This window comes from Nicotiana tabacum, chromosome 7, assembly GCF_000715075.1.
Source record: "Nicotiana tabacum cultivar K326 chromosome 7, ASM71507v2, whole genome shotgun sequence".
Lineage (NCBI taxonomy): Eukaryota > Viridiplantae > Streptophyta > Magnoliopsida > Solanales > Solanaceae > Nicotiana > Nicotiana tabacum.
In genome coordinates this window covers 9,425,392-9,497,480 of record NC_134086.1, presented here as the reverse complement: position 1 = coordinate 9,497,480, position 72,089 = coordinate 9,425,392, and the positions used below count along the sequence as shown (strand labels likewise).

The 72,089-nt window shown below is 35.6% G+C and overlaps 5 protein-coding genes across 6 annotated transcripts; 2 read left to right on the top strand and 3 right to left on the bottom strand.

Annotated features, from left to right (window-relative positions):
• Nucleotides 1-21,704: 21,704 nt before the first annotated feature.
• Nucleotides 21,705-25,558, bottom strand: LOC142161976 (uncharacterized). Its single transcript, XM_075218269.1, has 6 exons — nt 25,500-25,558; nt 23,788-25,072; nt 23,044-23,075; nt 22,919-22,979; nt 22,184-22,851; nt 21,705-21,990 (listed from the first exon to the last, which is right to left on the bottom strand). The coding sequence occupies exons 1-6, from the start codon at nt 25,556-25,558 to the stop codon at nt 21,705-21,707; spliced, it is 2,391 nt and encodes a 796-aa protein (XP_075074370.1).
• Nucleotides 25,559-34,629: 9,071 nt separating this feature from the next.
• Nucleotides 34,630-43,441, top strand: LOC107769665 (putative magnesium transporter NIPA2). Of its 2 annotated transcripts, XR_012711477.1 has the most exons (10): nt 34,630-34,922; nt 35,012-35,224; nt 39,595-39,651; nt 40,705-40,795; nt 40,884-41,044; nt 41,499-41,626; nt 41,724-41,861; nt 42,282-42,374; nt 42,792-43,059; nt 43,205-43,441. XR_012711477.1 is itself a non-coding variant. In XM_075256929.1 (9 exons), exons 2-9 carry the CDS (start codon nt 35,098-35,100, stop codon nt 42,987-42,989), a joined length of 993 nt encoding a protein of 330 aa, XP_075113030.1. In that variant the 5' UTR covers nt 34,630-34,922; nt 35,012-35,097; the 3' UTR covers nt 42,990-43,332. The 2 variants fall into 2 exon arrangements, 1 of the variants encoding a protein (XP_075113030.1); XM_075256929.1 differs by having other exon boundaries at nt 42,792-43,332.
• On the bottom strand, nt 39,650-47,355 carry LOC107769664 (uncharacterized). The gene is made up of 2 exons (XM_016588901.2): nt 45,285-47,355; nt 39,650-39,792 (listed from the first exon to the last, which is right to left on the bottom strand). Exon 1 carries the CDS (start codon nt 46,693-46,695, stop codon nt 45,370-45,372), a length of 1,326 nt encoding a protein of 441 aa, XP_016444387.1. The 5' UTR covers nt 46,696-47,355; the 3' UTR covers nt 39,650-39,792; nt 45,285-45,369.
• A 2,961-nt stretch (nt 47,356-50,316) lies between these two features.
• On the bottom strand, nt 50,317-51,970 carry LOC107769667 (protein BOBBER 1-like). Its single transcript, XM_016588904.2, has 2 exons — nt 51,572-51,970; nt 50,317-50,962 (listed from the first exon to the last, which is right to left on the bottom strand). Exons 1-2 carry the CDS (start codon nt 51,915-51,917, stop codon nt 50,553-50,555), a joined length of 756 nt encoding a protein of 251 aa, XP_016444390.1. The 5' UTR covers nt 51,918-51,970; the 3' UTR covers nt 50,317-50,552.
• A 12,922-nt stretch (nt 51,971-64,892) lies between these two features.
• LOC142161975 (uncharacterized) lies at nt 64,893-66,257 on the top strand. The gene is made up of 2 exons (XM_075218268.1): nt 64,893-65,105; nt 65,343-66,257. Exons 1-2 carry the CDS (start codon nt 64,893-64,895, stop codon nt 66,255-66,257), a joined length of 1,128 nt encoding a protein of 375 aa, XP_075074369.1.
• Nucleotides 66,258-72,089: the final 5,832 nt, after the last annotated feature.

Here is a 72,089-nt window from a genome sequence, read left to right as displayed (position 1 = left end):
AAGGGCGTTATTTCAAACTTATCAAAAGAGTAACCAGTCGTCATTCGATCGAGGTCGAACTCTCCTGCTTTTAGGCAAAGGCCCTTGGCCTTAAAGGGCATTATTTCAAACTTATCAAAATAGTATCCCATCATCGTTCGATCGAGGTCGAACTCTTCTTCTTTTTGGTGAAGGCCCTTGGCCTTAAAGGGCGTTATTTCAAACTTACCGAAATAAGTAGCCCGTCATCGTTCGATCGAGGTCGAACTCTTCTGCTTTTTGGCGGAGGCCCTTGGCCTTAAAGGGTGTTATTTCAAACTTATTGAAATAGTAACCCGTAATCGTTCAATCGAGTTCGAACTCTTCTTCTTTTTGTCGAAGGCCATTGGCCTTAAAGGGTGTATTTCAAAATTATCGAAATAGTAGCCCGTCGTCGTTCTATCGAGGTCAAACTCTTCTGCTTTTTGGCGGAGGACCTTGGCCTTATAGGGTGTTATTTTGAACTTATCGAAATAGTAACCCGTCCTCGTTCGATCGAAGTCGAACTCTTCTTCTTTTTGTCGAAGGCCATTGCCATTAAAGAGTATATTTCGAATTTATCGAAATAGTACCCCATCATCATTCTATCGAGGTCGAACTCTTCTTCTTTTTGGCGAAGGTCCTCGGCCTTAAAGGGCGTTATTTCGAACTTATCAAAATAGTATCTCGTCATCGTTCGATCGAGGCCGAACTCTTCTACTTTTAGGCAAAGGCCCTTGGCTTTAAAGGGTGTTATTTCGAACTTACTGAAATAGTAACCCATCGTTGTTCAATCGAGGTCGAACTCTTCTTCTTTTTGGCGAAGGCCCTTGTCTTTAAGGGGCGTTATTTCGAACTTATCGAAATAGTATCACGTCTCATTTGATCGAGGTCAAACTCTTCTGTTTTTTGTCAAACGCCCTTGGCCTTAAAGGGCTTTATTTTAAACTTATCGAAATAGTTTCCCATCGTCGTTCGACCGAGGTTGAACTCTTCTGCTTTTTGGTAGAGGCCCTTGTCCTTAAAGGGTGTTATTTCGAACTTATCGAAATAGTAACCCGTCGTCTTTCGATCGAGGTCGAACTCTAATTCTTTTTGGCGAAGTCCCTTGGCCTTAAAGGGTGTTATTTCGAACTTATTGAAATAGTAACCCGTGGTCATTCGATCGACATTTTGGCGAAGGCCCTTGGCCTTAAAGGGTGTTATTTCGAGCTTAGCGAAATAGTAGCCCATTATCACTCGATCGAGGTCGAGCTCTTCTTCTTTTTGGCGTAGGCCCTTGGACTTAAAAGGTATTATTTCGAACTTATCAAAATAGTAACCCGTCATCGTTTGATCGAGGTCGAACTCTTCTTCTTTTTGGCAATGACCCTTGGCCTTAAGGGGTTTTATTTCGAAATTATCAAAATAGTAACCCGTCATCGTTCAATCGAGGTCGAACTCTTCTTCTTTTTGGCGAAGGCCCTTGACCTTAAATGGAGTTATTTTGAACTTATCGAAATATAGCCCGTCGTCGTTCGATCGAGGTCGAACTCTTCTGCTTTTTGGCGTAGGCCCTTGTCCTTAAAGGGTATTATTTCGAACTTATCGAAATAGTAACCCGTCATCGTTCGATCGAGGTCGAACTCTTCTTCTTTTTTGCGACGACCCTAGGCCTTAAGGGGTGTTAGTTCAAACTTATCAAAATTGTAAACTGTCGTCGTTCGATTGAGGTCGAACTTTTCTTCTTTTTGGCAAAGGTCCTTGGCCTTAAAGGGCGTTATTTTGAACTTATCAAAATAGTTACCCGTTGTCGTTTGATCGAGGTTGAACTCTTCTTCTTTTTGGCGATGTCCCTTGGCCTTAAAGGGCGTTATTCAAATTTATTAAAATAGTGGCCCATCGTCGTTCGATCGAGGTCAAACTCTTCTGCTTTTTGGGAACGGCCCTTGGCCTTAAAGGGTGTTATTTTGAACTTATCAAAATAGTATCTCGTCATCGTTCGATCGAGGCCGAACTCTTCTACTTTTAGGCAAAGGCCCTTGGCTTTAAAGGGTGTTATTTCGAACTTACTGAAATAGTAACCCATCGTTGTTCAATCGAGGTCGAACTCTTCTTCTTTTTGGCGAAGGCCCTTGTCTTTAAGGGGCGTTATTTCGAACTTATCGAAATAGTATCACGTCTCATTTGATCGAGGTCAAACTCTTCTGTTTTTTGTCAAACGCCCTTGGCCTTAAAGGGCTTTATTTTAAACTTATCGAAATAGTTTCCCATCGTCGTTCGACCGAGGTTGAACTCTTCTGCTTTTTGGTAAAGGCCCTTGTCCTTAAAGGGTGTTATTTCGAACTTATCGAAATAGTAACCCGTCGTCTTTCGATCGAGGTCGAACTCTAATTCTTTTTGGCGAAGTCCCTTGGCCTTAAAGGGTGTTATTTCGAACTTATTGAAATAGTAACCCGTGGTCATTCGATCGACATTTTGGCGAAGGCCCTTGGCCTTAAAGGGTGTTATTTCGAGCTTAGCGAAATAGTAGCCCATTATCACTCGATCGAGGTCGAGCTCTTCTTCTTTTTGGCGTAGGCCCTTGGACTTAAAAGGTATTATTTCGAACTTATCAAAATAGTAACCCGTCATCGTTTGATCGAGGTCGAACTCTTCTTCTTTTTGGCAATGACCCTTGGCCTTAAGGGGTTTTATTTCGAAATTATCAAAATAGTAACCCGTCATCGTTCAATCGAGGTCGAACTCTTCTTCTTTTTGGCGAAGGCCCTTGACCTTAAATGGAGTTATTTTGAACTTATCGAAATATAGCCCGTCGTCGTTCGATCGAGGTCGAACTCTTCTGCTTTTTGGCGTAGGCCCTTGTCCTTAAAGGGTATTATTTCGAACTTATCGAAATAGTAACCCGTCATCGTTCGATCGAGGTCGAACTCTTCTTCTTTTTTGCGACGACCCTAGGCCTTAAGGGGTGTTAGTTCAAACTTATCAAAATTGTAAACTGTCGTCGTTCGATTGAGGTCGAACTTTTCTTCTTTTTGGCAAAGGTCCTTGGCCTTAAAGGGCGTTATTTTGAACTTATCAAAATAGTTACCCGTTGTCGTTTGATCGAGGTTGAACTCTTCTTCTTTTTGGCGATGTCCCTTGGCCTTAAAGGGCGTTATTCAAATTTATCAAAATAGTAGCTCATCGTCGTTCGATCGAGGTCAAACTCTTCTGCTTTTTGGGAACGGCCCTTGGCCTTAAAGGGTGTTATTTTGAACTTATTGAAATAGTAACCCGTCACCGTTTGATCGAGGTCGAACTTTTCTTCTTTTTGGCGAAGGCCCTTGGCCATAAAGGGCGTTATTTTGAACTTATCAAAATAGTAGCCCGTCGTCGTTCTATCGAGGTCAAACTCTTCTGCTTTTTGGCGGAGGACCTTGGCCTTATAGGGTGTTATTTTGAACTTATCGAAATAGTAACCCGTCCTCGTTCGATCGAAGTCGAACTCTTCTTCTTTTTGTCGAAGGCCATTGCCATTAAAGAGTATATTTCGAATTTATCGAAATAGTACCCCATCATCATTCTATCGAGGACGAACTCTTCTTCTTTTTGGCGAAGGTCCTCGGCCTTAAAGGGCGTTATTTCGAACTTATCAAAATAGTATCTCGTCATCGTTCGATCGAGGCCGAACTCTTCTACTTTTAGGCAAAGGCCCTTGGCTTTAAAGGGTGTTATTTCGAACTTACTGAAATAGTAACCCATCGTTGTTCAATCGAGGTCGAACTCTTCTTCTTTTTGGCGAAGGCCCTTGTCTTTAAGGGGCGTTATTTCGAACTTATCGAAATAGTATCACGTCTCATTTGATCGAGGTCAAACTCTTCTGTTTTTTGTCAAACGCCCTTGGCCTTAAAGGGCTTTATTTTAAACTTATCGAAATAGTTTCCCATCGTCGTTCGACCGAGGTTGAACTCTTCTGCTTTTTGGTAGAGGCCCTTGTCCTTAAAGGGTGTTATTTCGAACTTATCGAAATAGTAACCCGTCGTCTTTCGATCGAGGTCGAACTCTAATTCTTTTTGGCGAAGTCCCTTGGCCTTAAAGGGTGTTATTTCGAACTTATTGAAATAGTAACCCGTGGTCATTCGATCGACATTTTGGCGAAGGCCCTTGGCCTTAAAGGGTGTTATTTCGAGCTTAGCGAAATAGTAGCCCATTATCACTCGATCGAGGTCGAGCTCTTCTTCTTTTTGGCGTAGGCCCTTGGACTTAAAAGGTATTATTTCGAACTTATCAAAATAGTAACCCGTCATCGTTTGATCGAGGTCGAACTCTTCTTCTTTTTGGCAATGACCCTTGGCCTTAAGGGGTTTTATTTCGAAATTATCAAAATAGTAACCCGTCATCGTTCAATCGAGGTCGAACTCTTCTTCTTTTTGGCGAAGGCCCTTGACCTTAAATGGAGTTATTTTGAACTTATCGAAATATAGCCCGTCGTCGTTCGATCGAGGTCGAACTCTTCTGCTTTTTGGCGTAGGCCCTTGTCCTTAAAGGGTATTATTTCGAACTTATCGAAATAGTAACCCGTCATCGTTCGATCGAGGTCGAACTCTTCTTCTTTTTTGCGACGACCCTAGGCCTTAAGGGGTGTTAGTTCAAACTTATCAAAATTGTAAACTGTCGTCGTTCGATTGAGGTCGAACTTTTCTTCTTTTTGGCAAAGGTCCTTGGCCTTAAAGGGCGTTATTTTGAACTTATCAAAATAGTTACCCGTTGTCGTTTGATCGAGGTTGAACTCTTCTTCTTTTTGGCGATGTCCCTTGGCCTTAAAGGGCGTTATTCAAATTTATCAAAATAGTGGCCCATCGTCGTTCGATCGAGGTCAAACTCTTCTGCTTTTTGGGAACGGCCCTTGGCCTTAAAGGGTGTTATTTTGAACTTATCAAAATAGTATCTCGTCATCGTTCGATCGAGGCCGAACTCTTCTACTTTTAGGCAAAGGCCCTTGGCTTTAAAGGGTGTTATTTCGAACTTACTGAAATAGTAACCCATCGTTGTTCAATCGAGGTCGAACTCTTCTTCTTTTTGGCGAAGGCCCTTGTCTTTAAGGGGCGTTATTTCGAACTTATCGAAATAGTATCACGTCTCATTTGATCGAGGTCAAACTCTTCTGTTTTTTGTCAAACGCCCTTGGCCTTAAAGGGTTTTATTTTAAACTTATCGAAATAGTTTCCCATCGTCGTTCGACCGAGGTTGAACTCTTCTGCTTTTTGGTAAAGGCCCTTGTCCTTAAAGGGTGTTATTTCGAACTTATCGAAATAGTAACCCGTCGTCTTTCGATCGAGGTCGAACTCTAATTCTTTTTGGCGAAGTCCCTTGGCCTTAAAGGGTGTTATTTCGAACTTATTGAAATAGTAACCCGTGGTCATTCGATCGACATTTTGGCGAAGGCCCTTGGCCTTAAAGGGTGTTATTTCGAGCTTAGCGAAATAGTAGCCCATTATCACTCGATCGAGGTCGAGCTCTTCTTCTTTTTGGCGTAGGCCCTTGGACTTAAAAGGTATTATTTCGAACTTATCAAAATAGTAACCCGTCATCGTTTGATCGAGGTCGAACTCTTCTTCTTTTTGGCAATGACCCTTGGCCTTAAGGGGTTTTATTTCGAAATTATCAAAATAGTAACCCATCATCGTTCAATCGAGGTCGAACTCTTCTTCTTTTTGGCGAAGGCCCTTGACCTTAAATGGAGTTATTTTGAACTTATCGAAATATAGCCCGTCGTCGTTCGATCGAGGTCGAACTCTTCTGCTTTTTGGCGTAGGCCCTTGTCCTTAAAGGGTATTATTTCGAACTTATCGAAATAGTAACCCGTCATCGTTCGATCGAGGTCGAACTCTTCTTCTTTTTTGCGACGACCCTAGGCCTTAAGGGGTGTTAGTTCAAACTTATCAAAATTGTAAATTGTCGTCGTTCGATTGAGGTCGAACTTTTCTTCTTTTTGGCAAAGGTCCTTGGCCTTAAAGGGCGTTATTTTGAACTTATCAAAATAGTTACCCGTTGTCGTTTGATCGAGGTTGAACTCTTCTTCTTTTTGGCGATGTCCCTTGGCCTTAAAGGGCGTTATTCAAATTTATCAAAATAGTAGCCCATCGTCGTTCGATCGAGGTCAAACTCTTCTGCTTTTTGGGAACGGCCCTTGGCCTTAAAGGGTGTTATTTTGAACTTATTGAAATAGTAACCCGTCACCGTTTGATCGAGGTCGAACTTTTCTTCTTTTTGGCGAAGGCCCTTGGCCATAAAGGGCATTATTTTGAACTTATCAAAATAGTAGCCCGTTGTCGTTCGATCGAGGTCGAACTTTTCTACTTTTTGGATAACTCCCTTTGCCTTAAAGGGTGTTATTTCGAACTTATCAAAATAGTAACCCGTCATCGTTCGATCGAGGTCGATCTCTTCTTCTTTTTGGCGACGACCCTTGGCCTTAAGGGGTGTTAGTTCAAACTTATCAAAATTGTAACCCGTCGTCGTTCGATTGAGGTCGAACTCTTCTTCTTTTTGGTGAAGGTCCTTGGCCTTAAAGGGCGTTATTTTGAACTTATCAAAATAGTTACCCGACATCGTTTGATCGAGGTTGAACTCTTCTTCTTTTTGGCGATAGCCCTTGGCCTTAAAGGGCGTTATTTCAAATTTATCGAAATAGTAGCCCGTCGTCGTTCGATCGAGGTCAAACTTTTCTGCTTTTTGGGAATGGCCCTTGGCCTTAAAGGTTGTTATTTTGAACTTATTGAAATAGTAACCCGTCACCGTTCGATCGAGGTCGAACTCTTCTTCTTTTTGGCGAAGGCCCTTGGCCATAAAGGGTGGTATTTCGAACCTATCAAAATAGTAGCCCATCTTCGTTCAATCGAGGTCGAACTCTTCTTCTTTTTGGCGAAGGCCATTGGCCTTAAAGGGTGTTATTTTGAACTTATCAAAATAGTAACCCGTCATCATTCGATCGAGGTCGAACTCTTTTTCTTTTTGGCGAAGGCCCTTGGACTTAAAGGGCGTTATTTCAAACTTATCAAAATAGTAACCTGTCGTCGTTCGATCGAGGTCGAACTCTTCTTCTTTTTGGCGAAGGCCCTTGGCCTTAAACGGCGTTATTTTTAACTTATCAAAATGGTAGTCCGTCATCGTTTGATCGAGGTCGACCTCTTCTACTTTTTGGCGAAGGCCGTTGGCCTTATAGGGTGTTATTTCGAACTTATCAAAATAGTAACCCGTCGTCATTCGATCGACTTTTTGGGGAAGGCCCTTGGCTTTAAGGGGTGTTATTTCGAACTTATTGAAATAGTAGCCCGTCATTGTTCGATCGAGGTCAAACTCTTCTTCTTTTTGACGAAGGCTCTTGGACTAAAAGGGTATTATTTCAAACTTATCGAAATAGTAACCCGTCATCGTTCGATCGAGGTCGAACTCTTCTTCTTTCTGGCGACAGCCCTTGGCCTTAAGGGGTGTTATTTTGAACTTATAAAAATTGTAACCCGTCATCGTTCGATCGAGGTCGAAATCTCCTTCTTTTTGGCAAAGGACCTTAGACTTAAAGGGTATTATTTTGAACTTATCAAAAAAGTTACCCGTCGTCGTTCGATCGAGGTCGAACTCTTCTTCTTTTTGGTGATGGCCCTTGGCCTTAAAGGGCGTTATTACAAACTTATCGAAATAGTAGCCCGTCGTCGTTCAATCGAGGTCCAACTCTTCTGCTTTTTGGCAAAGTCCCTTGGCCTTTAAGGGCATTATTTTAAACTTATCAAAATAGTAGCACGTCGTCGTTCGATCGAGGTCGAACTCTTCTGCTTTTTGGCAAGGCCCTTGGCCTTTAAGGGAATTATTTTGAACTAATCAAAATAATAGCCCATCGTCGTTCGATCGAGGTCGAACGCTTTTTCTTTTTGGCGGAGGCCCTTGGCCGTAAAGGGTGTTATTTTGAACTTATCGAAAAAGTAACCTGTCATCGTTCAATTGAGGTCGAACTTTTCTTCTTTTTGGCGAAGGCCATTCGCCTTAAAGGGTGTTATTTCAAACTTATCAAAATAGTTACCCGTCTTCGTTAGATCGAGGTAGAACTCTTTTTCTTTATGGCGAAGGCCTTTGGCCTTAAAGGGCGTTATTTCAAACTTATCAAAATAATAGCCTGTCGTCGTTCGATCGAGGTCAAACTCTCCTGCTTTTTGGTGAAGGCCCTTGGCCTTAAAGGGCATTATTTCGAACTTATCAAAATATTAACCCATCGTCGTTCGATCGAGTCGAACTCTTCTAATTTTTGGCGATTGCCCTTGGCCTTTAATGGCGTTATTTCGAACTTATCGAAATAGTAGCCCGTCATCGTTCGATCGAGGTCGAACTCTTCTACTTTTTGGCGGAGGCCCTTGGCCTTATAGGGTGTTATTTTTAACTTATCAAAATAGTAACCTGTCCTCGTTCGATCAAGGTCGAACTCTTCTTCTTTTTGTCGAAGGCCATTGGCCTTAAAGGGTGTATTTCAAACTTTTCGAAAAAGTACCCCGTCATCGTTCGATCAAGGTCGAACTATTCTTTTTTTGTCGAAGGCTCTTGGCATTAAAGGATGTTATTTCGAACTTATAAAAAGAGTAGCCAGTCGTCGTTCGATCGAGGTCGAACTCTTCTTCTTTTTGTCGAAGGCCATTGGCCTTAAAGGGTGTATTTCAAACTTTTCGAAATAGTACCTTGTCATCCTTCGATCGAGGTCGAACTCTTCTTCTTTTTGGCGAAGGCCCTTGGCCTTATAGGGCGTTATTTCGAACTTATCAAAAGAGTAGCCAGTCATCGTTCGATCGAGGGCAAAATCTCATGCTTTTTGGCGAAGGCCCTTGGCCTTAAAGGGCATTATTTCAAACTTATCAAAATAATATCCAATCGTCGTTCGATCGAGGTCGAATTCTTCTTATTTTTGGTGAAGGCCCTTGGCCTTAAAGGGCATTTTTTCGAACTTATCGAAATAGTAGCCCGTCATCGTTCGCTCGAGGTCGAACTCTTCTGCTTTTTGGTAGAGGCCCTTGGCCTTAAAGGGTGTTATTTCGAACTTATCGAAATAGTAACCCGTCATCGTTCGATCGAGGTCAAACTCTTCTTCTTTTTGTCGAAGGCCATTGGCCTTAAAGGGTGTATTTCGAAATTATCGAAATAGTAACTCGTCGTCGTTCGAACGAGGTCAAACTCTTCTGCTTTTTGGCGGAGGCCCTTGGCCTTATAGGGTGTTATTTTGAACTTATCGAAATATTAACCCGTCCTCGTTCGATCAAAGTCGAACTCTTCTTCTTTTTGTCGAAGGCCATTGGCCTTAAAGGGTGTATATCGAATTTATCGAAATAGTACCTCGTCATCGTTCGATCGAGGTCGAACTCTTCTTCTTTTTGGCGAAGGCCCTTGGCCTTAAAGGGCGTTATTTCGAACTTATCAAAATAGTATCTCGTAATCTTTCGATCGAGGCCGAACTCTTCTACTTTTAGGCAAAGGCCCTTGGCTTTAAAGGGTGTTATTTTGAACATACTGAAATAGTAACCCATCGTTGTTCGATCGAGGTCAAACTCTTCTTCTTTTTGGCGAAGGCCCTTGTCTTTAAGGGGTGTTATTTTGAACTTATCGAAATAGTATCTTGTCTCGTTCAATCGAGGACAAACTCTTCTGTTTTTTGAAAAAGGCCCTTGGCCTTAAAGGGCGTTATTTTGAACTTATCGAAATTGTTGCCCGTCATCGTTCGTTCGAGGTCGAACTCTTCTGCTTTTTGGTAGAGGCCCTTTGCCTTAAAGGGTGTTATTTCGAACTTATCGAAATAGTAACCCGTCGTCGTTCGATCGAGGTCGACCTCTTCTTCTTTTTGGCGAAGGCCCTTGGCCTTAAGGGGTGTTATTTCGAACTTATCAAAATAGTAACTCGTCGTCGTTCGATCGAGGTCGAACTCTTCTTATTTTTGGCGAAGGCCCTTGGCCTTAAATGGAGTTATTTCAAACTTATCGAAATAGTAGCTCGTCGTCGTTCGATCGAGGTCGAACGCTTCTGCTTTTTGGCGGAGGCTCTTGGCCTTAAAGGGTGTTATTTCGAACTTATCGAAATAGTAACACGTCATCGTTCGATCGAGGTCGAACTCTTCTTCTTTTTGGCGACGACCCTTGGCCTTAAGGGGTGTTATTTCGAACTTAACAAAATTGTAACCCATCGTCATTCGATTGGGGTCGAACTCTTCTTATTTTTGGCGAAGGTCCTTGGACTTAAAGGGCGTTATTTTGAACTTATCAAAATAGTTACCCGTCGTCGTTCGATCGAGGTTAAACTCTTATTCTTTTGGCGATGGCACTTGGCCTTGAAGGGCGTTATTTCAAACTTATCAAAATAGTAGCTCGTCGTCGTTCGATCGAGGTCAAACTCTTCTACTTTTTGGCAACGGCCCTTGGCCTTAAAGGGTGTTATTTTGAACTTATTGAAATAGTAACCTGTCACCATTCGATCGAGGTCAAACTCTTCTTCTTTTTGGCGAAGGCCCTTGTCTATAAAGGGTGGTATTTCAAACTTATCGAAATAGTAGCCCATCTTCATTCAATCGAGGTTGAACTCTTCTTCTTTTTGGCAAAAGCCATTAGCCTTAACGGGTGTTATTTCGAACTTATCAAAATAGTAACCCGTTATCGTTCGATCAAGGTCGAACTCTTTTTCTTTTTGGCGAAGTCCCTTGGACTTAAATGTCGTTATTTCTAACTTATCGAAATAGTAACCCGTCGTCGTTCGATCGAGGTCGAACTATTCTTCTTTTTTGCGAAGGCCCTTAGCCTTAAATGGAGTTATTTTGAACTTATCAAAATGGTAGCCCATCTTCGTTCGATCGAGGTCGAACTCTTCTATTTTTTGGCGAAGGCCGTTGGCATTAAAGGGTGTTATTTCAAAGTTATCAAAATAGTAACCCATCGTCATTCGATCGACTTTTTGGCGAAGGTCCTTGGCTTTAAGGGGTGTAATTTCGAACATATCGAAATAGTAGCCCGTCATCGTTCAATCGAGGTCGAACTTTTCTTCTTTTTGACGAAGGCTCTTGGACTAAAAGGGTAATATTTCAAATTTATCGAAATAGTAACCTGTCACCTTTTGATCGAGGTCGAACTATTCTTCTTTCTGGCGACGGCCCTTGGCCTTAAGGGGTATTATTTTGAACTTATAAAAATTGTAACCCGTCATCGTTCGATCGAGGTCGAAATCTCCATCTTTTTGGTGAAAGACCTTAGACTTAAAGGGTGTTATTTCAAACTAATCAAAATAGTTACTTGTTGTCGTTCGATCGAGGTCGAACTCTTCTTCTTTTTGGTGATGGCCCTTGGCCTTAAAGGGTGTTATTTCAAACTTGTCAAAATAGTAGCCCGTCGTCGTTCGATCAAGGTCGAACTCTTCTGCTTTTTGGCAAAAGGCCATTGGCCTTTAAGGTTATTATTTTGAACTAATCGAAATAGTAGCTCGTCGTTGTTCGATCGAGGTCGAACTCTTCTGCATTTTGGCGGAGGCCCTTGGCCTTAAAGGGTGTTATTTTGAACTTATCGAAATAGTAACCCGTCATCGTTCGATTGAGGTCGAACTATTTTTCTTTTTGGCAAAAGCCATTGGCCTTAAAGGGTGTTATTTCGAACTTTTCAATAGTTACCCATCTTCATTCGATCGAGGTCGAACTCTTTTTCTTTTTGGTGAAGGCCTTTGTCCTTAAAGGCCGTTATTTCGAACTTATCAAAATAGTAGCCCGTCGTCGTTCTATCGAGGTCGAACTCTCCTACTTTTTGGCGAAGGCCCTTGGCCTTAAAGGGCGTTATTTCGAACTTATCGAAATAGTAGCACGTCATCATTCGATCGAGGTCGAACTCTTCTATTTTTTGGCAGAGACCCTTGTCCTTATAGGGTGTTATTTTTAACTTATCAAAATAGTAACCCGTCCTCGTTCGATCGAGGTCGAACTCTTCTTCTTTTTGTCGAAGGCCATTGGCCTTAAAGGATGTATTTCAAACTTTTCGAAAAAGGGCATTATTTCAAACTTATCAAAAGAGTAGCCAGTTATCGTTCGATCGAGGTCGAGCTCTTCTACTTTTAGGCGAAGGCCCTTGGCTTTAAAGGGTGTTATTTCCAACTTACTGAAATAGTAACCCATCGTTGTTCGATCGAGGTCGAACTCTTCTTCTTTTTGGCGAAGGCCCTTGTCTTTAAGGGGTGTTATTTCGAAATTATCGAAATAGTATCCCGTCGTCGTTCGATCGAGGTCGAACTCTTCTACTTTTTGGCGAAGGCCGTTGGCCTTAAAGGGTGTTATTTCAAACTTATCAAAATAGTAACCCATCGTCATTCGATCGACTTTTTGGCGAAGGCCCTTGGCTTTAAGGGGTGTTATTTCGAACTTATTGAAATAGTAGCACGTCATCGTTCAATCGAGGTCGAACTCTTCTTCTTTTTGACGAAGGCTCTTGGACTAAAAGGGTATTATTTCAAACTTATCGAAATAGTAACCCGTCATCACTCGATCGAGGTCGAACTCTTCTTCTTTCTTGCGACGTCCATTGGCCTTAAAGGGTGTTATTTTGAACTTATCAAAATTGTAACCCGTCATCATTCGATCGAGGTCAAAATTTCCTTCGTTTTGGCGAAGGACCTTAGACTTAAAGGGTGTTATTTTGAACTAATCAAAATAGTTACCCGTCGTCGTTCGATCGAGGTCGAACTCTTCTTCTTTTTAGTGATGGACCTTGGCCTTAAAGGGTGTTATTTAAAACTTAACGAAATAATAGCCCGTCGTCGTTCGATCAAGGTCGAACTCTTCTGCTTTTTAGCAAAGGTCCTTGGCCTTTAAGGGCGATATTTGAACTTATCGAAATAGTAGTCTGTCATCGTTCGATCGAGGTCGAACTCTTGTGCTTTTTGGTAGAGGCCCTTGGCCTTAAAGGGTGTTAATTCGAACTTATCGAAATAGTAACCCATCGTCGTTCGATCGAGGTTGAACTCTTCTTCTTTTCAGCGAAGGTCCTTGGCCTTAAAGGGCGTTATTTCGAACTTATCAAATTAGTAGCCCGTTGTCGTTCGATCGAGGTCGAACTCTTCCACTTTTTGGAAAAGGCCCTTGGCCTTAAAGGGTGTTATTTTGAACTTATCAAAATATTAACCCGTCGTCGTTCGAACGACTTTTTGGCGAAGGCCCTTGGCCTTAAAGGGTGTTATTTCGAACTTATCGAAATAGTAGCCCGTCATCTCTCGATCAAGGTCGAACTCTGTTTCTTTTTGGCAAAGGCCCTTGAACTTAAAAGGTATTATTTCGAACTTATCGAAATAGTAACCCGTCATCGTTCGATCGAGGTCGAACTCTTCTTCTTTTTGGCGACGACCCTTGGCCTTAAGGGGTGTTATTTCGAACTTATCAAAATAGTAACCCGTCGTCGTTCGATCGAGGTCGAACTCTTCTTCTTTTTGGCGAAGGCCCTTGGCCTTAAATGGAGTTATTTCAAACTTATCAAAATAGTAGCTCGTCATCGTTCGATCGAGGTCGAACTCTTCTGCTTTTTGGCGGAGGCCCTTGGCCTTAAAGGGTGTTATTTCGAACTTATCGAAATAGTAACCCGTCATCGTTCGATCGAGGTCGAACTCTTCTTCTTTTTGTCGAAGGCCATTGGCCTTAAAGGGTGTATTTCGAACTTATTGAAATAGTAGTCCGTCGTCGTTCGATCAAGGTCGAACTCTTCTGCTTTTTGGCGAAGGCCCTTGGCCTTAAAGGGTGTTATTTCGAACTTATCAAAATAGTAACCCATCATCGTTAGATCGAGGTTGAACTCTTCTTATTTTTTGTCAAAGGCCATTGGCCTTAAAGGGTGTATTTCAAACTTATCGAAATAGTAACCCGTCGTCGTTCGATCGAGGTCGAATTCTTCTTCTTTTTGGCGAAGGCCCTTGGCGTTAAATGACATTATTTTGAACTTATCAAAATGGTAGCCCGTTGTCGTTCGATCGAGGTCGAACTCTTCTACTTTTTGGCGAAGGCCGTTGGCCTTAAAGGGTGTTATTTCGAACTTATCAAAATAGTAACCCATCGTCGTTCGATCAACTTTTTGGCGAAGGCCCTTGGCCTTAAGGGGTGTTTTTTCGAACTTATCGAAATAGTAGCCCGTCATTGTTCGATCGAGGTCGAACTCTTTTTCTTTTTGACGAAGGCCCTTGGACTAAAAGGGTATTATTTCGAACTTATCGAAATAGTAACTCGTCATCGTTCGATCGAGGTCAAACTCTTCTTCTTTCTGGCGACGGCCCTTGGCCTTAAGGGGTGTTATATTGAACTTATAAAAATTGTAACCCGTCATTGTTCGATCGAGGTCTAAATCTCCTTCTTTTTGGCGAAGGACCTTAGACTTAAAGGGTGTTATTTTGAACTTATCAAAATAGTTACCCGTCGTCATTCGATCGAGGTCGAACTCTTCTTCTTTTTGGTGATGGCCCTTGGCCTTAAAGGGCGTTATTTCAAACTTATCGAAATAGTAGCCCGTCGTCATTCGATCGAGGTCCAAATCTTCTGCTTTTTTGCAAAGTCCCTTGGCCTTTAAGGGCATTATTTCAAACTTATCGAAATTGTAGCCCGTCGTTGTTCGATCGAGGTCGAACTCTTCTTCTTTTTGGCGAAGGCCCTTGGCCTTAAAGGGTATTATTTTGAATTTATCGAAATAGTAACCCATCGTCGTTCGATCGATGTCAAACTCTTCTTCTTTTTGTCGAAGGCCATTGGCCTTAAAGGGTGTTATTTCGAACTTATCAAAATAGTTACCCGTCTTTGTTCTATCGAGGTCGAACTCTTTTTCTTTTTGTCGAAGGCCCTTGGACTTAAAGGGCATTATTTCGAACTTATCGAAATAGTGGCCTGTCGTCATTAGATTGAGGTCGAACTCTCCTTTTTTTTGGCGAAGTCCCTTGGCCTTAAAGGGCATTATTTTGAACTTATCAAAATAGTAACCCGTCGTCGTTTGATCGAGGTCCAACTCTTCTTCTTTTTGGCGAAGGCCCTTGGCCTTAAAGGGAGTTATTTAGAACTTATCGAAATAGTTGCCCGTCATCGTTCGATCGTGGTCGAACTCTTCTGCTTTTTGGCGGTGGCACTTGGCCTTAAAGGGTGTTATTTTGAACTTATCGAAATAGTAACCCGTCATCGTTCGATCGAGGTCGAACTTTTCTCTTTTTTGTCGGAGGCTCTTGGCCTTAAAGGGTGTTAGTTTGAACTTATCGAAATAGTAGCTCGTCATCATTCGATCGATGTCAAACTCTTTTTCTTTTTGGCGAAAGCCATTGGCCTTAAAGGTTGTATTTAGAACTTATCGAAATAGTACCTCGTCATCGTTCGATCTAGGTCGAACTCTTCTTCTTTTTGGCAAAGGCCCTTGACCATAAAGGGTGTTATTTCGAATTTATCAAAATAGTAACCCGTCGTCGTTCGATCGACTTTTTGGCGAAGGCCCTTGGACTTAAAAGGTATTATTTCGAACTTATCGAAATAGTAACCCGTCATAGTTCGATCGAGGTAAAACTTTTCTTCTTTTTGGCGACGACCCTTGGCCTTAAGGGGTGTTATTTCGAACTTATCAAAATTGTAACCCGTCGTCGTTTGATCGAGGTCGAAAGCTTCTACTATTTGGCGAAGACCCTTAGCCTTAAAGGGTGTTATTTCGAACTTATCAAAATAGTTACCCATCGTCGTTCAATCGAGGTCGAACTCTTCTTCTTTTTGGCGATGGCCCTTGGCCTTAAAGGGCGTTATTTCAAACTTATCGAAATAGTAGCTCGTCGTCGTTCGATCGAGGTCGAACTCTTCTGCTTTTTGGTAACGACCCTTGGCCTTAAAGTGTGTTATTTTGAACTTATCGAAATAGTAACCCGTCATTATTCGATCGAGGTCTAACTCTTCTTCTTTTTGGCGAAGGCCCTTGGCCATAAGGGTGGTATTTCGAACTTATCGACATAGTAGCCCGTCTTCGTTCGATCGAGGTCGAACTCTTCTATTTTTTGGCAAAGGCCCTTAGCCTTAAAGGGTGTTATTTTGAACTTACCGAAATAGTAACATGTCGCCAGTCCCAATTTTTGGAGAGCCAGATATCTTCTAGGAGAGTCCTAGTCTGTTTGGCACCGCTCGCAATGGAGGGTACGATGTCGGAGGATGTGAAGCGTTGCTATTTCGCTTGGGTTCGCTTTGCGCACAAATTATAGTTTCCTTGTTTGGCTCCTGTCTTCCGGCTCAGAGGTATTGCCGGTGGGAGGTATCACAGTTGTTTCGCAGTAGTTTTCCATCCTTTAATTGAAGTGTTTTTTGTGCGCCTGCGTGGCCGTTATATTCCTGCTTGAGTAGAGACTAGGAGGCACGTTAGAATGAACCTTTCTTTGCCCCCATCCAGTGGTCTGATGGGGGAGAATAGATTGGTAATGTCATTCGCCTTGTTTGGTGTATCGGTAGTTGATAGGGTGAAGGTTTCTAAGTTTGATTGATTTCCTCGGCTCTCCTCCCCCTACTGCGCAACTCCTTCATCTCGCGTGGGTTGGCTTTTCTCTTCGCGCTTCTTTTGGTAAGCGATTGTATTTCTTGTTATTGATCTGGGAGGAACTAGGAAATTTCACTAAGAAATCCCCACAGACGACACCAAATTATTTGACTCAAAAGATATTGAAACTTTTTTGAACAAATCAATCAAAGATGAAGGGGTAAATCTTAGTCAGACATAATAAATTCTAGATCAAAGAGCTAGCTGTATGAATCATATGTAGGATGAAGAGAATGTAAATGATCTTATTGAAATTCAATATTGTATCTCCCATCAATCGATAAGGAGATTGCTTTACATATTTCTCTATAAATTCGTTCTTATCTCTTAGGAGTAATAGACGAAAGCTATTTTTGGCTTTTCTAGAGAGATAGCCCCTGCAGCCCCCTTGGTTGAAAGTTTTCCTTGGCTATATATAGTCGTGGCACCCTTGACCTTTGCTCGGCTCGACGTCCTCTTGTTGCTAATGTGTCTTAATCTTGATTTTAGAGGCAGCTCTTACATTGATATAATAAAACTTAATTTTACCAATGTCTTTTATACTCCCGAATATCTCTTGACTATCAACCAATATGCACCAAAACTATTACATTGATTTTGCAATATACATAGAATAAATGAGTCTCATTCTATTTTACATAATTTTTACACTTATATGCAAACGTGTACAGGCATCTATATAACAATAATATTGTTGTTAGGAGAAAGGTTCGTGGGCTGGTTATTGACCCACCCATTTATTGAAGAGAAATTTTCAGAAACCACTATTGTTTAGTAGCTATTAACTTCCTATAGTTATCATATACATAATTACTTCCTATAACTACTATGCAGTTGTTACAGTAGTATATTTACATGTATTTGCACCGTTGTATTCATGGATACAGCAACAAAAAATGCCTAAAATCAAGACAGTCCAGCTGTACGTACATGTATTCGCGTTCTATATTCATGAATACAGCAGTAAAAAATACCTAAAATCAGGGCAGTCCAGTTGTACACACATGTATTCGCGTTGTTGTATTCATGAATACAACAGTAAAAAACGTCTAAAATCAGGGATGTCCAGTTGTACGCGCATGTATTCACATGTATTCGCGTCATATATTGATGAATACAACAGTAAAAAGTGCCTAAAATCAAGGCAGTCTAGTTGTACGCGCATGTATTCATGTGTATTCGCGCTGTTGTATTCATGAATACAGTTGTACACGCACGTATTCATATGTATTTGCGCCATGTATTTCATAAATACTGTAACAACAGTCCCTTAAAAATAGGTATGTCCATCTGTCTAAGAGAGAGGAAAAACATAAATAGCGTATTTCATGCCTCAATGGAAGTATATAGCATAAAATACTTATTTTGCTATAAAATATAAAAAGTAGCTATAGAAAATAATATTTTAAAATGATTTTGGTTTATAATAAATAGGGTGTATACCTTTGCTATAGGAGGTAAAATTTTCTTTATTGAACTTAGTCTATCTTGACTCAATCCATCTCAACCCATTTAAAGTTTGACTAATATTTAGTTCAAATTGATTCATGAGTAATTTTATCAAAATTAATATTTTACATTTGACCATAACAAAAGAAAATAAAGCCTTATTTAGTAATTATACAATTTATAAGAAAATAACACATATTAATTAAAGCTTAATAAGAGTTGGGCGGGTTGAGTTATGACCCGAATTTTAATCCATCTTGACTCAACTCATCTTAGCCTAAGTAAATTTTGGGCGGGTCATTTGACTCAACCCATCTTGACCCGCCCAAAGTTGACCCAACCCGCCTATTTGACACCCCTAAAGGGGTCGTTCGGTTAGTAAACAAGTTATCTCATGATTAATTATTCCGGAATTAGTTATCCTGTGATTGTTATTTTACCTTTTCATAGGGATAAAAATAACATTATATCTTAAAATTAGTTATACTACTATTTTAATACAACCAAACATATGATAAACTTCATCTTAAATTTGACCTTGAAATTAATTATCTTCTATCTCTCGTACCAAACAAGCCCCAAGGGTTAAAAGGAGAGCACATTGGTACAATATATCGCGAGAAAAGAAAATGAAAAGGAAATAAGGATTGCTTGGCCGTAAAGCCAATAAATGTCCAATCGCAAAAACCAGAAAATTCCAATAATTGTATTCTAGTGGTCCAGCTGTCCAGCTTAATTTTTTTTTTTAATTTATCGTTTCTATGGATTAGATAATAAATATTGAGTGTGCTTAGTAGTTTCTTTAAATTGGTTTATAATTGTAATAACTATTCTATTCCGATTTAACCAACTTCCAATACTTTGAATTTTTCTTTAAATATTTTCATAAACCCATTAAAAATTCCTCTTTTTCAAATCTATAATCAAATAATGAATTTGCAACAACTTAGGCTGCCCAAAATGGATCTTTAACTTGAGATTGGTGGCTCATGGAAAGTTGCAAACTCTTATCTTAGGGGTTATTTGTTTTGTACAGAAATATTTTCCCTAGTAATGAAACAATTGCTTTTTTGAGCAGAGGGTCTCCTGAAAACAACTTCTCTATCCTTCGGAGTAGGGTTAAGGTCTGCGTACATATTACCCTTTCCAGACCCCACTTGTGGGATTATACTGGGTCGTTGTTGTTGTTGTTGTGTTGTTGTAGTAATGAAACAATTTAATAATTATATGAGCTACTTTCCTTTTCAGTCTGATTCAAAATAAATGACACATTTCTAAATTTAGAAATAATTTGACTTTAAACTTTTTATTTTATCCATTTTATCCTTAATGAGAAATTTTTATAATCACACAAATATCATGACCCCACAAAGCTTTTACCTTTTAAGCTTTTAAGATCACAAATTTCAAAAGTATTTTTTTATCTTAAACTCCGTGTCGAGTCAAATAACCTCATCTAAACGGGAAATAATAAACTTTAAATTGCATCTAAAAAATCGTGGCTGCAACACGCTTTTAAAAAAATTAAAATTTTAAAAAGAAATTCGTACTCGTCCAGCTGTCCAATAGGACAAAACTTTAAACGGATATATAGCTTCAGTATCTAAAAAGCATTTCTTTTCTACTCCTATGAACAAATTTAAAACCCTAGGTCCACACTCTACTCCCAGCTGCGGCGACTGACGACGTTGGCTTTCTCATTTTCTACTCCATTTTTGTTTTCCAAATACGTACAATAGAAAAATGAGATTGGAGCAGAAGATATGGGCGATTTTCGCGTTGCTTTTCTTTGTTTTGGCAATGGCTGCCATTGGCAGCCACGCGTTCTGGTTTGTTTCTACCATTGCAGCACCAGAACTGCTGCGCGGAGTTGTATCAGTTCTCGGCGGTTTGCATCCATTTCCAGCACTTATGATGTTTCCTCACTATATTTCTGCCTTCGATAATATAGGACCTCTGCTCGCTTTCTTAATATTGAAGCTTTTCAACCTATTAAAGGAAGACATTAATATTCCTACAGTATATTTGTTCCTTTGTGTTTCTTCAACAGCTGTGGGGTTTTTTTGCTTGCTGATGTTGGTCAGGCCTGTTGCTAATGACTTCGGGATACTGTCTGGACTCTGTATCCTTTCTTTTTGTCTTGGCTTAGAAGAGTTCGATTTTGGATGGCCTACTTGGCTAGCGCTTATCCTTTCCTGTTTAATCGTACTTCTTCGAGTTTATTTGGAGACGCGGGCTGAGAATCATGCTATACGTGTTGCTGCTGCATGTGCTGCTGTTGGTGCCGCACGTGCTGCTATTGGTGCTGCACGTGCTGCTATTGATGCTGCTATTGATGTTGATGCTGCACGTGCTGCAGCTGCTCGACTTGATGATTAGTAGTGAAAGGAAAAATTCAAGCTTTTCTAATAGTAGTAGTTATAGTTAGAGGCAGATCTAGTCTTTTGACTACAAGTTAAGTATTACAAAAAGCTAAAGCAAGCTTATGTTTTGCCGTTTTGGTTTTGTGATTAGATAAAGTAATAAAAGTTGAACAGAACAAAAGAAAGAAGAAAAATATTTTGAGTAATTGGACAGATTGGTTGACCAATTAATCGTTTAACTATATATTGGGGGGGGGGGGGGGGGGGAAGGTCTTTTGTACGCCTTGCAGGTGCCAAATGAGGAAAAAGCTGACTGAGGTTATCTGTTGCTAGTTTGCATGCATTTGGAAAATACAAAAGTATACCATGTTTAAGTTTATAATCTGGTTAATTTGGTAAATGAATTTGGGAGAGGATTAATTGAGACTGGACAGTTTAAAATGTAAGGCTTAAAGATTTTATGAAATTTCTAACGTAAATTACATTTTTACTGAAATGAAATCAAAGACTACATTATACTTCAAAATTCAAATGCTGCATTTTTTTGGGACCTCAATCTTCTCTTATGTATCTTCATATAATCTCTCAATTCCTTTTGCTCCATTTGTCCAATGTTTTCCATTTTGACTTCCTTCAACTAATTAACTAATAGGACAGCTGATATCCAGCTTTCAACCAATCCCACTAACAACCTAACTAACTAACTACTCAACTGCCCAATTTAACTACTAAGCTGATTTTGGCTATCTACTAATCTTAATACTTCCTCTCAAATTGAAGGGTGTAAAATGTTGAGCACTCCCAGCTTGCTGAACAAGTATAAATGCTGAATTCTCACAAGCCCTTTTGTCATGAAGTCTGCCTTTTGATCTCTAGTCCCCACATAATGAATTTTCAACTTTCCTTCCTTGATCTTGTCTCTTATAAAGTGATAATATCTCTATGTACTTAGTCCATTCATGAAAGATAGGATTTGCTGCAATTTGAAGTGCTGCTTTACTATCACAAAACATGTTCACAGGCTGCTTGATCTAAACTTCCAACTCTGCGAATACCCTTAAGAGCCAAACTACTTCTGAAGTTGCTGCAGCTAGACTTCTTTATTCTGCTTCATCTGAGCTCCTTGACACAGTTTGTTGTTTTTTTGACTTTCAAGATATCAGGGAGTCCCTAAACTTAACTAGAAATCACCTGTGACTGGCCTCATAATGTTGGAACATGCTGCCCAATCTGCATCACAAAAACAAGTAAGGTTGTCTATTGCTCTACTATTCATCATTATGCCTATTCCTGGTTCCAGTTTTACATACTTCACAATCCTTAATGATACATCCCAGTGTGATTTCTTTGGAGCTTACATGAATTGACTCAGTGTTTGTACTGCAAAACTGATGTGTGGACTTGTGATTGTTAAGTACACTAATCTCCCTATTAGTCTCGGGTAGGCTGTCACATCTTCTAATGGCTCATCCCCTAGTCCTAAGTCTGATATCAGTTGCAATGCATATTTCCTTTGGTTCAACAGGATTCCTTTGTGTGATCTCAGCACTTCTATCCCCAAAAAAAACTTCAATTCTCCAAGATCTTTCACCTTAAACTTCTGATTCAATACTCTCTTGGTCTGTTGAATTAGACTATCACTGTTTCATGTGATCAAAAGGTCATCTACATATACTAACACCACCACTATGTCACCCTTTTTTTCTTAGTAAACATGGAATAGTCATGTAAGCTTTGACAATAGCCTGCATCAACCAAAGCTTCTGAAAGCTTTATGTTCCATTGTCTTGAAGCTTGCTTCAAACCATATAAAGATTTCACTAGTTTGCATACCTTTGTCTCCCCCTGTCTCCTAAAGTCTTGAGGAAGCTCCATATAAACCTCATCAAACAAGTCTCCTTGTAGAAATGCATTATATACATCCATTTGAAAAATGTTCTAATTCCTTGAGGCTGCCAATGCATTGACATACCTATTGACACTATTTTAGTGACTTGTGAGAATGTTTCATGATAGTCCAATCCCTCCTTTTGGCCATAGCCTTTTGCAACTAGTCTTGCTTTGAACATCTCAATTTCACCATCAGCTTTGTATTTTACCTTGTATACCCATTTTGATCCAATTGCATTCTTGCCTTTGGGAAGAGCAACTATCTCTGATGTGTTATTGTCTTCTAGAGCTTTAATCTCCAGCTTAATAGCTTTTATCCACCTCTTATCCTTTGAAGCTTTCTGAAATGTTTGTGGTTCTATGATTGCTGAGATATTTGCTATTAACTTCCTGCCTTGTGTAGTCAACTTGTGATAAGAAATGTAGTTTGATAATGGATATGCAATGTCCTTATGTATTCCTGTTGTAACATAGTCTTCAAGCCATAGTGGTGCTTTAGTAGTCCTACCAGACCTCCTTAGGTTGGTGTCTGTTGAGCTGGCATCAGGAACTTCATCTCTAGCATTATCAGTTGCTGGTATAATGTCAAGTATTTCAGCTAGTTCTTCAACCTCAGCATTGTCAAGATGTCCATGTTTAATAGATCAATATCAGCTTAATTAGGAATTGTATCATTACTGCATCTCCTGCTGCATCTGCATCTATGCTGTGCACATCTTCTACTGCACTGCTGCTGCATCTGTATTTATACTGTGCACATCTTGATGCACTTGAGCTTGTTGATTGTTCTATTGATGAGCTACCTAACTGTCAAGAGATCTCCCCCTCTCAGGGGCTACATCAAAGACAGGACAAGAATCAGCAACAAACAAGTGAGCTTCAGTTGGCTTAGCAAAGGGAAATATGTGTTCTTTGAAAACAACATCACGGCTCACAAAAAACCTGTTGCTGCTGAGATCAAAGAGTTTGTAACCCTTTTGAGTAGTGGAATATCACGAAAACTATTGCTCTTGCCTTTGCACTAAACTTGTCATTACTGACAATAGTGGTGGCATCCAAATACTCGCAAATGATTAAGAGATGGTGGCCTTCCATACAATAATTCATAAGGTGATTTGCCTTGTAGAACTTCAGTAGGCAGCCTATTAATCAAGTAGACAGCCCCCTCAACACATTCTCCCTAGTATCTAGTTGGAACTTGAGCTTGAAACTTTAATGCTCGAGCAATGTCTAAAATGTGCCTGTGTGTTCTCTCAGCTACCCCATTTTGCTGAAGGGTATACACACAACTGCTTTGGTGAATTATACTATATGAATTGAACAAATAAGTACAAACTTTGTTAAAAAGTTTTGTTCCACTGTTAGTTATAACCACCTTAATAACAATAGAAAACTAAGTCTTTATTATTGAGAGAAACAACCTTACTACAGTAACAACATCACTCTTCATTGCAACAAGTAGACCCATGTAAATCTGGTATGATCATCTACTATAGTAAGGAAAAAATGCTTTCTATCATGAGTAGGTGTCCTATAATGATCCATACATCCATGTGAATCAGTTCTAAAGGCTTTTCACTAAAAGTATGACAAGTAGGAAACATTAACTTGCTTTGCTTAGCTAGTGGGCAAATAGAACAATCTTTATTAGTAGCTACATCTAAAACTTTATCCTGTATGAATGACATGTGCTTCATAGTCTTGATTGAAGCATGCCCCAGCCTTCGATCCCAAAGACCACTGTCTATTATTTTTCCTTGTACTACTGCATTCTTCAGTAGATTTTTCACATTGTTTTGATTGTTCCTTTGCCTCACAATGTATAGACTTCCTTGCTCTTTACCAATCCCCCTCACCTTGCCAGTGAAGAAGTCCTGAAAAATGCAGAAATCAGGAAAAAATAGGGCAACACAAGAGAAACTTTTGGTCAGTTTGGATATAGACAATAGATTATATCTGAAATTTGAAACATATAGCACATCTTTAGCCCTCATACTTTCAAGGAATTCAACAATTCCTATGTGTATTATATTTGATTTAGCTCTATTAGGTAAATGAACTTCTTCTTCAAAATTCAATTCACTAACATCTCTTAATGTGTTAAGTGAGGCAGTAATATGGTGAGAGGCACCAGAATCTACAATCCACTCAGTAGTGCCTAAGTCTACCATAAAAGATGCGGCAATACCTGCCAAATTGACTTGAGGTACAACAACATCCTTGTTCCCATTCAGCATGCCAAAGATCTGATTGTACTGCTCTTCTGCAAAGAAATATCCACCTTTTGCAGATTCACCAACAACCTTACCTTTCACTGCATGAGACTTCTTGTCTACCACATTGTTCCCAATTGTATTATTAACAAAAAACTTCTTCTTTGCCTTAAAGTCAGCCAGGTAACCAATCAACCTATAACAATTCTCCTTCAAATGCCCATTCATATTACAATACTTACATTGCATATAAGGCTTCTTTTCTTTATACGATTGTCCACGGCCTACATGCATAGCCATGGGATCAATCTTCCCTGTCAAAGGTGGAAAAGGTTGTGACCTTTGACTCTCATCCTCTATACTCATAGCATATGCTTGATTGAAGATGGGTTCTATTGTCTTCATAAGTATTTGTATGTGAGCATGCTTATATGACTCATTTAAACTAATGAGAAATTGAAGCAATCTCTGTTGCTGCAAATGCTCAATGTAGTCCCTCGACTTAGGACAGTCACAGCCAGGAGAAGGAATAAGAGCATCATATTCTGCCCAAAGTTCCTTCAGTTTGGTGAAATAGGTTGATACTGAGTCAGTCCCCTGCGAAATTGTGGCAATCTCCCTATGTAATTGGAAGATGCAAACACAATTCACTAGATGCGTACACAATTCCACTAATCAGGTTCGGCGATAAGGTGTTCATGATCCAAGACAGGACAATCGCGTTACAGGTTTCCCAATCCTCATGCAATTCAGTCCTAAATTGATCCTTTCTACATGTACCAGTCACGAACCGTAGTTTTCGCTTAGCTTGTAGTGCAATTCGCATTGACCTTCGCCAAAGCCCATAATTCTTAGATCTAGTTAATTTCACGAACCAGGTGTATCAGAAGGATGAACATACAAAGGATGTATATGATCAATTTTCTTTCCATCTTCATCATCATTTCGCAGAACAGAGAAATCTCGTAGCGAAGAAGAAATTGAAGACGAGCTAACTACGAAATTGATTATTGAAAAAACTCACAACGAGCAAGCGATCGAATCACCGCTCTGATACCATGTTGATTTCCTCGCTGTATGGAGCTTCATTTCTTATCTCAACCATGGAGGCGTAGAGAGTGAGTTAAGAGAGAAACTATTGTTATATTATTAATAACGAACTACTGTATAACTCTATTTATAATTAAGCCTAATGACTAACTAATTAGATAGTTCATATCCAGCTGTCAACCAACCCCACTAACAACCTAACTAACTAACAACTCAAGTGCCTAATTTAGCTACTAAGCTATTTTAGGCTATCTATTAATCTTAATAATATGCATGAAATCAGTACCATAGACCAGAGGAACTAAGTAATGTCTCAGGTATTCTAGTATAATTATCACCTTTTCATTGTCATATCTTATGACAATAGACTTCGTCTGATTGAAGTTTTTGAGAAATTTCACGAGCTTAGGAAACCAATTATAAAGTGTAACTTTTCCCGGGAATAAGCTGAGTTCAACTTTTAGCAAAATCGAAGCTTTCCGTTTTCCCATTTGGCCATTATTTTATTTTTTTTTACCTTTTCTCGAAAAATTATCACTTTTTTTTTCGAAATCAATATTTGGTAATAAAAAATTTAATTTTCACTTAAAGATGTATTTTGGAATTTTTCGAAAATTTAAAAAACCCCAAAAAGTTATTTTTTAAAATTTTCACTCAGATCACTCACAAAAGTTTAAAAACAACCCAAAACTATATTCATATCCAAACACAATTTTAATTCAAATATCAGTTTCACTTGAAATCTTTTTTCACTTTTTTTTCCCCGAAATTTTACCATTCTTATGTCCAAACGCCAACTTAGTGTTGGCTAAAAATGTCATAAGAAGTAGGAGTATATTTGAAGCTTGTTAAATTAGGAGTATCTAATTCAACATCAATAAGATTAATGCACCCCGTTATCGCAAGACACTCGAGCCTGTCACTTGAAATCTTCAATTTCTTCAATTCCTTGCAACAGAATAAGTACATGCTTTAAGATTGGGAGAAATTTAAAAATAATCAGATTTATAAGGGGAAACTGAAAATAGACACAGTCTCAAAAGTAATCAAAATTTAATCATTATAAAAAATAAATATAAACAAAAATATTATTCAAAATCCGGAAAATATTCAAGCATAATATGCTGGAGTTCGAATTTTTTACATGTGAACTTCTAGCATAATATACTGAAATTTTATAATGTGCTGGAGTTCCAACATAATATGCTGGAAGTCCATATACAGGTGCCCCAATCTCCGGTATATTATGCTTAAACTTTTCGTGTGTCGGAATTCCAACATAATATGCTGGACGTTTATACACATGTGCTTCAATCTCTAGTATATTATGTTGGACCTCCAGCACATGCTGGAAGTCCATACACAATCCAGTATATTGTGCTGGAACTTTCCGTGTTGCAGCAAAATAGTGGCTATTTTTCAATGACTTTACAAACGCTAGTTATTTTTCAATTACCAGTCCGAAAACTGGCTAACCCGTGCTATTTTGACTTTAAGATTCGGTAGATTTGCAAAAATGTCCTCTAGCCATTTTGCAGTGATGGCCACACAAGAGAAGTACACACTTTTCAAAGGCTTTGCAAGCATTTATTCCAATTACTTCATGATTGCTCAAAATGTGAAGATTTTCAAGATTACGTGCTACAATATCAACCACCATGATTTCACAAGAAAGTTTCAACCATACACTCTTCAATTTGGGTAAGGTTTTCGCGGCAATTTATAAACTAGCTAGCCCGTGACATTCATTTAAAGTTAAATCCTCTAAACAACTGCAATTTGCACATAAAGCTCCAAGAAAATGCTCATCTACAAATGCATGAACGAGTTTTAACTTTCACAAAGATGAAAACTTTATATCATTGTAGGGCAATTTCAAGAACATTTAGTTCTTTGGCAGCAAAGATTTCTTCGGGCAAAGGATAGTAATTTCCACAACCTGTACAGTTAAAATCAACTATTTGATATTACATGTTACGAGTGTGTTTATCCAATCACCATAACGGCTACAATATTTACAAGTTGGTAATTTTAGCCAGAACTTTTCTGTAGGAACTTTCTGCTTCTGTCGATTTGCTAGAATTTGATCCACAATTTTCATAAACTTTGGTATGTTATTACGGGAATTTTGTAATAGAAAAATTCATCACCAACATTTAAGTAGAAGAGGGAACTCCAAGCGCTGTACAAAGTCATGGACAATGTACTCAATCGTGCAATATTTTTAAGAAGAAGAAAAGATAGAATTTTTTGCAAAATTGGTTCTGGCAATTTGGATATGTAATCCACTGTGACATCCATACTTGTGACAGAGAATAGTTATATTTTATGGCCACCTCTCAGTCTGCCACGGAATATAGAGATATACTGTCAAACTTCTCTATGACGATCATCTCTATAACAACACTTTACTATAACCATCAAGCTTTCTTTAGAACCAATTTTTAATATATGTTATAATATATATTATTTTTAGCAACACTTCATTATAGCAGCAAATAAATATTCAAACAAACAAGATTGTTATAGAGAGATAAGTATAAAGAGTTTAATTATATGCACTAACGGAAGAATCGGATCATTTAGGTAATTTTAAGTAAATCTCTTACTTAATAAATACTGTACTAACTAGTAATCTGGTAAATAGTAACTAACCATCAACATGCATTTAAAGATTTTTTTTGGAGTATTTATTAGGAAGAACTGCGCAAGTAGAATTCTTTCCTTTTGTTTAAATATTGCTGTAAATATAGCATACATGCAATATTCAGAATATTAAGAAATTTACCTGTTATATAATGACTAGATTAAAACGAAAAAGAGAAAAAGATTTACCTGCTGAAGACAAGAATATTCGACTCTATAAAATTCTCCTCAGTTGATGTGTTTGCTACACTTCACAAACTGAAATTCTTATGTGATGCATACAAATTATGAAATGAGCAGGGGGTGTACATAGCCCGGATTGGTTTACCAAACTAAACCAATGGTGTCGGATTTTTAAATCTATAAACCAAACCAAACCAACAAAGTCGGGTTTTTCAATCTCGGATTTTCTCGGATTTTTGGATTTTTTCCGGTAAAATCTTCATAGCACAAAATATGTAACTTGTGCTTCAAATATTTCTTTAATACTAATAAAATACAACTATATAATGTTTTTCTCCAAGAAAATAACATAATAATATGAGATAAGTCATAGCATTATACTAAAATATTTCATCATAAAGATAATAAAATTGCAAGCAAATATTGTTAAATAGGCCATGCTAAAATAAGTACAGCTAATAAGTACTAGTAATTACATAACTAAGCATTAAAGAAAACATAAATTAAGTTATACTTTCGTTATAAACCAATGTAATACTAAATAGATATCCAACGCTATCATCATTCTTAGTGTTGAATCGAATTTCTTTTGTTACCATTATTATTGATTTAAACTTTGTTTGAGTTACTATATTTATGTGCTAATTAAATTTATTTACCATTCAAGAATGTTAAGTCCAAATCTGAAATAATACGTTAAAAGATAAAACTGTGAAAAAGTTTTAAAAATATTTATAAATTAAATTACAATAGATATTTATATGTATAAAATATTTTTAAAAATTGTATAAATTTACTATCGGTTCGGTTTGGTTTCGATTTGACTTTTTTTAGTTAAAACCAAACTAAACCAATTATGGTCGAATTTGTTTTCCAATACCAAACCACAATCGAATTTTTTTTCCAATTTAATTCGAATTATTTGTTTGATACGGTTTATCGGTTTTCTTTATACCCCTAACCTCAAGTATTTATTGGACTTAACAGAGGAAAGTATTAATAGGAACTAAACTCTAGAGGATTACTACGTTTATATCTACTATATAAAATAAGATGAATATATATAAAGGATGCGTATGTCATCACTTTTAAGATGAGCATATGACCTTACAATATTATCTATTCAATAGATTTTTATTAAATAGTCAAACCCAAACTACAACTTATCATGGGGTCAATTTTCATTTTTATATCTTTTAAAATTGTTAAGTACTTTTCTCGATTGTTTTATCTACCGTTGTTTGATGATAAACGTAATTTTAAAATAAATAATTTGTGTTTGCTTATTAGATATATTATTTCGAGTGAAAGAATCCATACTCCTTTGTATATATTCCTCTTATTTTAAATACAAGAGTCCCAATCCACATGAATTAGCATATAAGAATCCTAATAATCCTAAGTTAGTTGGATTTGGCTAGATTTTTTAGCTTTATAGTCCTATAAAATTATTGACTTATCAATTGATTATATCATTAAGAATTTTAGTTTGTGAAGTGTAACGAACACATCAACTAAGAAGAATTTAATAGAATCGAATATTTTTGTCTTCAACAGGTAAATCTTTTTCTTTTTTCGTTCTAGTCATTATGTAATTAGGGTTTTATGCCTATATGATACTAAATAGAACTTTAAAAGAAGAACAAAAATATGTAATATTTTCCAGCAATATTTAAAAAAGGAAAGAACTCTACTTGTATAGTTCTTGCCTAATAAATTCTTCCTAAATTTCATTAAATGCATGTTAATGTAAGTATCTTTTGCTTTGGTCTTCCTTGTTATTTTGTTGATGTTATGGTCTATTGCTACTGCTTCTTTTTGCATTTTTTTTGTGCCAAGGGTCTATCGGAAACAACATCTCTATCTCAGGGGCGGAGAGAGAGTGTTACATACAGATTTGGACGAATCCAGTAACTTTTTACCTAGACAATGTATTTGTATTAAAAAATTTATTAAATATGTATAAATACTTAATTGTGAACCCAGTAACTAACGAGCTATGAGTTCGGTTGCCAATTCAGTACCCAAGAACTTTCAATGTTGCTTTCGCCTTTGTTCTATCTTCTCAAGACAGGGGTAAAATCTGTGTACACATTACCCTCCCATACTATCACTCATGGGATTACACTTGGTTTGTCTTGTTATTTTGCTGATGTTATGGTCTATTGCTACTGTTACCCGCCTGGATTACACTCGTAGTATCTAAAAGATGGGTTGGATAACGAACTTTTTAAGAACGGGTCAAATATGGATAAGAACCATATTATTCATTTAGAAAATGGATAACTAATGAGTAACCATGGATAACAATTGGGTCTAACTTTTACATTCGTAAAAGCTTCAAAATGGGAGTTCCTCAAGTTAGGGTGACTAAGAATTCTCCCAAAAGTGATCATATGCAAGAAGTTATGGACCCATATTATCAGCCGGTTAATCCTTTTTCTATCCGTATAAAATATGGGTCGGGTCGGATAATTAATCCGTTTTTTCATTACCCGTTTTCGACCCGAACCATATCCGACCTGACCTGCCCGTTTGTCATTCCTATGTGAATTTAAGCTTCAATTGCCCTATGAATGTGACATAAAGTGGTCATCTTTGCAAAGATTACAACTCTGTCATACATTGTTGGACGAGCACTTTATTCGAGCTTTATGTACAAGCTGCAGTTGCTTAGAGGATTTAACTTTAAGTGATTGTCAAGGACTAGCCAGTTTACAAATTGCGGGAAATAATTTAACCAAATTGAAGAGGGTTTGGTTGAGTTTACCTCTTGAAACCAAGATGCTTGATACTGTAGCACCTAATCTTGAAAATCTTCACATTATGAACAATATTTGGTTTCTAATTGGATAACTGCTTGCAAAGCCTTGAAAAGTTTGTATTTCTCTTATGTGGCCATCACTGCAAAATTGCTAGAGGACATTTTTGCAAATCTACCCAATCTTGAAGCCTTGAACTTAGTAAAAATTGAACGGGGCGTCCTATTTGGTCGCCCCCATTTAACCTATACCCATTTTTTTAAACATTTTAATTTGTACCCACTTTTTAAACAATTTCAGCTCCCTTTCTTCTCCGATTCAGTACCTCACCACAAGATGTGCAAAAACAACATCACAAGCTGTGCAAAAGCTACCCTTTCATGTTCTTACTTTATTTTTAGCTTTTCTTTTTTCCCTTCGAGAATTGGAATGACTGCTCTAGCTCTCTCTTCTGTTTTCTACCCACTAAACCAATCCCCCAGATGATACATGTATATATCCCTCTCTGACCTTTGTTTTTTTCTTGTGCCTTTCACGTTTTTAATTAATTTAAAAATATTTATACCTGCCTAGCTAATACAAGACGAGCAACTGTATGTAATATTAATAGGTGGTAAAAGTTACAACACAAAAACTTTAGCTCTAGAGCTGAAGTTTTTGTGTTATAACTAGAAACTTCAGCTCTAGTATGTAATATTAATAGGTGGTATTAGGAGATTGCCCATTTCGGAAATCACAAATGAACAAGTTATAAGAGAGAATTTCACAACCAAGATGGAATTGAGTTTCCAAAGAGCTGAAGTTTCTCAATTACAACACAAAAACTTCAGCTCTAGTATGTAATATTAATAGGTGGTAAAAAAATTCAGCTCTGTAGTATGTAATATTAATAGGTGGTAAAAAAAACTTCAGCTCTAAAGCTGAAGTTTCCCATTTACAACACAAAAACTTCAGCTCTAGAGCTGAACTTCAGGCCCGGCTACTAAAATGCTGAAGTTTTGCGTGATTGTCTTTGCTACTTCAGCCCCGTATGCATGAAGTTATGCGAAAAAACGGGTACGCTTGCAATTTTTTTTGCAAAGCAGACACAAATTAAAATGTGACACAAAAAGCGGGTATAGATGCAAATGTCCCTTGAACTTATTTGGTTGCACAGAATTGAAGAAAATGAAGATCTCAAGTGATCGGCTCGAGTGTCTTGTAGTAAAGTGGTGCAATAATATTATAGATGTTGAACTAAATACTCCTAATTTAACAAGCTTCTTATACACTAGTTCTTGTTATGTTGGTCAATTTCCAACACTGAAACTGAATGCTTCAGTTTTGCTAAAAGTTGAACTCAAATTCTTTCTAGGAGAAAGTACATCATTTAATATTCATTGGTACTCTAAGCTCGTGAAATTTCTTGGTAATTTCAACAAGGCTATTATTCACTTTATGATTATTTGGCATGAGGTATAAGAAGGTATAAGGGTGATATAAAAATATAATACCACTTTAATACTTTGTTTGGTTAGCAAACCAGGTATAAGTTATCCCGGTGTTAATTTTAATATCGAGATAACTTATACCTTATAGAAGGTGGGGTAATTAGCACCGGTATAACTTATACCTTCTTCTTAGAAATTATGCAATTGACATTCTTAATACAACATACCAAATAATGAATAAACAACAATCTCAGCATAACTAATCTCAACATAACTTATCCCAATATAAGTTATACCGGTATAAATCATATTCCAACCAAACGACCCCTTAGAGTGCGACAACCAAAAGGCGATAATTATACCAACGGAGATGAGAAGAAATTTGGTTCGTCCACTTTATGGCTTGCATAAAGAATTTGAGGCCATAAATGATCATACTTACTCAGTTGTGGACGTTCTTGATAGTTTGCTTTGGATTTGTCCTCAACTGAAAACCCTATCTTTTGTACGGTATAATTTAAAGAGTACCCTCAAGTTTATATATGATGATGTATTTGAAGATGAGAAAACTTGTTGTGCATCTCTACTTTTGACACGTGGGAGGCAAAAAAATAAATTGAAGGAAGTCAAAATGGAAAACTTTTCATATACGGAGGAACAGAAGTTGAGAGATTATCTTTCACATTTGTATGTACACTAGGTTCCTCGGATCCTCCAAAAGTATCGCCATAACATTCATTTCGAACCCTCCGAAAATATATAACTATACACACCTGACAATATTTTTGAAGGACCCGAACATAGAAGGTACATTATTGTTGTGTACTTGTTTTTAGTCTTCTTCTTTTTTTCAACTAATTTTTCGTTTTGAATAAATTTGCTAAACTTTTGTTATTTATATATGATAGCTAGTTGAGTAGTCTTTGATTTACCGCTTGTTTGGATGGTCATTACTCATTGTATTATATTCTATTGATACTTTAAATATGATGTATATTTTGGTTGTTATTTAAATTTTATTGTATCATATCATTAAATCAGTCGTTACGTAACGGCGAAATGTGTCACTTTATGTAACGACGGATTTGCTGTGATTGCATCATTATCTTGTCCTTTTCTCTCATCTCAACCTTCACTATTATTAAATAATTTTATTTTATCATTTACCCTACTTTTTTATATAATAAATTTACCATGTATCATAATTTTTCTTTATAATACTGCAAATTTATTCTTCATATTGCCGATGCATGATATCGATCTCATAAAACAACGGCAAACGATACTGTCTATCCAAACATTGTATTCATCAAACGATACCGTACAATACAATACATTATGAAACGATGTGTAACAACCATCCAAACAAGCTGTTAATGGAGTAAACAAAATTAATTATATTTAAGCTTACCAGCATTCTCATTCTAATGGTCGAGCTAAACTAATTTGAAATTTAGGCGTTTGTTGATTGATTGAACGAAATTTTTGGTACAAGCATTTAAAGAAAATCTCAGTTGGTATAATTCCGTTATGGGACCCGTTGAAGATTAAAAAAAAAGAAAAAAATTGTACATATAAACTACATAAGTTAGTTTTTTCCCCCCAGTAAATACAAGCACAAAATCAATAATTAGAGACCATTGTTCTAAACAAAGGAGTATTAATGAACTAGAACATCATTTTTGCAGCTTTGCATTGGATCTATGTTGTGTGGACTTTCCAAAAATATTATCACATCAGTCAGACCCTTCAAAAATTGAATACACTATCTTTGGAAAATTCGACGCGAATAAAAGTGCCCCTGGTCTTTCTTTTTGGGCTATAACAAATTAGTAACTTTTTGGATATTTTTCACTCATATTACTACTGTTTATACATTTTCATACTATAATAATAATTTCATGAGTTGATTTACGATGAGTATTACATTATTTCTTTAAAGCGCTCGGTCCCGAGTATTAAAATTGAAGGTGGCAAAATATACATGCAAAAAAGGCGGGGAAATTATGGGAGAAAAAAGAAGTGGCTAACGTAATTTGAAGTGATTTATTTTTTCTAAATTACAAAGTTTAACGGACTTTGTTTCTCTCTAAACCAAAAAATACCACCAAAATATTCATTTCCTCCTTTCTCTCTTCCCTCTCTTTCTCTTCTCATTTCTGCAACTTTCTGCAGAAATTTTCTGCAGAGAGAGGGAGAGAGAAAGAGAGAAACCAAAAAAAAAAAAGGAAAAAAGAAAAAAAAAACCAAGCTGGTCAGAGAAATATTGAAAATCACTAAAAAAAAATAAAAATTGACGCTTTATTAAAGCAACCAAAATATATATTTTCTGGATAAATATTGGTGGTTTGGATATTTATCAACGTTTTTTCTCATGCAAACAAAAGCCAAGAAAAAGGTTCGAGTTTTTTTTTTTTTTTTTGCTATGAAATTATTTTTCTTGTACGTAATTGATAAATTTTTTGTATTGTTTCATGTTTAATGCAGGGTTTTCATTTGCGTTAAAGAATTGGCTTTTGAATATAAAGAGTACTTTTTATGTGATTATTCCTCTCCATTTTTTTTTTTTAAAAATGGAAGGAATATCTGATAATGTGCATGGAGTTATATTAGCTATATCATCCAGTATTTTTATTGGGTCTAGCTTTGTTATTAAGAAGCAAGGTCTAAAGAAGGCTGGTGCAAATGGAAAACGAGCAGGTTTTACTCTCTTTTTTCCGTTATTCACTAGTTATTTTTTTATTTTTATCTTTTTGCATCATTTAATCTCTATATTTTGAGTTTCTGTTAAATTTATTGGTTTCATTACAATATAATTCCAAACTGAAAGTGCATAATGTAATAAAAATTTCTAGCAACATGACATATAAAATTCATATCGATCTAGTTAAAGTCTATAAAATCCTCAATAGCTAAAGCACAAAAAATATTTAGAGAAACTCAATTGCCAGGTGACGACATCAAGGTTAGTAAAAGAAATTTGTGGTCTTCCAATGGACACTCAATCAGTGTGCGGCACAAGTCTGCATATTTGCAAAGAAATATATAAGCTTTCATGTGCATACTAGGCTCTAAATCCAACACTTGTACCATTTGCCATATCTCACTCTTAGGAATAGGTGGCATAGTTGAAAGGCGATTAATTGCATTAGCCAAATTATTCATCACACCTCTCAACATATCAGCCATGCCTTCAAGATGATCATGTTTAGATTTTTTATTCCTGCTAGAAGTCAGTACCTCTGAATATGCATTAGATTTACGTGCTTCCTGAGTTGATTGATATTGCTCATGTTGTCCATGTTCCTCGATATTTTCCAAGAGGCAGCATTCATGGAAATTAATTCATCTACCTCATCAATAGTCAATGGACTATCACGTGATTTTCTCAAATTATTACAAACACCCCTTTTTACCATATCTGCTCCAGTCTCAGCTTGCTTTCCGGTAGCTCTATCCCTTCCATATAGCTCAATTAGCTTATCACAATATAATAATGCAAAAAATGAGACTGGATACCTAACAAGGATTTTTCCATAACTATTTAGAATAGTCTCATTCTTGTACATTTCAAACAGAGCAAGCACATCTTCTCGACTAGTAGTTGAGCATGAACACAATGCATTTATCCTCTATATCTTGATAAAACAGTTAAGCTGACCATATATTATCTTTTGAGGATATATCCATCTTTTCTATTAGCAACTTATAGAATGATATGAGAGTATCCCTACCTCCCACGCACCACCCCAAAATAAACATGTTTTATTGCATAAACATAGATCAGAATCCAATTTGTTAATGATAATACAAGAATTGAAGTTATCATCGTGGATTATGCGAAAGAACAAAACTGCTAAAAATTAATGTACCTGTATCAATTGATCCCATACTTCAGATTCAGCATTCCACATATTTGTGTTGGAATCCCATGCAAACCCGCTCATCCCATTTTGAAAGGTGTCATAACACTTGCTAAATTTTGTTTTAATATTTCTCATTCGGTTGTGAACTCTCTCCTTCTTAAAAACTTTATCTGGAAATTTTGATTGCATCTCTTTCACTATATTATCAATCGCGTGTGCAGTAAAAGTTCCACCAACCCAGTTTCTAAGTGTGTGCTCATGATAGAATGCATCAATTAAGGCATCATCCATAACATTTGACCAAATACAAACAGTGTTATCTGAAAGATTTGTGTCGCTTGAGGATGCCTTTGACTTTTTCGGCATATTGATAACTACATAATTAAGAGAGATTCACAAGACTTAATGAAAAATTAAGCAGACGTAAAATAAAATAAATGCCCAAATGAAATAAAATAAATGCATAGTACATAATAATTTTATTTAAACAATAGCCGAAATTAATTTCAAACAACATCAAATAAATCAACACGAAAAAATTTGTTGACTTTTTTTCTCCTAGAAGATTAAACTTGATAATTAGCCCACATGTCAGCTGCTATGTCATCTCTAATCAACTCCCCCTTTCTAAACTCTTCACTATTTTCCCTAGGATTTGGTGGTTCTTCATGCACATCATTATTCCGCATCAACTTGTGCAAGTAACTCATCATTTGGATCTGCACCTCTTAAGTAGTTGTGCAAAATACAACATGAAAAAATAATAAGCTTTTGGGTTTCAACACCATATGACGGTTCAGTTGAACTAGAAATTATAGGAAATCTCTTTTTAAGAACTCCAAAAGCTCGTTCAATAGCATTACGCAAAGATGCGTGTCGCAGATTAAATAATTCACGAGGATTTCGAGGTGGATTTCTTGAATACTCTTTCAAGTGATATCGCTCCCCACGATAAGGCGTAATAAGTCCACTTCTCAACATCAATCCAGCATCAACAAGGTAGTATTTTCCTAAAGATAAAAAGTAAAAGCTTTAATTATTTATTCATCACATCTAACTTTCTCTATATAAATATATAAAATATTAACCTTCTGGAAGTTTTAGCGGGTCTTGTCTATTTAACGCTTCTTTCATGATTCTTGAATCAGATGCCGTCCCTTCCCAACCAGCTAACACATATGTGAATTTTAAATCAAATGTGCATGCAACCAATACATTTTGTGTTGGATAATCTTTTCTTCCACACGTATATGTGTTCCACACGTTGTGAAACTTTAACACGTATATGTGTTCCATCAATTGCACCAATACAATCCTGACATTATTATAATAAATTATATGCAATCAACCTTGAATTTAGCTAAAAGTTCAATAAAATTGTATTTGTGTTCACCTTAAAATATGGGTAGAATCTTGGGTTGCTGGCAATTTTAGAAGGAACTTGAGAGCCATCAGGTTGTTTAATAAATTTTTCATATAACCCCAAGATCGCTCGTAGGACAATATGAAAATGACGACTAACCGACTCCCCAGATCGTCGAAAGATAAAAGCTAACTCGCGATTTGTCGTATTATGCGCTAACAGGTAAAGTGTTTTTGCAACTTGCTCTTCAACTGTAGCTTGAAGTGTTGGTCTAAGATCACCCTCTCTAACTAACATCTCACATAAATCGGTAAAAGCTAAAGGGGTCATTCTAATAATATTACGACAAAGTTCAGTTGAGAATAAATAACTCAAAAATTCATGTCTAACTTGTTCACTTTCCAGTCGTATATCATGTGTGATCGTACGTCGGTCATTTTCAATTTACATAAGTCCAAAACCAAATAGCTACTAAGCAAGCAGCATATGTAGCTAAAGAGCTCACTTGTTCCAATATCTGTCTATTATTTTAATTATTCCGATCAGCCATCTATAATAAAATTAAGTGAGATACATTAACCAATATCATAGATGAACTAACCAGAAAAAATACTGAAAAGATTCAACAAAGTGACATCAGTAATACCAAATAATTGACAGAAAAAACAAGCAGACAAATACACCCCATTAGCAATCTGAAATAGTTCAACATAAAACGATATGAAAGTGATGTAAATTATACAAATACATAATGATATGAAAGTGATAACAAGCAGACAAATACATAAAGTAGTTCAATGTAAGGAAAGTGACGTAATAAGAGCAATGATGCAACAGAAATAATACTATAATTCATAGCCGTCGATATTTATATTTCATATGTTTACAAAAGTGAATTGACTACAACGACTCCACTCAACGAAAATAGATGAAAGAGAAGATACCGTCGTTGGAAAGAGACCTAACCTGTAAAAAGTTGGTTGGAAACTGGAAAGAGACGATACCGTCTGTTGACTTGCACGGCAGAAACAAGATGAGACAAAGTACTTATTATGGTGAATATAATATAAATAATAGGGTAAAGGGTAAAATTGAAATATAGAATAATAAGTGTGGGCATAATTGGAAAGGAAAATACGAAACAATCCCACCACACGGATTTGGTTGTTTCATAAAATGGGGTTTTTCATTGTTTCGGAACAATGGATTAAACAATACGATACAATCAGTTTTATATAAACAATCAAAACGAACATTGTATGTGAGGTAACAATACAATACAATACAACCGGAAACAACCATCCAAACACAGTGTAAAAGTGACAAGTAAAAGTGAAAATCTATTTTTACAATACTAGACAAGTAAAAATAAATAGAGAGAGTATGTCTTACCCATCCGATTATGAAAACAACCTCTTGCAAAAATATACGGTACTCAATATAGTCCAATTGTTCCACGGCCCCCATCTCCCTCCGCGCAATATAGTCCAACCATTCTACAGCCCCCCCTTTCCCTCAGCATAGCTAGGAGCTTCGTGCACCGAGCTAGCCTTTTTACGCCTCTTAACATCCTTCATGCTAATGCTCAAAGGGTAGATTAGCATGAGTTTCAGTGTTGTGACAAGTTTAGCATGCTTCAAGAGGTTTGAATGTTAACACACACACATATATACACACACCTGCTAAAAGTTGATGAACTAAAATTCCTGTTATTGCTTCTAAAGGAGATTTTGCCTGTGCATAAAACCATATATTCTTGTAAAGCAAATGTATTGATTTCAATTGATGCTAGGCAAATTGATCCTGTTATATAATTACCAATTATGCTGAATTTTGAATAGGTTCAGGAGGCCACTCCTACTTGTTGGAACCTTGTTGGTGGGCTGGAATGTCATCTAGTAAGAGACCTAACTCATCCCAAAAGTTTTGTTATTTTATACAGTTCTTGAGCATATAGCCGATCCCAACTTTCTTGGAATTGACGCGTAGTTATTGTTGTATGAGTCCTTGAGCATATGATATTCGTCGTCTGAGAAAACCTACATATATTGTAAAACACAAAGTCCTTTGAGCAAGCACCTAAAATAGGTGGTCATATATTTGCAATGCAGGTCAATATCTAACTTAAGAAATTAAAATTTCTAATGTGCTAACACTACCAGAACTTTTGATACCCTAGGGCAGTGCACATTCTTATTCTTTTGACCTCAATGAATGTTGTAGAACTATGTTGCGCGGACTCTCCAAAATGATGTCGCACCTGTGTCGGATCCTCAAAAAATACACTACTTTTGGAGGACTCGACATGCACCCGACAACATTTTCAAAGAGTCTGAGCAATATAGTTGTAGAATTCTTGATTGATTGCCACTCAATAGCTAAGACAATTGATATCTGATGTTAGAATGAGATTCAACATTTATGTTATCCGCAAAAGCAAGTCCGCACCAGGCATTCATTTGCATTTCATAGCTAATTCTGTACTTAAGATTTATGACAGTATCTCTATATAAAACATCTCTATATAATAACCATTCACTATAAAAGCCAAGTTTTTCTCAGAACCGATGTTTATGTTATGTTATAATATATGTCCTCTATAACAACACTTCACTATAAAAGGCTGTTATGCCCTTTTATAACAACACTTTACTATAGCAGCCCAAAAATATCGAAACAAACAAGGCTGTTATAGAGAGGTACCGTATATCATCATAGAATGAGAAAGACTAGACATTTGTCAAATATAATAAGCAACTTATGGACAGGGTGAAAGTATCGATGACATTAACCTCTACTAAGACCTTGACTTAGAGAATATGCATGAAGATGATGGAATGCAGTAATTCCTAATTTGAAAGTGATCAGCGCAATAATATCTAGTTCTAAAACATTTCAGGAACAGGCAGTTTTTTAATTATATTTGACGCTAATCTTCTGATTTCTTATAGTGATTATTGGAGAGGGAGCTAACTTTGCTGCTTACGCATACGCCCCGGCAATACTTGTGACACCCCTAGGAGCTTTAAGTATGATTGTAAGGTATGTGATTATGTAGTATAATTGGGGTTAAAATTGTTAATCAAAGAAGTTCTTTTTAGTTCAATACTGATATAACTTTCATGAGCAGTGCAGTGTTAGCCCATTTTATTTTGAAGGAGAGGTTGCATATCTTTGGTATGGTTGGTTGTCTCCTCTGTTTGGTTGGCTCTGTCACTATTGTCTTACACGCACCGCTAGAGAAGAGTATTCAATCTGTTAAGGATGTCTGGTTCCTAGCAACAGAGCCAGGTACACTTAAGTTACATTCTTCCATTATCCTTAAACTTATGTTTACAACAACAAGAACGACTATGTTTCAATCCCAAGCAAGTTGGGGTCGGCTATATGAATCCGCAATGTTCATGTCGTTGTATTTAGGCTATCTCTGTCCAATATATATAAATATATATATATATATATATATATATATATAATAAAATGTAACAAAAGTAATAAAGTGTCTATAGTACTATAAGTTCTCTATATTTACTACTGGCATATAAATTTATGAAAAGAATAAAAAGACTCTAAGAAAAACACATCAAACCTGAAGTAAACATACTAACATGGCTAAAGATTTAGTATAGCAATAGTGAAGTGACAGTTGGATTCACAAATTATAAAACAGATACTTGCTATCTTCCTTTGGATATCTACATGTTTTGTTTATTGGAACTAACCAAAAGGTTTTTGAGAAGGACAGGGTTCCTCGCCTACGCTTTCACAGTTATGATTCTAGTACTTATCCTTATTGTGCGGTTTGTGCCTCGTTATGGGCAGTCACATTTGGTTGTCTACATTGGAATTTGTTCTCTAGCGGGTTCTCTCACGGTCTGTTGTTCTCTTTTATGATATATACAGTAGTCCATGGTTCTCAGTGTACATTTCATACATCTTATCTCATGGCTGTTTTCTTATGGTTATTCAGGTTATGGGTGTCAAAGCAATTGGAATGGCTATGAAGCTCACATTTGGAGGACAAAATCAATTCAAGTATTTTGAGACATGGTTTTTCATAGTGGTTGTTCTCATCTTTTGCCTTCTGCAGCTGAACTATTTGAACAAGGTATCTGTTCCATTCCCCAATAATTTTATAGAGTCCCAAGTGATATTGGTTATCTTGTTTTCTGATATATTCATTTGGTTTGATAGTTTAGTCATAATTCTCATCTTTCATTTTACCCTAAACTAGTAGCCATTTTGGCCTACTATACCTAAAACAATATCAATCGTCTCAATGTCCACTTATGTTGTCTCATATTACGAACAACTTAAAAGGGGAGTTTAGGAGGTTACGGGTTCCAGCCGTGGAAATAGCCTCTTGCAAAAATGCAGGGTAAGGCTGCATACAATAGACCCTTGTGGTCCGGCTCTTCATCGAACCCCGCGCATAGTGAGAGCTCAGTGCACCAGGCTGCCCTTTTATATTAGTGACGACTTGTTTTTTGGAAGATATAAATGTTGACATGACTATTGTATTCTGCAGGCACTTGACACATTCAATACTGCAGTGGTTTCCCCTATATACTACGTCATGTTTACAACACTGACCATTGTTGCAAGTATGATAATGTTTAAGGTAATTCAAAATTCAGTTTTGTGGTTACGGCTATTCAGCACTCTTAGTTTTAATCAATTTCATTTCTTTGAGATATCATGAATGGGTTATTATATTGCTGGAAATAAAACGTTTGTAGTTGCAAGAATAAAAATAATGCAGATAGCTGGATAAATATGTTTTTCAAATTGACTGTTTTATAAGGGTAAGAAATGGAGCCGAGGGTCTATCGGAAACAACCTCTCTACCCCAGGGTAGGGGTAAGGTCTGCATACACACTACCCTCCCCAGACCCAATTTATGGGAATATACTGAGTTGTTTGTTGTTGTTGTATAAGGGTAAGAAATGATATTTGAGAGAAAAGAAAGTTAGCTTGCTTTTCAAGAAGAACGAATTTTGAAACTTCTCTAATTTTGGTGATTTGTTTTGGGATTCAGGACTATGTTCATCAAAATGCAACACAGATAATTACAGAGTTATGTGGTTTTGTAACTATCCTATGTGGTACTTTTCTTCTTCATAAAACCAAAGACATGGGAAGCAATCCATCCAAACCAATACCTGTTCTCCTTCCAAAAACGGACACAGATTGTAAGCCAACAAATGAAACCACAAAAGTTCCAGCTGAGGCTTGAAGGCAAAACTACTAGGAGATTGTTCTTTAACTGCATCATCAAGAGAGTATAAGCTTAGCGTTGGAAAGAGGTGATGTTTTTTGACAGGTTGAAGCCAATGTTATACTAGGAAGATATTTCGATATGATTCTTTTTTGTTATTTTGAATTTAGAAAGATTTTACAGTGTGGATACTGATATCGAAATTGACATGCTTCTTCGAATTATATACACAGATAATATGGAAACGAGTTGGACTTTTGTTGCTTCAGGCTAGCATTTATTTTGTGTATATAGGACATTGCCTGTATTGAGATTCACTTGTTACTTTGTCTAGTTGGTTTTCAATGTCTTTCACTCTTTTTTTCTTTTTTTTTTTTTTGGGGGGGGGGGGGGGGATTAAATTCTTGTTGTATCTGTAATAGATAGGGAAAGTGATTTTTTATCGGTAATTTACATTGATCCTTTTAATACATTATGGTTGTTACACTATGAAGAATCTTGAGGACAACAAATTGATAATTGTGGCTGATAGCATAAGAGAGTAGTGTTTCTTGAGTAGGAACTATAGATTGTCACAGCTTGAGAATATCAAAGCGATATCCATTGGTAAGTTTTTTTATAGTAACCGGAGATAACAGAATAAACTCATAAGATGACAACAGAAGTCAAGATTAAACTATTCCAGTCTCGATCACCATTATACCTTGGTCCAAGACCAGACTTTGTTCTCCCACTATGTCAACAAAGGTTTTTTGTAGTACTTCATATGGTAATTAAGGATTATCTCAAAATAGTTGTTAGTGTTTCCAAATGAAAAGATAAAAGAAAAAAATGAATGTAAACAGAACTCTAACCAGTCATCAATATTCCCCTTTTTAGATTTCTAGAACATCATGAGAGGGTCAGAGGGGAAATGACATTTGTATGGTAAAGTATTTTTCGGGGCATAATTGGCCTTTGCATCTATCATTTAGCAGCCTCTTGACTGTAGTTTTCATATTTTGACATCTTTTTGGCCTAAGGGGCATTTGTTGATAACTAAGGAGTACATCCAGAGATTTCATACAAGATGTGATAAATAAGTTCTTGTACAAGGTGACATATGTTCCAATGTCCCTTCGTTCATTAGTGAACTTGACCCTTAGATAACCAAATGGTGTTTTAAGACAGCTAAATAATTGGGGTAATGGAACACGATGATGCAAAATGGTCTAAACCTGTATAAATGTTTCCTTAAAAAACATTCATAGTAGTAGACATTCAGTTGTCACTCAGAGATGAGTCTTTGTTCTAACTATTTCATAATTCACTTGATAGTATTATGTTCATCTAGTTCTACTAAAATAATGTTGCAATCAAAAAGCAAATCCAGAGATCCGATCGCACAAGTTGTAAAGGTGTGCCCTTAAAAAGCATTTTTACAAAACTTAAACATCAAATGACCCCTATGAAAACATCAATGACCCCTATGACCAACAGCCCAATATCGACTAATATTCTTCGAAGGAACTTAACAAATTGGAAGTCAAAATGAAAGTGGTACTACAACCACTCAAGGTTTCAAAGTGTGCCTTTAACCAGCAATTTTAGAAAACTAAAACAATTGATGATAGCTAAACTTGACCAATAGCTTATTATGGACTTACATTCTTTATATAAACTTAAAGGACTAAGGTCAAACTGGAAGTAGTATTACGATCTCTATAAGAGTCCTAAACTGTGGCAAAGATAATAATTAATGATAATCAAATGTATCAGGATGGCAATAATAATTGAACTGTTAGCACTTTCACTGGACAAGAATGTTATAAACGTGCTAGATTGAGTCATCTGATTCTTATGAAGAGCGAATTACGTAATTGTGTCGTCCTGAACCTCAAAAGCATAAATCTTCTAGATTAGCAACATTTGGTACATGGTCAAGTTGTTGAGAAGTACAGATCTCTTTGTAGATTTGAGCTGGCCTTTGTTGCTCATGTTTAGTTATGTTATCATTCATAAAGATTATAAGAACACTGGGTTATGAAACAAGAAAGAGCGGATATGAACAGTTTTTTAGATTTTCTTTTTTTGGGGTTTGGGGGTGGGGGAGGGGGCGCATTTTTCGCTTGTTTTTGTGTTAGTAAATCACTGCAAAAATTATGGTATTATATAAAGATGTTTATTGAACAATGACGACATAAAAACTTAAAAGGCTGAGAGCTCTACATTCTATACTGGCTACACTAAAAAGGCGATATAGGAAACATTATTCAAATACATAGGCTCTGAACAGAACCTAATATAAAATAATACAAATTACAAGTTACTGACCTTTACACTTGTTCATGTCTTGCAAGGCTAAATGCACCTTTCCTCTTCAGGTGATCGATGTAAATAATAAAAGACATCCTTTTATTCATCCATCTACAATAAATTGATCTTCTTGAGCATCTCCTTCAACTCTTGCATCGCCATGAACCATACCATTCACATGGTGCAAGTTTTGTATCATTTGTGAAAGATAATGGTTAGCTCCTGTGTGATCAGAAATCCCGGTTGGATGACCAGTCCACTGAGAAAAAATTCCGAGCAGCTGACTAGTAAGATTTTGTTGTTCGTGAAGTATTCGAGTCTGGATCTGGCTCATATCAGCGCGATGCTGACCTAACGTCTCGTCAATCCTCTTCTTCCAGTCTAATCTCCTCTTGTTCATTCTTTCTTCACGTTCTCTTTCAAATATAAGTTGTTCCTCTCTTCTCCTCCTCTCTCTCTCCTCACTTTCCTTCTCCATTATTTCCCATTCTTGAATTCTCTGTCTCTGCAACTTCTCCATCGTTTTCTCCCTTTCTTCCCTCTCTCTTTCTCTTTCCTCCCATTTTCTCTCACGTTCTTGTTCAAGTTCCGTTCTAAGATGTTCTCTCCTCTGCCTCTCCCGCTCTCTCTCAGCATCACGTTGCTCGAACCGAGCTTCCATTTCCTTTAAGTGTGCCAACTGCGTTGCAAGAAAACCCCATGCCCTCTTCTCTACCCCTTTCAACATCTTCTTCTTCTTTCTCGTATCGGATCCAGTTGCCTCGATATCTTCGTAAACAAATCCATCGTCCACATCTTCCTTCATATGACTATTCCTCCTAATATTACCATTGAAATTCCCCTCTCCTTCTTCCCCATCATAATCAAACTCCATACCGGTAACACCATGATCCACCCCATTAATACCTCCGGCAAAATCACCGTCGCCAGCATGACCTAGATGCCCGAATTGATCAATCCCGATACCATTACCAGTCCCATCAAATCCCACACGATTTTCAATCCCGTCTCCTACAACCGCCATGGAGTCACTACAACTGAAAACAAGCGTATTCACATCCCCAAACACTTCCTTATACCTCAAGAAGTTCGACCAATGAGTTAACCCCTCCATCCAATCAAACTCCTCCCCAACACCCGACTCATCCTCCCCAGAGTTTGGCTTCTTAATCTTCTGCTTCACTAATGTATACTGGTGCCTCATATTCTGCACTTTAGTTGACACATCCTTCCAAGTCCATTGCCATGGATACGTGATCGGATCACGAACATGGTGCACAGAATTTACATGTAAAGCAATAGGTCTATACTTCTTTTCCCTGGTTTTCATCTTAGCTAAACTCCCATCACATAACATCTCACCATACTTATCAATTAAAGTTCTTTCTTCTGCCTCAGTCCACTTTTTTCTTCTTGGTTGTGGCATCATCAAATAAAAACTAACTCCACCACTCAATTCAACAAACTTTAAGAAGCTCAAAAATCACATTCACAACAACTTAAATACCCAAAACCCCAAATTACAGCTCTTTACCACAAATCCATATAAAAGTTAAATTCACCACTCAAATTGGCCAAGAATTTGTCCAAGAAAAGCTAAAGGGTATCCTCAAAATCACAACTTTTTAGCAAATACCCAAACTTACAACTTTTTAGTAAATACTAAAAATTACAACTTTTTGAGCAAATACCCAAAATCAAAACTTTTTAGTAAATACCAAATATTACAAATTTTTAGCAGATACCCATATTAAATTGAGGAAGAACAATAGCATATATGTCTAAATAAGACCAAAAAGAGTGATAAAAAACTGACCTTTAAACCAATAATAGGTTTCTTGAATTGGGGAAGAAACACAGATAAAGGGGAAAATTTTTTGATGGTGAAAGTTAAAGGGAACAAAAATGGATAATTGGGATTTTCAGGTTTGATTTGAGTTTTGTTTTTTTTTTTTTTTTGGGGGGGGGGGGTTTAGAGGGGGAGGGGGGTTGTGTAGTTAGTAGTTCAGCTGTGTCAAAAGCATTTCTTTTACTACTGGTCGAAACCCGAAAGAGCAGAGAGATTCGCAGGAGCTGGCTGAGCAGGATTCATGTGATGAAATTACCTCATTACCCCTATGTTGCCTTTTTTCTTTTTTGTGCTATTAATACTAGTAATTCTTTTTCAATTAATTTTTGGTGGCTGCGAAATTTTTGTTACTGCACTTACAGGTCCAAATGCTGACTGCAAACACATGGTGTGATTCTTATCTGCTTCTTTGATTAGTTTTGCAATTAGCATATTGCGCAAGTAACAATCTTTGTTACAATTTAACTTGTAATTGACTTAGAAAAAAATGACATTATGGGTGTGTTTGGTACGACGGAAAATTTCTCATTTTTCACTATTTGGTTGCACAAAATAATTTGGAAAATATTTTCCTAGATATTATATTTTTCCGAAATTAGAGGAAAAAAGTTACACATACCCTCACATCTAACCCCAACCCCCTCCCCCTTCTCTCCCACACGACCTCTCCCGCTCCCTCTTTCCAAAAAGGTTTTTTCAGATTTCAGTTTTTTTCCTTTTCTGTCCTGCTATCCCCCCCCCCCCTCCATCGCACCAAAATTAATTTTTTACCTTTTTTTTTTTTTGTAGTTTCGATTATTTATTTTTTTCGTTTTTCAATTTATACGCACAACGATACATGGTGACTATCTCATGTTTCAGTGATTAAAGTTAAAGAATATTGATTCTTAATAGTTGGGAACATAATTCTATTTCCAGGACCTAAAACTAAAAAGCAGCAAATCCAGAACTAAAACACGAAAACAAAAATTATTGACTTATCAAATTATTATCGATCGAGCTGTGAAAAGGTTCAATTAAAGAAAATACAAATTAAATATTCGTTTTACATCTAGCAATGCGTGACTAGCTCCTGATATAACATTAAAAGCAAGATTTATAGCTTTAGCTTATCAAGTTGCAATTAGCAGGCCGTCTTTTAATTTGCAAAAGAAAATATGAATATAAAATTATAAATAAATCACACTAACATAAACATACAAATTGCGACTATATGTTGTTTAGCAATCATAACACATATTGAGTTTTAACAGTTAGGAACATATATAATTCCAATTCCATGAACCTGAAAAGCAGCAAAACAATTAAAACTCTTACAAAATCATTAATTCTTTACAAGAAAATTTGCATTTACACTCTGTTTGGATCATTGTATCCCATCGTTTTATAATGTATTATATTGTACTGTATCGTATTGTACCGTATCATTTTATGAATACAATGTTTGGATAGATTGTATTGTTTGTTATTATTAAATAATATTTTGCTGTTTGGTTTGACTGTATCGTATTGTACTGTAACTGATAAGTTTACTAAAGTTCCCTCAATTTTTTAAATATTAAATTTATCAAAAATTATGCATAAAAATAATTTTAAAAAATAAAATAGAAGAAGGCAAAACACGTTAAGAAAGCATAACAAAGGAGCGGGACAGAAGAAGGCAAAACAAAGGAGCACAGCTAATTAGAATCGAGTTAAAAGCAAATTAGGAGAAAAAATAAAACAGAAGGCGGCAAAACACCTTTAACGTTGGCGGCAGAAGTTCTGAAAAAAACAAAGTAGGTTATAAGTTGGAGATTTGGAGTTAAAATAGAAAAAAGGATAAAGGGTAAAATAAAATTGTGGAGTAATAAGTTAGGGCATAATTGGAAAGAAAAATAGGAAACAATCCCACCATACCAAATCGGTTGTTTAAAAAAAGGGGACTTTTCATTGTTCCGGAACAATGGATTTAACAATACGATACAATCAATTTTAATGAAACAATCAAAACAAACATTATTTTGGATACCAATACAGTACGATACAATGTGGAATAACCATCCAAACAAGTTGTAAAGATCGGAAACAAATCCATTATATATTTTACGTCAAACGATACGCGACTAACTCCTGATACAACAGTAAAACAAGACATATAGGTGGATCGATTCATCAAGTTCACGTGTAAAATTAATGCACCCCGGCATACCGCCACTTGGCATCATCCTAACTTAACATTGGGCGTTCCTCCTTTACCATTTGCATTAGCTGGTGAATTAGCAAAATACTTAGTATAAATTTATACCATTAACCAAATATGTTATAAATTTAATTCGTTACCTTATTCCACCTTATCCAATGTACTAAATGGCCCCTAAACTACAACACAGGTGTGAGTCTTATCTCTTTCTTTGATTATTTCTGTAAGTAACATATACTATAAAATTATGCAAAAGTAACCATCTATTGTCACAATTTGACTTAGTAATTGAGTTTGGGGGTGAGATTGTGGCTGTTTTAAGTTTTACGTCCCAAATATTATATTTACCTTATATATTTTAATTGCATTGTTAGCCTATTATATATGTAATAAGTATATGTTGCTTTTTAGAAAATTATTATTTGCACATCTATAAGAAAAATCAGCTAGAGCGATAGCAATAGTCATTAAGAAGAAGAGTCAGGGTTCATCATAGATAAAAGTTCTACAAATTTGAGACTTATATTTTATTCACGAGAATTTCTACGCACAACCATAAATTGTGAATTGTAATTATGTCTTGGATTATACAAGTTTGAAACTTATATTTTATTCGCGAAAATTTCTACGCACAACCATAAATTGTGAATTTTGATTATATATCTTGTTTCAACGGCTACAATTAAAGAAGATTGATTCCTTACAGTTGGAAACATAATTCCATTTCCAAGACAAGAACTAAAACACAAAAATAAAAATTATTGACTTATCAAATTATTATCTATTGAGTTGTGAAAACGATTCAACTAAAGAAAGAAACAAATTTAATATCCGATTTATATCAAGCAATGCATGACCTAGTCTTACTATAACATTCAATGCATAATCTATAGGTTCGACTCATCAAGTTCAATTACCAGGACATCTTTTAATTTGCAAATAAATAGACATAAAGATATAAATAAATCACAGAAACACACATATTGCGACTATATCTTGTTTAGCAATCAAAACAAATATTGAGTTTAAACAGTTGAGAACATATATTTCAAATTCCATGAGCCTGAAAAGAAGCAAATCGACTAAAACTCGGAAAAACATAACTCACTCATCAAATTATCTATTTTGAATCGTGAAAAAGATTAACTAAAGATCGGAAACAAATCGATTACGTCACACAATACGTGACTAACTCCCGATACAACAGTAAAGCAAGACGTATAAGTGGATCGACTCATCAAGTTCACGTGCAAAATTAACACATCCCGAGCATGCCGCCACTTGGCATCATCCTAACATTAGGCATCCCTCCTTTACCATTGGCATTAGCAGGTGAATTAGCAAAATGCTTAGCAATCTCAGGATTTTCTTCCATAATTTTCTTAACCATATCTTGATTTTGAATCTCATCACTAGTTGGTTTACCCAATGTCTTTTGTTTTTGATCAAACATCATTTTTTCCACTGCTGATCTTGTCTCCAAATCTAATTCTGATAGCCTACTTGGCTCAGGCTCAGCTTTTTGTGTGTCAATTTCAGGTCCACCTTTGAATAAACTCTTCCACCAATCAGATTGATTTCTTTTTGTCATAAGAATTGTCACTTGTTTTTGATCTTCTAAACTCCAAAAACATTCATCAGCTTTCACAGGCTCCAGAAGTTCACCTTAGTTAGGAAAATAGAATTACAAAAAGTAAGAGGAAAGGAAATACGGTCAGAACTCTTTATAACATCGCAATACAACAACCAAGTTTCTTTGGAACCAATTTTCAAGTTATGTTATAATATATGTCCTTTATAGCAGTACTTCACTATAACAACCAAAAAATCTGGAACAAAAAAAAGTTGTTGTATAGATGTTTGACTGTATCTATATATTGAAAAATCACTAAAATATAGAAAAAAGAATTTTAACTCAAAATTTCAAAAGTATAATAATTTTAGTGGCAAAAAGTTAAATGTCGAACTAATCATATTTAAATACTCGATCGGTATTTTACTGATCCATTTTTCAAATAGATATATTCATTTAAATTTAAAACCAATAGTTATATTTATAATTAAATTCATTGTATTTGAATGTAGAGAGCCTTCAAGCTCATGGGATAATCACACTTCATGTGTGGCAGATCTAGTTAAAAAGTTACGATTTCAGTTGAATCCGTCATTTTTGACACGTAACTTAGATATATATAAAGAAATTACTAAAATTTTAATAAATATTAAATCTTGTATCCGCTTCCGTAATATATTACAAACTACTATTTTACATACCTTCAACGATTGGTGGTTGATTCTTGAGACCAACTTTGATGAAATTGTTCTTGATATCCACAGCTAAGAATCTTGATTTTGTACCAGGTGGTACAAAAACATTAATAGTAACATCTTGAAGAGTTTGTCCCCATGTATAATTCTCCACATCAAGCCCATTAAATTTATTTGGCTTTAATTTCTTGTTTTCGTCTTCTTCTTCTTTTGGAGCTAAAGAACAAGAAGAAGTGTCTAATTCTTTCTGAGTTTTTTCTTGATTTTCATCTTCTTTTTCCTGTGTATTTTCTACAGGCTTTAACTGTTGTGCTTGATTATCTCCTTCTGTGTAGTCTGAAAGAATTGCCATTATTTTTGGTGTTGAAATGAATGAGTAAGTTGGTGTGAGAATTTGGTAATTAAGAGTGAATTATATAGCAAATTATCAGAGAAAGAAAAGGAAAACTCAGTCTTAATAACAGCATGCCGTGAGATTCGTATTGAATTAGCCTCAAAACAACAAATTATTGAAATATCTAGTAAAATAAATAGTTCTATATTAATTTTATATATTAGAGTTATATATATTGACAATGTAAAACGTTTTTACACTGTTAGTATAGTAAGGTGTATATCATTTTCACTACTATGTAGCATCGAGATTTATTTGTAATTTGTAAGTGATCTGGTTGTGTTTATATTTTTTGCGCCGTTAATGTATAGAACTTAAACTCTAATATTATTTTTAAGAAGAAAAGGAGAAAATTAATTCAAACGAAAAAAACCACAAGATTTGAGTTAGTTAGAACATTTAACCGATTGCTTAAAATACGCTTAGATCAGTACTTGAAGAATTTGACCAAAGCATAAACATTAGGACAATCACTCTGAAAATTTCATATGATTTTCTTCTGAAATTATTTAGTACTTATTCGTGTATTAGAAGTAGTAATATTTACAGTTGGAAATGAAATTGGTTCTGCCAAATTTTATCAACTATTTTCAGTATTTAATATTGAAAAGTCAATTGTGTTAAGAAGGTAAGAAATTTACCCGCACCAAAATATATATGACTCATATCATGTGTTTGCGCGTTTTCTAACTTAATCAGTGTTAATTAATATATATTTTTACCTGATTAATCATGACTTAACAGTAGTAATTTATATGATTTGATGTAAATACTAAGTGTCGGTAAGTATTAAGCATGGATCATGTTACAGGAAGATAAGCTTTATCCAAATTAAGTGTTCTACCTACTAGGGGCGTATGCAGGAATTTTTGTAAGCGGTGTCGAAATTTATAAAAGAATTGGAATGTTACTTTGATTATCATACTTTTAGACAAGAAATAACCTTAGTTTATTGGTTTTGTTGAGTCTTAAAGTTAAAAAAGATTTTGAATTCAATTCTATTTCATCACAATTTTTAACTACAAAGGCTCTCTCAAATATTTACAAAAGAAAAATGTACTAGTTGAGGTTTGAACCTTTGACCTCTTAGAGCAAAATCAAGCACAAAACCAACACACTAAGGCACAATTTATGTCAAGTGGTGTCATTTTATCTTACTTATCCGTTTCTGTACAATATTAATATATATATTTAGTAAAAAATTTCGACGAAGCGGTGTCGCATGACACCGCTTGAGGAAGCGTGCATGCGCCCATGCTACCTACCCGTTTGACTTGCATAATTATGATGATATTTAATCTTAATTTAACAAATGTTAATTAATATATTTAAAATCGAACCACGTAAAAAGGAATAATAAATTACACTAATATTTAATTGTTTATTTACAATTATCAAAAGTTCTAATCTAAGCATACCCACATCCATGCACGTGCATATATCTTATTATATTTTTTTTGTCTTATTTTATATCTTATTTATCAGTATAATAAATAATTTCCTTATATTTATTGCTAAAGATTAGTCATTATTTGATGTTAAGTTATTATTATTAAGTTGTAAAAGTTTACTACTCCTATGTGTTATAGACCACTCGCTTTTCAAGTGTGATTGAGAGAGCAAAACTCGGCGATCAAGTATGACTTAACGTAGGGATCATGAACTAAAATTACCTCAGTTTTTGTTTTAAATTCTTAATATCTTTGGAATATCAGTTAATATCCCAATAATTCAGGCACACAATTAACATTTTATCCCTGTGTTACCTCTTGTTTGATTACAACTCTTTGTTGTGCTGTTTTCGGTTTCAGGGACGTCAACGGGCACAAGATGGGGTTGGTTGACTCTTAACCCGCAAAACTTTCAACCCGTCCCGCCCGCTCCGCATGAATCCAAACTAAACGTGGTCCGCACCCGCTCTGCCCTATTTGTGGTAATTTTAGGGTTTTTTCCAACTCCACTACGGTTTCTAATTCCTAACTAAAAAGGCTTTTTATATCTTTCTCTCTCTATATATAGACACTCATTCTTCTTCCTAATTCTCATATCTATTCACAAAATCTCTTTTTCTACTTCTAAAACAATTTTTTTGTTTTTTTTTACAACGATGGGAATTTTCTCATACTACAAAGAAGAAGCACAAGAACCACTCATAAAATCTATAGAGAAAGCCCAAGATAATTCATCTTCTTCTTCTCCAAAAGAAGAAGAAGAAAAGAATAAGTTGATAATACCAAACAAAGCCAATGGACTTGACATGGAAAATTATACATGGGGTCAATCACTTGAAGAAGTTACCATAAATATCAAATTACCACGTGGTGAAAGTGAAAATTATTTTACTGTAGCAATTGAGAATAGTAATTCTCTCAAAGTTGGACGACATCTTCAACCATTTATAATAGATGGTCAACTTTTCAAGGAAATTAAAGCTGATAAATGGAGTTGGTATTTTTCTAGTAAAGAAGAAATTTGTATTATTCTTCCTAAGAAAAATAAGAATTGGTGGAAAAGTTTGTTGAAAGGTGGTCCAGAAATTGACACACAAAATTTTGAGGATAAATGGAGGATTTTGACAGGAAAACTATGGCAGCCGTGGAAAAGATGTATTTTTGGCTAGTTATGTCATTCACTTATTTTAGGTAGTAGTAATTAATTTCAATTTATTTTTGGTGGAATGTAATGGTTTTTTATTTGAGTTGAAGGAAATTGGATTTGAGTCAAGACTATTCTTTAATTTGATTGGGGTTCTAAATTATTTTTTTATTCTTACCATGTTGTTTCTCTTAATTCGGTTATCATATTATCTTGTTGTTGTTCACTGCCGGTTCTTCATGATTTTTTCACTATTTAAACACAACTGTTATTGTGCTTTGCGTGAGTCGAGGGTCTATCGAAAACAAACTTTTATATCTCTCTGTATATATAGACACCCATTCTTCTCCCAAATTCTCACATCTATTCACATAAAAATCTCCCCATTCTTCTCCTTTTCTACTTCTAAAACAATCTTTTTGGTTTTTCAACAATGAGAATTCTCACATACTACAAAGAAGAAGAACAAGATAACCACTCATAAAGCCTATAGAAAAAGAAAAAGAATTTCTAAAGGCTATAGAGAAATATAAAAGAAGAAGAAAAAGAAGCTGCTAAAACCAAACAAAGCTGCTAAATTTTTGTCGTCGTTGATATTCTTACCCCTCTTTCAACTCACTTCTCTCTTTACGTAAAGTGGGATTGCTCCTACCAACACCTACTAGTCTACTGCTAAAAAAATAGCAAATTTGCGACTGAAAAAATTAGTCGAAAATTTCCGACTAATTCGATCGGAAATTTCAGAAATAATATTTGTTATATTTTTTTAAGTTCTTTCAACTATGATCGCAACGTTTGGCGTAAAAATTCGGGATAAAAATTTCCGGCAAATTCGATCGGAAACTAAAATTAGTCAAACCATTTTGTTTGACCATTTGCGACCGAAACATGACACAACTTTATTTAAAATTTGGTCAACTTATTTTTTTTAAAATTTGCAACTGAAATAGTCGCTAAATTTTCGACAGGATTAGTCGCAAATCTATATCTATATATTATTAAAAGGAAGGAAGTTTGGCATAGAATTGTGATAAGTGGCGGAATAAGAAGATGACACGTGTTAATTTTTAGGACAAAAAGTAGCTTGACGGTTATCCAATGGACTATGAGCAGTGGTGCCTTTGGAGATATCTATATCTATATCTATATATTATTAAAAGGAAGAAAGTTTGGCATAGAATTGTGACAAGTGGCGGAATAAGAAGATGACACGTGTTAATTTTTGGGACAAAAAGTAGTTGTTATAGAATCTATGGGAACATGAACTCAATATAGAATTTCAAAGTATAACGAAATTTGCTATTTGTGGAGCACTTCATTTCCTATCTAAATTCTCAAAGTAGTCTGCTTTACTTGCCAAATTTGAACTTCTTCGGTTGGTAATTTCTAAATTCAATTGAAGTGGACTATACACCTAAGATGTTTGATGATACGCAAAACCTGAACTTCTTCTGTTGCTATTTTTTTTTTATTTACATCGGGTGTCCGAGTCTCTTCGAGCCCCGACTATTCCCGGAGGTACACAGGCCCTCGGCAAGGAGTTTCCCAAGTGCACCACGGTTAATTCAGGTTTTACCCAGTCCGATGGTCCTCAGAAATTATTTGCACCCAGTGGATTTCGAACTTAAGACCTTAAAAGAGAGCAAACCCCAGTGGGTTTCATGTATTTATTGAGTAGTTTTAATGATAATCATTGAAGTAGACTATGCACCCAAGTTGTTTGATAATATACTCGACTCATTCATCAAATAATATTTGAAGTACATAACGTAAAACATATTTTAAATAGAGTTTTTCTCGCGAATGCATATCTTAAAACTGACTTTAAGAACAATCATAGCTTTAAAATTGTATTTCGACTCACAGTGTAGTTCACTATGATCATTGCAAGTAATAATTCATTTCTTTTACACGTCTAGCTTTTCTCTTCTTTTTTGTAATATGACAAAATCTAATCAGCAATTAGGCCAAGCTAATCTATAATATTTCAAATTTGATTCTTCTAATTTAATACTTAGGACATGGCCCTAAACAGGGAATTGTGGAGATCGAACATTAAGGTTGTAGGTTAGGGAAATTGTGATGTCTTTTTTACAGCGCACTAGAGTGAGACTAGCCAGTTAGGAATTAGTCTTAGGATGCTATTGATCAACTACTGATGATGGGCTTTATCTTCTGTGTATTAATACCTTACATATTCTCGTATTTCCTATATCTCTTATATTGTTGTTACTTTGTTTTTATGGTATTTATGTTATGGTATGGATTTTATGGTATTTTATGTTGTTTTATTATGAGTCTATTTGATAGTACTAATATATTGTCTCTTGTCGCCTCTTTGAGCCGAGGGTCTCCTGGAAACAACCTCTCTGCCCCTCGGGGTAGAGGTAAGGTCTGCGTACATATTACCCTCCCCAGACCCCACTTGTGGGATTTACACTGGGTTGTTGTTGTTGTTGTTGTTGTTGTTGTTGTTGTTGTTGTTGTTGTTGTTGTTGTAATTTAATATAGAGTAAAAATTAAAAAAAATAGAAAAATGGACTTCGACGCTGCCACAACATATGCTTCTCTATGAAGAAGTAAACTAAAGGTACCTTTTTTGTTAGTAATATTTTGGTAGATTACTAGCACTTTTTAATTGAAGACCTTTGTAGGTTTAATTTTAGTATCTTAGAGCTCAAAATTCCGGAACTACATTTAGTAAAGTGGATTTATACAAACGTTCTTTTTACTATTAGTTTTATACTAAATTGCAGCTAAGGTAAGGAACTTCGTGTCGCTGCTGCTCCATTCCGCTGCGCTGCGGTCTCATGAACTGAACTTCGTTGCCACTAAATTGCTTACAAAAACTTATTCTTAAAATCTCTGTTTCTTTTTCAAGGAGCACAAAGTTATTTGACCCTGCTAATATAGCATTCTGTTGGAGCTGCATGTGAACTTTTATGGTATTCTGATCATATTATAGTTCAGCTTTGGGGAGCTATATATATATATATTTTTGCTTTCTGAATGTTCACTTGATTTATAAGTATCATCTTTTGAGCTATTTGTGGGAATTACTGAGGCTAATGATTGTAGCGAATATAAAATATCGACGCTACGAGTTTTGAATATGTTGGTCACCAAACTCAAAGGTTATCAACAAGAAATCGAGAGAATGAGGAACAATGCGTTTCACTTTGGGCTTCATGGTGTTAAAAGCAATAATGTTGGATCTCATCCTCTTGAAGGTAAGGCGAGAGGGATGAAGCCAAACCATAGGTGTTTGCAACTATTTTCCTCTTCGTTACCAAAAAACAATATCTTTCTCTTCATCTCTTCTTATCTCTTGATATTGATTATACAGTACTTTATTCAAGGTTTGTTCCTGCGACCTAGAATACATCACTCTTTGTTGCAGTGTTGTGGCTAATTTTTGAAATTTTATATGCTTAATACAGGACTATTGCTTACAAAGATCAATTGAAGTATAATCAATTGAAAGAATATCACTATGCCCTGGTAAATATTTTATCCATTTTCTTTTAATTTGTAAATTGAGTCCATACTTCAACAACGAACGACATTTGATTAGCCAGCAACTGAAGAGATGTAAGGTTGATTATATATTAAAGATCAATCGGTAAAAAGTAAAGATCAACCATTGCGTATTTTAAGATATAAATTTAAAAATAATTTTGTAATCCAGTCTCGTTCATGAATTATTCAGTCTTAGGTGTTTGTTTCACTTCATTGAATCATTAAATTGTCAGATACTTCATTCTATAGAATACTTCAAATTACAAAGGTCTAGGAGACTAGGACCACTGCTGTTTGTTTGCATAAGTTTTAGTAGATTTTATACTTGATTATGGAAGCAAAATTTGATTGTTTTGCAATCTGCTAACTAGCCCGTGCTAATCTACTTTATATCTCAATAATATGCAGAAAGTTGCGATTAGCAAGATGGATATGCAATCAACAAAATATTTGTTGCTGAATAGGTTTACATACATGTTCATCTTAAACTAAATTCATGACTCATAGTGATATACTATCTGTTCTTCCTTCATTATAACCTCTTTTGGCATCTGCTCTAAGCATATGTTAATAAATATCATCATGTATGGTTAAACTTACAGACGTCGGCAATCTTTTAATTTATTTGTAATGCAACTTTAAAAAATTGCTAAAATTTCCTTTTTTTAATTAATTGATTAACTTCCTTTCAAGATTTTGCATTTCTCAATATGCCAATCCATTCACTGGTCTGATCCATTTACCTAGCTAATGTGATGCTTTCCTTCTGAAAGTCAGGAATGGTGATTTAGTTGTTCCATACTTGAGATTTAGCAGAAGATGAGTTATTTTTCCTCTTATATAATAATACATAATATGAGATAATATTTCACATGTTGAAGCCATTTCAGGTACGTTTGATAAGATATTTTATTTGTATTATTATTATTATTATTATTATTCCTTTTATGTTTTGCTTTACGACTCCTTTTAATTATACTTACGGAAAATTTGGAAGGCTTCGACGCTATAATTTTTTGTTGTGGCGCAGAAAGAGTTCAAAAATATATGTAAGCACGTAATTTTTGACCCATGCAACTTTTAAAAGTAGTATTTTAAAAAAAAATATTTACTTATTTTTATTTTAATAGAATTTAGCCTATTTTTCACTTTTAGTCTAATAGTAGAACATGAAAGTCAAAAATACAAAAATATTTTCAATTTTATCTTTTATCTTTCTATTTAAGTTAAGGCCATTAGTCTTTTATAGTAATATTAATTTAAGTTTGCTAGCATTCTAATTAACTTTTTTCTGCTTCCATTTTAATATATAATCTTTGAAAAATGGTGGTTTCATATCAATATAAATTTTATGTTAGTTAAAATCAATTACTAGTATTTTAGTAATATTTTGCTATTTATTTTTATCTTTGAAAATGTGATTGAATTTTGATTTTACCTTGTCTTATTTTAATTAGAGGAATCCATTTTCAGCTATTTTAGGTTGTCCAGCTTTGAGCCTAACAAGACCTAACCCATTATCCCCTTCTTCTTTAACCCTTCCCTAACCCTTCTTCTTCAGCTAGACTACCAAGACCTGAAATCCTAGACAAAAAACTCCACCGCCCAGCAGCACTCTCTTCACCATCCCCATTTGCACATGGTCTAAGGTGGTCCACTCTCCATTGTCTAGCAAACAGAACTTCCATTCAAACAGAAAATGGCAAAGACATAAGTTTTGTTTTTTTAAAGAATCTAATGAGCAATGAAAGTTAGCACCAAGTCTTGATTCTGCTGCGTCTCCGTTTTCTTCCTTGCGAATTCAGCAAATTTATTTCATCCGTCGTGGTCGAGATCGAGGTTGTTCGTTGAGGTTCCGATCGCGGTCTCAAATTAGATCCGGATTTCTGTTTGGCGAAAACCCTTTAAGGTTCATTTCTTACCTTCTTTCTTTTATCTTTTTAATATATTTTGTGTGACTTCATAATTTATTTAAATGAGTTGATGATTTCTTTTAACTTTTGTTTGCTTGAGATCAATCGAAATGAATGTTAAATGAGTTATTTGCAGATTGTACTCAACTCTTGATACTCTTCTGTTATAGTTCAAGTCACATGAGTAGATAGTAAAAATTAGGAAATTAAGAATTAAAAAAGAAAGTAAGGTTTGATAAACTATTTTGGACTACTAAACTATATGGATCGTGGGTTTGTAGGTAAAAATTGAAAGTATATTAGGTTAAAATGATATTGAGTTCAATGATAATTTCAGACGTTTTGATTTGCATATGGTTTAGATCTTGTTTATTTATAGGGTTTTTAAGACGCTAGGAGTATGTTTAGGCCGACCACTTGGGTAGGCAACATTAGGACGTTTCATTAATTTTGAGGCGAGAGGTCGTTCCCTTAGTTAAATTTATCCGGGGAATGCCCGAAGGATTTGTATATATTTTTATCCGAGGTATGCCCCGAAGTATTTGTATTTGGAGGCGAAAAGTAAAACTCTTAGTATTTTTATTTTTATTTTTAATTTTATTTTTGATTTTTCTTATATTAGGTGGGGACGACCTCAAGTCTCTTGTGTGTTTATTTTTCTTTTCTGTGTTTAATTTTACCTCTATTTGAATATTTTAAAAGCCAACTAGATCAAGTATGCAACTATACTAGTTACGGGACTTGGGGAGTGCCTAACACCTTCTCCCCGAATCAAATGAACCCCCTTACCCGAATCTCTGGTGAAGACTTAGTTTTGGAGTTCCAAGTGTTTTAAAAGGAAAAAATTATTTTTAAAAAAACGGTGACCTGACACACAAAATTAAATGTCAGGTGTCGACTCTGAGTTAATCTTTTTGAACACAATTTTGTCACTTTCAAATTTGAAACCTTTTTGAGCTTCATAAAATCTTTTTATTTATTTTAAGAAGGTTAATGAAGTTGGTTAAAATAGGGGTGTGAGAATATAAAGTTAGAACTAGAGTAGGTTTCATATTCAGTCAGTTTCTTTTTATATGATATGCTTCAGTTTATTTGGATATTAAGTTTTAATGATATTAACTGAAGTTAAAAAATCCTATTACTATTTTGACTTTGTGGAAATCGGTAAATATGGCTTCTATTTTTTTATGAAATTTGGTATGTATAGTGTTACCAAACATATATAAAATTAAAAGCTTTTTGACATAATGTGAGATCACTAATTTTTATTAATGTCAATATCAGGGATATGATAAGAACTTTTTTGTTTTCATATAAAACAAGTAATTAAGATCGTGATATTGATATCAAGTGTCAATTAAAATTATCAGTATAAATTTCTATTGAAGTATACATTATTTTAAATATGTCGATGCGATATGACAACTATTTTTTTTATATCAAACAAATAAGTTTCTACTTTTTTTCTTTGATCGCGCATTATGCGGGTACGAATACTAGTTTCTTTTAAAACCCCAGCCCGCCCCCATTTCTTTCTTCTCTCTTCTTTCTCCACTGAGAACCCCAGAAACCCCCCCCCCCCCAAGCCCCCAGCCGTCGACAGCCATTGCTCGCAGGGAAAGGTACGTCACTCTTTTCTCTATTCTTCCCCAACCCCATCCTCACCCCTTCCCTATATCAATCTGCCCCCTTCCCTCACAATTGGAGTAGTATTTTTGCGTAATGATTGAAGAAACATGTGTGATTTTTGCATAATGACTGTAGAAACATGTGTGATAATCCATATATGGAAATAGTACATTGTTAGATGCACAACCACCATTCTTGGCGAACTCTTGTTAGTTGCCTAATTGAAATAAATTTGAAACTATTTTAGAATTTTCATAGATGTTTATTTAGAATTGCCATAGATTTATTTTTAGAATTGCCATAGATGTATTAATATTTAAGCTTGAAACTAAATTCACTTTTTAAATTGAGGTTAGTACCTATATCTATATTATATTAAAAGGAGAGTAGTGAAGCATGAGGTTAAGCCAAGTGGCAAGCTAAAAAAAAGCTACTTGGTAATTTTAAGACAACATTAAAAATTTGAATTATAAATGGAAACATAATTAATGAAAGTAGTAGTTCAATAAGAATTATTTTTTAATTATGATACAAATCTCTATTAGTAGTATAATTTAGTTAACATTTTTTTTATATAATTAAGGTAGGGACGAAATAAATTATGGTAGAGACGAATTTTAATTAATTGATCAAGGTTTGTAACTGACCTTATTTTGGTACAATATACATTACATTACTGTAGGTATCTTTAATTAAAATTTTATGTATAATTCAGTTATGATATGTATCTTTTTTTGAGAAAGAATCAATTAAATTTTCATTTTGTATCTTACACATTAATTTAAAGTTGAAATAATAATTCTTTATTTAGTACAAACTTTGTATCTGACTTTATTTGTGAACAATATATATTATTATAGGTATTTTTAATTAAATTTTGTGTATAATTCAGTTATGGTAGGAAAAATAATTAAATAGTAATATTATATATATATATATATGTATAATTTAGTTATGGTAGGAAAAATGAGGTTATATTAATGTTGACAATTCGGACAAATAAATATTTCTTAAAATAATAGTGAAAATATATTGCAACAATTAGAGTTTTTACGATTAATATTTGAATTGAGTATTGCTATGTTAAGTTTGAAAGTATAAGATGATTTTTGAAAATGTGGTCTAATGGAGAATATAGAAGAATAAGATATATTTGAATTTAAGATGGGACTTTTTTTTTAAAATATGATAAGAAAAATCATATTTAAGAATACGAGCAACAAAGTCAAAGTTACTATTGAAATAATTTTTATTTATTATTTGTATTATATTAAAATGATGTGATAAAAGTGAATATTAAATTCAAGTAAACTAATAAAAAGCACATGACAACGTTAATAATATTCAGTATTGAATATACAATAGCAAAATAAGAAACAAACAGAGAAAAAATCAAAATTTCTATCATAAAGAATAAAGAAGAATAAAACTTATTTAAATTTGATATAAAAAAGTTCTTTTTAAGTATGATAAAAAGGTATGATGTGGATAAGGCCACATAACTGAAGTTTAATAGATTAAAAAATTACAAAAATCAAAATATTAATAATTTAGAGATAATGCGAGGTTATTTATACTAAGAATTAGTTTTAAAAATAAAATAAAGTAAATATATAATGCTTAAAGATATTATTAATAAATTTAAACAATTTAATAATTTTGAGTATTAATTTTAAATAAAATAAATATTTATTTCAAGATTAAAAATCATACATCGATTTATATAATAATATTAAAGGATATAAATGGATTATGATATTAAATAAAGAGGCATGTTAATGAAAGCCCTATAAGAAAATAAAATACTATATATTAGGTAATTTAATAGCAATAAACCTAGTCGCTGGTTAACAGGAATGGGTAGTGCACCTATAGTTTTTCATAAACCAGCAAAGGATGGGGGAATTGACGGAACGACAGTGACGCCGGACACATGTATTCAACAGAGATTACTTCCGGTAACTTTTGGTAGTTTTTTGCCACAAAAATTTCAGCCAATTAGGGAAGAAATTGAAGAAAATGAAGCGTAAACTCTGCTGAAGGAAACCACGGAAGCTGCGCAAATCCATTGGCGATTGCAATTTTCAGCACAGGTAAACTCAGGACAGACCCGGCAAGATATGACATATCTAGGGGAAGTTGAGAGGAAAAAGGAAGCCATGCAGATGAATCGAAGCTCTCAAAAGGGGAAAACATTATGCTATGTACCGCCTGCTATGAGGGATGATACTTTTGTCGTGCAAATTAAAGATGAAGATACGAAGGAACAGGAGACCTACTGGAGCACAACTTTGATTGGGTTTGTGCTAGGTGACAACCCTTATGAGAAAGCAATGGACAACTATGTCACAAATGTATGGAATTTTGTTGAGAAGCCTCAAATTCTATATCATGAGAATGGATACTATATTTTCAAGTTTGAAAATACTGAAGATAGGGACCTAGTACTCCAAGCAGGACCTTATACATATCACAACAAGCCTTTTGTGCTGTAACAATGGAGAATGTATTTCAAATTTGATCCAGGAAGCGTGAGTGTGATTCCCTTGTGGATCACATTTCCATGTCTACCACTGGGTTTTTGGTCTACAGAAGCACTCAGTAAACTAGCTAGTGTTGTTGGGGAGCCTTTGTACATTGATAAGATCACTACTGAAATGGAAAAGGTGTCTTATGCAAGAGTTTTGGTGGAAACTGACATATCCCAACCACTACCAGATAGTTTTGAAATGAAAACTAAGAGGGGAGTAATAATTCAGCAAATTGAATATGAATGAAAGCCAAAGTATTGTTGTGACTGTATTAGATTTGGGCATAATTCAAACGAATGTTGGCTTAAGGAAGTGCAGGAAAAGGCAGTGGAAGTAAAAGTCCAACAAAGGGATGCTGGGAAAAAGAAGCAACACCACAGAGGGACCTTGAAATGGATGTCAAAAGATAAGAGGAAGGATGATGTGATTCAACATACTAGAAATGAAGGGGACATGCAACAAACAAATGACAAATGAGATGATAAGCTTACTGATAATGGAGAAATGAAGGGGAAAAGTATACAGCAAAGTGCAGTAGTTATGATGCAGTCCACAAACAGGTTCTCATTACTGCAGATAGAAGATGATCCAGGGGACGCTGGCCCATCCAGCTTCACCCAAAAATGATCATATGCACCTAGAATATAAGGGGTCTGAACAAGGCCCATAAGCAAAAAGAGTTAAAAATCTTTATGAGGAAACATAAGGTTGAGTTTATAAGCTGTTTAGAAACAAGAGTAAAGGAAATGAAGGCTAACAGGATAATGAATAAAGTATGCAATGATTGGAGATTTTGCTGTAACTACAAGGAACATCCAAATGGAAGGATTTGGCTATTGTGGAAACAAAATGTTGAGGTGCAGATACTGTTGCTTGATGAACAATTTATGCATTGTGAAGTCCAAGAAAGAAGTTCCACTTTCAAGACTTTGATAATTGTGGTGTATGCAAGTAATGAGGTAAACAAAAGGCAACAGCTATGGGATAAACTTGTGAATTTATGAGCAACTATTAAGGAGAGTTGGTTACTTAGTGGAGACTTCAATAATGTCCTCCATAGTGATGATAGGATAGGGGCTCCAGTTACACAAAGTGAGATCAAGGGGTTCCAGGATGCAATTATTACCCTGCAACTCACACAATTGAAGAGTTTGGGATGGTTCTATACTTGATGCAACAAACAACAACTGGAAAAGAGGGTATACAATAGAATTGACTGGGCACTGGGGAATGTTGAGTGGATGCAGAAGTACAGTCATATTGAAGCAGATTTTCTAAATCCTGAGGTGTCAGACCACTCCCCTATTCTACTACAATGCAAGGTTGTAGATCAAAAAAGGAACTTGCATCCTAAACCTTTTAAATTGTATAGCTCTGTAATGGATCATGCTGACTTTGCAGGCATAGTGGAAAAAGTATGGAATCAAAAGGTAAATGGAGGCAACATGCACAGGGTATGGAATAAGCTTAAAGATTTGAAAACTGAACTGAAGGAATTGAATACTTATATGGCTTCATATAGGCTTCAACTCAATAAGGCCAGGCAGAAACTTGAAGCCATTCAGAGTGAACTAAAGCACAAACATATGGATCAAAGGTTGATTGATCAAGAAAAAATAGCTTTGATGGAAGTAGAGAAATGGAGCAGTATAGAGGAACAGATTCTACATCAGAAATCTAGAGCACATTGGATAGCTTGTAGAGACTCAAATTCTAAGTATTTCCATGCACAGTTAAAGCTAAGGACAAACACAAATACTATAAACTCTATCTATACTGACTTGGGAGACAAGGTATCTAATCATATACTGGTGGAGGAAGAGTTTGTCAAGTTCTTCAGGAAGCTACTGGGAGAGAATAACACTACATGTGAATGTCCAAACTCTGAGGTCATACGTCAAGGACCTTGTCTTAATATGCAGCAGAAGGAGGACCTAATCAAAGTAGTTACAAGAGATGAAATACTTCAGGCAATAAAAGATATGCCCCATGATAAGGCACCAGGAGTGGATGGGTTTCCAATTGAATTTTTCACAAGACATTGGCAAGTAGTAGGTGATGACATATATGAGGTTGTGAAGGATTTTTTTTGTGACTGGGAGGCTGCATAAAGGAGTGAGCAGTACTACTGTAACACTAATTCCTAAAGTGCAAAATCCTAGTCAAGTTAAAGACTATAGGCTCATAGCATGTTGTACAACATTGTATAAGATCATCACAAAGGTCCTCACAGCAAGACTAAAACCAGTCATTGGAGGTCTAATTGAGAGATCACAGTCAGCATTTATAGAAGGTAGAAGTATTACAGACAACATTTTGTTCACACATGAATTGTTCAAAGGATTTAATATAAAGGGTATCTCCCCATGATGTGTTCTTAAAGTGGATTTGAGGAAGGCTTACGACACAGTAGAATGGTGTTTCTTAGAAAGATTGCTTACTGGCATGGGGTTTCCTTACAAATTCACAAAATGGGTAATGGAATGCATTTCATCAGTTACATATTCTCTAAACATAAATGGTGGACTCACAACACCTTTCAAAGGCAAGAGGGGCATAAGGCAAGGAGACCCAATGTCTCCTTATCTCTTTGTCCTGGCCATGGAGTATTTGCAAAGGGAGTTCATGCAATTGCCAAAGATGAAAGACTTCAAATTCCATCCTAGGTGCAAGAAATTGGGTGTGGTACATGTCTGTTTTGCGGATGACTTGCTAATGTTTTGTAAGGCTGATATACAATCTGTCAGGCTATTAAAACAGGTTTTTCATAAATTCTATATGGTATCAGGTCTTCAAGCAAATGTTGACAAGAGTTCTGTCTATATAGCTGGAGTTTCAATTTGAAAAAAAAAAAAAGAAATTTTACAAGAGCTGGGGTTCCCTAAAGGCAACCTACCTTTCAAGTACCTTGGGGTACTATTGGATTCCAAAAAGCTATCCATTGCTCAGTGCTGGCCATTAGTAGAGAAGGTAACTCATAAGATAAATTGCTGGACATCGAGATTATTATCATATGCAGGGCGACTTCAATTGATAAGATCAGTTTTATTTGATGTGCAATCGTATCGGACACAAATATTTTTATTACCAAAGAAAGTGATGAAGATGATTGAGGCAATTTGCAGATCATTTTTGTGGACTGGTTCAGCTACTGTGTCAAGGAGAGCTTTATTTTCTTGGGAAACAATATGTTTGCCACAGAGTGCAGGGGGCTTAATGTAATGAACATGCTATACTGGAATAAAGCTGCTATTGCAAGCATCTATGGGCAGTGGCAAAGAAGAAGGATAGTCTATGGATAAAATGGATGCACATTTACTACATAAAGAACTATATGATTGAAGATATGCCTATACCTAGGAATGCAGCCTGGGTAGTTAGAAAAATTTTTGAGGCAAGAAGGATGATAAATGAGCTTCAAGGAATTCAAGGGGATCTGGAAAGCAGATTGCACCAGCTACAGAGGGGTGAATTGTTCAGCATTAAAAAATTGTACTCAATTCCCTCAACATCAAAAGGTCCAGTGGAAGAGCATTATCTTGCAACCACACCTGCATCCAAGATTCAAATTTATATTGTGGCTTGCATTACATAATAGATTGACAACGGTGGAGAGGCTACTGAAGTTTGGTATACAAACTCCACATCAATGTATTTTTTGCGAGCAAGCTGTTGAGACTTTTGACCATCTTTTCTTTGAATGCTCGCTGACAAAGGAACTATGGTTGAGGCTGCTAAGATGGTTGGGATATGATAGACCTATTTGTGACTGGCAGAGTGAAGTCAAATGGGTAAGCAAGAATGCTAAAAAGGAGAAATGGACAATGTGCAATAGTTACCTATGTATTTGGCATGCTGGTGAATGCTATATGGAGAGAAAGAAATAAGCTGAGATTCCAAGGAGGTAAACTGATAATCAACAACATCTGCAAAGAAATAGTTATCCACATACACCTAAAGGGGGTCTCAATACAAAACTGGAAAGAAGCTCTGCAGAAGATAAACTGCTACCCTTAGTATGCTAGAGTCTTTTACTGATTTCTTGTGTAATAGCATTAGAGTACTAGATGTCATGTATAGTCCTAGCTTAAGAAGGAACCTCGGACTAGAGTTTATAACAAAGGATGAGTAGATAGTTAGCATCTACTGAATGTAATGTATATTCTTTTGATGGAATGAAATAGAAAAGCTGCTTATAAAAAAAAATAGCAATAATCAAAAATTTAAAAATATTTAATATTAGAAATAGAAGGAAAAAATGATTTGAACTTGAGATTTAGATTAAAATTATGGTGAAAACCCTCAAACTATGGATAGGACTACAAAATTAAAGTTTTACTAGATAAAAAAATAAAAATTGGATAACAAACTAAAACTAAGGAAATACAAAATAAATATCTCATGTGGTAATTTTATGAACGAAAATTAAAGTCTAATTTGTATCCTAACGTTAAAAGAGAAAGAAAATTTAGTTATACGTGATATAAAAACAATTATAAGAAAATTCAATAGATTTAAAATATAATAGTAAAAAACTTATCTTTTAATATTTTAAACTAATTCAAAGTTATATCTTAAAATAAAATGTGATATTATATATTTTATTTATTGGTAAAATATTAATATAAAAAACTAATTAAAAATTTATAGTAGGGAAGAGGATGTATAAAGAGGAAAATAGAGATAGTGTGAGAATAATTATACTTTGAATTAATTAAGTATAAGTATATTAAATAATTAAATAGTACTCAAAAATATTATTGCAAGATTTAAATGAAAAAAGAGTTCCAAGTAAGGGGATAAAAGTACAAAAATAAATTAAATTTTAGGAATAAAAAAATTACAATTATATATGTTTATCAAAAGGGTAATAGGCAAGATATCAAGTCAATTGGTAAGCTAATAAAAGATCATATGAATATAACATTATTATGTAAATTAAAAAATGCAATAACTATAAACAAAGATTAAAGAGAGAGTTGTTTTGGGTGAAAATGTAGAAGGATAAGACTTATTTGAATTTGCGGTGAAACATAAAGTGGTAGTAAGAATTTTGTTGCGGTGAAACATAAAGTGGTAGTAGGAATTTTGTTAACTAATATGCTCAAACAAGACATGTCACAAACATGATATATTTAGTATTATTTAATATTGACCACAAAATAAAATACAAGTACTAAACCAAGGAGTTGGATTATTACGGATATAAAATAAAAATATAAATAAAAAGAAACATATTATCTGGAAGTTTTAAATTTAAGGTAATTCCAATAACTCAAATTATGATTTGATATTTGTGTTCGCGCAACGCGCAGGTACTAATACTAGTGTGGTTTTAATGATTGCGAAGTTTATGTATATGTGAAATTGTTAACCCAGGTCGAAACCGTACAGGCCAAGGCTGAAGTTGTACAAGCTAAGCCCGAAGTTGAGAAGACGAGGGTTGCGGCTAATAAATCCATTACCATGTACTTAAGGGATCTTGCAGTCGTTCAAGCTGAGTTGAAGGAGGTCTCCGACCGAGGAAAGTGGAGCAATGATTTGGCTAAGTTCCAAGCCCGGAGGGAGACTCTCGAAGAAATTCATGCCCGGGGATTCGATCTTGCTGAGGAGATAGCCAAGGCAAAGGCGTGGGAAACCAATGCCAGGTTTCTTGTCTCCTCCGATGATGAGGACATAGTGAGTGGCTCTGGAGACGGGGACAGTGAAGAAGATGTTCTCTAAGGAGAGGAGGCTCCCGAAGATAGAGCTGCTGAAGGTGCAATTTTTGAAGACAACGCTTCCGGGGATGTAGCCTCAAAAATAGATTACGTTTTCATTTTCTTTTTTGTGCAAGGGCCCTTCGAGGGCATTGTAAACATGCTTTGTAAAATACCCTTCATGAATATAAAGTATCTTTTAGCTTTATCCTTAACTTGTGTTGAATTTTATTTTGTTCTCCTTTGCGGAAGACTTTGATAATTCAAATAATCAGTCCGAATCTTGATTCAGATTCAGAACATAATAAATCAATTCGATAAGAACTCGGAATAATGGGACTTTTGAGTCCGAGTTGAGTGAGAGCGAGGTCTTGAACTCCAAATGGTTTGTCCCTTAGGCTCTTTAAGTCGGCCCTTAGGCTCTTTAGTTTGGCCCATGGGCACTTTAGGATGGGCCGATTCGGCCTTTAAAATGGCTATACTTTTCCCTTGTTTTCGGCTAAAAGACTTAGTAAAATTTTTGTATACCTTAGCATGTGTTTTTTTATACTTGTTTGGGTTTTTCGGAGGTTCAACGTATCGAAACCTTATTGGTAATTTGCTTGAGTAAACATAACTGAATACCTCTTGAGATATTTCCGAAGGCCAACGTTAACGAACCCCTTGGATTATTCGAGGGCCGAATTTATTGAGGCCCTCAGATTTTTCGGAGGCTGAATTTTTCGAAGCCCTTTATATTTTGCTTTTGCCGAGGATAGCCTGATTCAACCGGTTTTACAAAGTGTTTGAAGGTCTTAAATTTATAGTGGAAGTCGGACGTCTCCGAGCCACATTATTTTGGCCATAGCCTTTAGTATGGCCGTAGCCTTTAGTGTGGCCGTAGCCTTCAGATATGTCACTTGGACTTGTTTCACAATAATTCTCCGAACTTGTTCGAAAATTTGGTCGCCGAGTACATTGACCTTGGCCTTTATTTCGAGGGGTTCCTCTTTGAGGTCTTATAAGTCCGAGTTTTTGATGACTATATACTGACTGTCGAAGACAGTCCCCGAATATTCGGGGGTGCTTTATACTTTGGCTCTTGAGCCGTTTCCCGTAGGATTATGAGTGTAGAATTCGTGTAGCAGTAGACTTATTTGAGACACTAAGTATTTTTTATATTAACAAAATGCTTCTTCAAATAATTGATACACTTGTACATGTTTTGCCGTCGGGGCTTGACTATTCTATATCGATACGATTCATCTGATCGTTTGGTTCATTACAAAGTTTTCCTATTGAGGCCCTCATTGGCGTGAAGTATTTTCCTTGAAAATATAATCTCTAAGGGTGATGCCCCCCAGTATTCGAGGTTGAATAAAAAGAAACCTTGGATATTGTTGAGTTCTCCTTAGGTAGCACATAATTGGTGCCTCGTTAAAAACCTTACTGGTAAAACCCATTTGGGACAAAATCTGATCTAAGGGAAAAAGAGTGCAACACATGCTTTAAAACCTAAGGCCTTCGTGTAGAAATACGATGTACGCCCTTGATCGAAATCCTGTAATGAGTTAGTTTTAAACTCAAATGGACAAAGGATAAGGTCATACATTAGCAATAGTACCGTTTGAGCAGTGATATGTTCCAATTGTTTGGCAGTTATTCACCTTCCATTGTGCTAAGTTTGTAAGATCCTTTACCGACAACTCCGAGGACTCAGTACGGTCCTTCCCAATTCGAGCCTAGTTTCCCTTCATTGGGGTCTTGAGTATTGAGGGTGACTTTCCATAGGACTAAGTCCCTGATTCCAAAATGTCGAAGGTTGGTTCTTCTATTGTAGTATCTTTCGATTCTTTGCTTCTGCACGGCCATCCAAACGAGCGCTACTTCTCGCTTTTCGTCTAATAACTCGAGGCTGACACTCATAGCCTCGTGATTTGATTCCTCCGATGTATGTCGAAACCTGGCGCTGGGTTCTCCAACTTCAACGAGGATGAGGGCCTCGAAGCCATATACTAGAGAGAACGAAGTAGCCCCCACATTGGATTTTGATGTAGTTCGATATGCCCAAAGGACCTCGGGTAGAACTTCTCTCCATTTCCCCTTTGCATCATCCAGTCTTTTCTTCAAGTTCTAAATGATCATTTTATTCGTTGACTCGGCCTATTCGTTTCCGGTTGGGTGGTACGACGTCGATAAAATCCTCTTTATTTGATGTGCTTCGAGGAACTCCGTTACCTTGCTACCGATGAATTGTTTTGTCAC

Coding starts and splice junctions, on each gene's coding strand:
- LOC142161976 (XM_075218269.1), bottom strand. CDS start 25,558: ATGGTTGAGATAAGAAATGAAGCTCCATACAGCGAGGAAATCAACATG. Junction 25,073..25,499: donor ATCAACATGGTATCAGAGCG/GTGATTCGATCG, acceptor CCAATTACATAG/GGAGATTGCCACAATTTCGC. Junction 22,852..22,918: donor CAGATGCAGCAGGAGATGCA/GTAATGATACAA, acceptor GACAATGCTGAG/GTTGAAGAACTAGCTGAAAT.
- LOC107769665 (XM_075256929.1), top strand. CDS start 35,098: ATGGAAGGAATATCTGATAATGTGCATGGAGTTATATTAGCTATATCA. Junction 35,225..39,594: donor TGCAAATGGAAAACGAGCAG/GTTTTACTCTCT, acceptor AATTTTGAATAG/GTTCAGGAGGCCACTCCTAC. Junction 41,862..42,281: donor AGCTGAACTATTTGAACAAG/GTATCTGTTCCA, acceptor TGTATTCTGCAG/GCACTTGACACATTCAATAC.
- LOC107769664 (XM_016588901.2), bottom strand. CDS start 46,695: ATGATGCCACAACCAAGAAGAAAAAAGTGGACTGAGGCAGAAGAAAGA.
- LOC107769667 (XM_016588904.2), bottom strand. CDS start 51,917: ATGGCAATTCTTTCAGACTACACAGAAGGAGATAATCAAGCACAACAG. Junction 50,963..51,571: donor TCAACCACCAATCGTTGAAG/GTATGTAAAATA, acceptor TTCCTAACTAAG/GTGAACTTCTGGAGCCTGTG.
- LOC142161975 (XM_075218268.1), top strand. CDS start 64,893: ATGAAGGCTAACAGGATAATGAATAAAGTATGCAATGATTGGAGATTT. Junction 65,106..65,342: donor TGGTGTATGCAAGTAATGAG/GTAAACAAAAGG, acceptor CAACTGGAAAAG/AGGGTATACAATAGAATTGA.